Below are 72,089 nucleotides of genomic sequence, written 5' to 3'. Positions count from 1 at the left end.
TGCCTACCACAACTAGGAGTGCTCGATCAGTTGAACTTCCTCCGCTAACATCGTAGAAGTCCCGACACGTACCGTAAGGAGGACATAGGCCTTGCTACTGGATCCAATGGTGGATGTGGCTTCCCCAGACGAGAGTTGGTCCTTGAAATCCCATCCTGAAAGGAGGTCGAACCGATGGAGGTCGGACGACTGGCAGATTGATTACCTCGGGCTCTAAAGTTGAGCTATCTGAATCTTCCTCTTCCTCATCTTCCATGGGTTCCTCCACGGTCATCTATGATCCATCCTTCATTACCTTGGTTGGGGTAGTAGGGGTCGTCGGGGTAATGAAATCCAGCCATTGAGTCTATACGTGAATAGGGTTAAGAATTGACTATAAGCTAAAACATGTAAAATTTTCCCGTAAGTTTGACGGTTGAAGATACCCAAATACTCCCATAGTATTCTTAATGATATGCTCTTGTTAAGTTTTAAATTTGTTGTCCATTGCAGACACTCCCTGACATACGTTAGTCGGCTCTCGGACAAATATAGTTGATCGGGATATATTCATCCTAGTTCCGATTACATATGCCAAGGCACACCTGCACTACACAATTTATTTATAATACTTCTATATTGCTCTAAGTATGAAAATAAATCGTTTTATGCATGTATTTGTGCTTTTACAACTCAAATAGTTTAAGTTAAGATGAAACGCGGTTCTGGTGTAAAAACGTTTTGTCAAAGACTTTAAGTCCCTATGCATTTATAGTTTGTATATCTTATATGGTTCGATATACTTAGTTCACTATAAACAATGCTCTGATACCAATCTGTCACACCCCCAAACCAGAACGGTGGAATCGTTTGAGGGCGGATGACTTAATGTAGTATCGTAACAACTGAATACATAGTAAAGAAAGTAATACAACCATCATATATATAATTTAAAAGTTTACATTGTTGAAAGGTACTTGTTTCAAAACAAATTATAATATGATGTCAAAATGAAACTAACAACGTCCCTTCTTCAAAAGTTATTTGTTTACCTGTTTTACTGAATTCCTGAGAAATACAAGTAGTTTTGAAAGAGTAGATCACCATTTAAGCTGGTGAGTTCATAAGTATTTAGTAACAATGTTTGTATGAAATAGAATGAAATGGTTTGTACATGTTTGAATGTTCCGAGAAAATCCCATATTTTCTACTATAGTAGATGGTAGTTTAATTGTTCCAAAAATTGTAATGCAATAGTGCTTTTCATGCCTAAAATAGTAGGTTTATATATAAATCACTAATGCATTTGAAAAACCCCGTAAATCAATGTGTTCTTAATACTCCATGTGAGTCTTATAACCATGCTATTTGACCAGGCTGCCTATAACAACGTTCTTCAAGCGTTGGAAAGTTATGATGTTTGTTACCCAAGCCTATCGGCCTAGCTGTAGCTAACAGCTTAGGTGTAGGATTGTCAATCCCGTATATATCTATACACAAGTATCACGCTCCCCCTACAAGGGATTTTGGTATATAATACAGGACTTAAAATGCATACTCGAAAGTACACGAAATGTCTCACAAAACTTAGTATAAAACAGATTTACGTATGAAAATGTCCATTTGTTCTTGTGTATGAAAATATCTCTTTGATATAGTGTTTCTAGTATGTAAATGTTCATGAATTTCTCGTAAATGGGTGTTTCGTTCGTATAGTAAACCCCAGTGTAATGCCCACTTGTTATGTAAAGTATAATATTTAAAGTGACATAAATGATTACATATACTTAAAGTATAAATAACGTGTTTGATTCGTGTATATATATAAACATGTTTTATTTCCAAAAGACAAGATGTTATCGAGAATATATATTGCATACGAAAGTTCCCATGTAGTAGTTATGAATCAAATATGGTTTACTTGATAAAAGAGTATATAGTGAAACTCTATGTTACACACGATAAATTCTGTGTGTTTACTTGTATTCCCCCCCCCCCCCCCCCCCCCTCTTAAGAGTGTATAAAAAACATTGATAAAACATTTTAAAGTGTGGTTTATAGGGGTATGAACTCACTTGATTGATAGGAGAAAGCGAGATGATATTCGAGCAGAACTTCGACTTGGAAGAGTTGATTTTCTCGGGATTCTTGGGAATCTCATAAATCTCGGGAGTGTAGAACCTTCCTTCGGAACTTGAGTGTGAAAACCAGGACTTCGGTATGGCTTTTCGAGGTAATTACGCAGAGCAACAATACTTAGATGGAAAGAGATGAGCACCAAACCCGGCACCCTTAAGCTTCTATTTATAGGAGCATTTCTGGTGTGTCACGTCGTGGCCAACTGTGCCACATCGTGGTGAGAAAAATCTTATCCTCTTCCAATGATGGGACACCCTCAGCCACTTGTCGGGTCGCGGCAAACTGTGGCACGTCGTGGCAGACCTGACAACCTTAAATTTTTAGCCTTAAACTTGTAAAATCCGTAACTTTCGCGTACAAGCTCCGTTTTCGACGTTCTTTATATGCACGCGTAGGTGAGAATATACGCGACAACTCTCGTTTAGACTTCATCGGATAATTTTGACTTTATTTTTGATTATTTATTTTTAACAGGCCAGGACTAGAAAAACCCGTTAAAAGTCCATAACTTTTTCATCCGGCGTCCGTTTTTGCCAGACTTTTTTACCGTTGCGCTACTTTGGTTGAGACCTTCGATTCTTATTTAGGTTGTTTCGGCCAAAAGTATCTCGATCTCTATTTCGAGTTTTTAGCTGTCTACTACTATATCCGGATCTTGGAAAAATCATAACTTCCTCATACGAAGTCAGATTTGGACGTTCTTTTTATGTACGCTAATGGTTTAATGATATCTACAACTTTCATTTAGATACTTAAAGCTAAAAACTATTGTATTGAAACTTCGCGTTTTTCGTTTAATTGGTGTTGTCAGTTTTGTTGGAAATCTTAAAATGGTCATAACTTCTTCGTTATAACTCGGATTTTAGTGTTCTTAATATTTCTGTAAACCTTGACACAATATCTAACATAGTAGGTAACCCAATAGAGACTTTTGTATATTTTATTTTCAAAGTTAATTTGATTATTTCAAAAGTGGTTACAGTACTTGACTTTTTAGGTCATTACATAGAGTCGAAATATCGGGTTGTCACACCACATTAGCCTTTCCTGTGTGATATAAGATTTCATAGTCGTAGTCCTTCCCTACATCCAACCATCTCCTCTGTCTTGTATTCAGATTGGGCTGATCCATCAGATACTTCAAGTTCTTATGGTCCGTGTATATTGTACACCGAACACAAACATCGTTCTTGCATTAAGATTAATTCCATCATCACCCATTGTTTGTGTATTTTTTACAATATCCATCCCCGTATTAACATAATCCTTACGTGTCGCACATAATCAATATCGCAAAAACCTTATAATTGCCAATCAATAAAGAGAAAAGTTTGTAAATTTCAACATTCTCCACCTTAATAAAATGATAATTTTCTTGTAACGAAGACATCAATAAGATTACCACACTTTGCAAATTTGCCCCCTAACTATCAATTACCCATTAATGGCGGAAAGTTTATGATATATACTTGTTCTTTAAGCCTTGCTAGTATATTTAGTGTGATAAATTGAAAAGTCATACATGGATTTTGGTCACAAACTTTCAAAAGGTTCTCGGGTCTGTGGTGATTGCCTGTGTCAATGAATAGCTATCCAACCATCCCAAAATATGCCATGATCTCAATTGCCTTGAAACATTCGATCGCTTAAAAAACCAATCTAAACCCGAAGGCGCCCAAATAAAACCAAACCAAAAGGTGGCATCAATCCAATCCGAAAAGACAACGATGATCAACGATGTAAAGTAGAAAGAGATTTCGACGTATGAAACCCCCCTCCCCAAGACAATGGCGGTAAGAAACTTGCAACGCCTAGCTATCCTAATCCCCAGAGAGAGTTTATGTAACCAACTTTGTCGAATTATCAAGAACCAAAATAAATATCACAAACCTAATGCATCAAAATTCTTTCAAAGCGTTAATACATATAATCCATAGTGGGGTTTTGTCGCAAACTTGTATGTTGCTTACCAAATATTGTTAACAACATATAAGAGTGACGTAAAAAAACATTAAACACATAAAACGTACCATATTATCTCTATGAATTATATATCACATAAAAAATATAACGTTTTTGATAGATTTTTTACATATGAAATGACACTTGGTAATACGATGTTATTCTCTTCAAATTTGTGTGATCTTAGTGGAAGCAAAAGTAAAATCAAAGTGAAATTGTTCTTTCATAACTTTTGGCTAAAAAAACCAACAAGGATATTATAGCTAGCAAGAGTATGTGGCATCTAATCTCAATCATGGGCATATACAAAGACGATAAAAAGAAGATTATCCCTTTTGGATAGATTTTTCAAGTATGTCACCCATGCCACTCCAAGGGTTGGATCAAGACTTTTCTAGTACAAGTATCACTGTAACAATTTCTTTTAGTAATCTTTTAGAATAACAAATATTTATATTTATAATATTATTATACGGTCTTAAGGTATGCACATATATAGTCAGTATGGACCATGTTGGTCCGCTCCTACCCACCAAAAAGATATAACATTATTGTTAGCGACATGCCGTATTCTCTTTGAACTTTTATTTTTTTATTTTTTTTTTATTTTATTTTTTTATTTTTTATCCCATGATAATTACAAATATATTTCACAAACAACATTATAAAATAACATGTGGTAATTTAGTCAGCAACTACATCCGATTCATTATCATTTAATAATATTTCAAACGGTTGTAGTTTGTACTCTAATTTTTATTTTTAGATGTCTATATATAAAATGGGTTCTCCACCCCCCACCACGACTCCCCAATATTGCGAGTTTTAAGGAAGATGACAAGCTTTTGGTGATATATGATACTAAACATCCCCTTTTGGAAGGAACTGTGTGTCACACCCTTCACCTTTTGATTGAAACCCCAAAGTTTGAAGTTAAGAGTTGAGACCTCTCCTATGGGTGCCCGATGAACCACCAAAGTGTTGTTTAGATGTCTGTATATAAAGAATTGTGCTACTTATATTTTAGCTTACAAAGTTTATAAATCAATTGTTAAACATATTCAAACTGTAAACTATCTTCTATGAAATATTATAAATGACATGTAATGCTACTGGTAGGAAACCATACTAACGATCTCTAGCTTTATAAACTAAAAACATATTACCTATCAGGGGCGGATTTAGGGTGGGTCACCGGTAACCCCTAACTTTTTTGGTCGTAGTGGAAAAAATTTTGAAAAATTTGAAAATTTTTATTTTTTCTACTATCGTGCAACCTCTAATTTTCCTGTACACCACCTACCGAGAAATCCTGCATGCCCCTGTTATCTATAATCATAAAATAAATAAAAATAAAACAAAAACAAAAATTATGGTGCTACTTTTGGGATCGGATGTAGTACCATAATTGGCAAAATAAATTACTCTTATCTGGTAACATGGCAAGAGGAGACTGGATAATCCAGATTTCTATATCTGACGTGGAATGTTGCTTATTGGTTAAAGGGCTATCACGTGAATCAAAGAAAAGGGTGAAAAGAGTGGTCGAAATATGTGTGGCAGATTGATATCCTACGTTGCCCTATTTACATTCATTGGCATCTCTCATTAGATAATTCCAATATCTTATAGTATTATTTTTAATTTTATTTATTTATTGAAAACCAGAAGACACTTAGAACTTGGTAAGTATATATATACCATACGATTTATTAGTGATAAGTCCTAACTAAACCAATGTGTTATAACAAATATAAAATTATAAACCTGGGTACTATCTCCAATGAATTATAACAATTAATAAATACAAAAAACAAGCCAAATGATTTTAAGGTATTCAAAATTTCATAAATATAATTTAGACCTTTTTCGATTTAATTATATGAAAAAAATTTCTAATTTAATTATTTAGATTAAATTTTTTTTTAGTCATTGTAATATGATATAATTATATAAAAGCACTACAACTTTTTTTAACCGGCAGAATAAATCATTTTACCATTTATCAATCATCAAAACTTTAATTTTCTTTTTCTTTCAAAACAACCTTAAATGGGTATGATCACCTACTCTAAAATTGTAATTTTTTTTTTCTAAACCTTCCAAATAATTCGATATTCATCATCATATTGATAAACAAGTCGCTACATTCCTTAGATTTTTTATTGATGCATTCTTTTTGAAAATGGATCAAGTATATGTAGTACGTTGTTTCAAGGGAAATGCATGTTGATTGTTAAAAAAACATTAAGATAATTCTGAACTAATTTTTTATTAATTTTTTTAACGTTAATTTTTTTTTTGTTAATTATCTGAATTATTATGCAATCATGTTCATAATTTAACCATCCATAATTAAATACAAATAATATAATGTTTGATTAATCATCAATATCCTGATCGAATTTTTTAATCATTGTAGATCTGATAAATTTTATTAATAATTAAAAAAACGACTTATGTAGTACGGATAATATACATTGCTATATAATTTTAACAAATCTAACATTTTATTATGTTGGATTTGTATTGTTATTATTAAGATTTTTTTATTATTTTATTATTTTATTATTTTATTATTTTATTATTTTTTATTTTTTTTATCTCGTTTGATAATAAAATCAGTGAAAACACAAACTTAAATCTGTCTTATATTAAAAATTAAGTATTTTTGTTTTTCAAAGCACAATTTATGTAAACACAAAGAGAACCACGAACACACCATCTTCACCCCACATATTAGTTTTTGGATTCTTTTAGATAATATATATATATATATATATATATATATATATATATATATATATATATATATATATATATATATATATATATATATATATATATATATATATATATATATAGGGGTGAGATTGGTTAAGAACTCATAATTTTTCCGAAACCCGAAAACTAAAAGTGGAGCGTTAGATGATCAAAACAAAATTCATTAAGGAGATGTTCGTAATCTTATTTATCCTATTTAATGTTTAATTTTTTGTGTTATTGTAAATATTAATAGAAATATATTAAAAAAAATTACATAATAAATTAAATTTTTGGATTTTTTTTAAAATAGTATTTTTCAGTTTTATTTTTAAAAAAGTGCAGATTTTTTAATTTTTTTTATAGAAAGCATAAATTTTTGAAAAGAAATTGAAAAAAAAATATTTTTTAAAAAACTGCAATTTTTCAAAAACCGTTAAAAATCAATAAAATTAAAAAAAAAAAAAAAAAAAAAAAAAAAAAAAAATGGAGTATTTAAAAAACACTATATAATTTTAACCAAACTAATCAACATTTTTGGTACATTTATGCATACTTTTACCAATGCATATATGCACATTCCATATACTATAATATTTGTAAGGAAATCATAAGAAAACTTCTTTTATTTACTAATCTATAAATACAATACAATAAGTATTTTATTCGATAAAATACAAAATATAAAAAGCAAATAAATGCTACAAAATTTCAAAGCGTTTTATGTATTCGTGTCAATATTTTCATATTTTCTTCAATTTATTATTTTCACCTCTTCAATATTCACCATAATTTTTTCCAAATCTACAAGAAATTTAAAAAGAAATTGATTGATGCAAAAATACTCACAAAATACATATGTGATTTACATGTAATTCATATGTGATTTACATGTAATTCATATGTGATTTACATGTGAATCACATGTAATTCATATGTAAATTACATGTAATTCATATGTGATTTACATGTAATTCATATGTGATTTACATGTGAATCACATGTAATTCATATGTAAATTACATGTAATTCATATGTGATTTACATGTGAATCACATGTAATTCATATATGAATTACATGTGAATGTGATTTATATTTGAATTACATGTGATTTACAAGTGATTCACATATGATTCACATGTGAATTACATGTGATTTACATGTGAATCACATGTAATTTATATGTGAATTACATGTGTATCACATGTGAATCACATAATGACTTAATGGATTAAGGAAAATAAACATTCATTTATTCAAACAACACTTACTTTGGTCTTGGATTCCTACACCTAAAGCACCAAGTCTTCTCATTAGTTCAGTAAATTCAGGCTTTTTCATGTACTCATGAACAAATGCATGTGAATTCTTCATGAAAACAAGCTCCAAATCATCCAGCAATTCAAAATAATTATAACAGAAAATTTTAATTTTTTTTAATTACAAAATATAAAAACATATATTTATTTCCTCTCCTGCCTATGATTTAAACCCGTGAAATGGGATAATCCACTCTGCATAATTAATAGCTTCCTGCAAAAAAAAGTTAATATATTTTTTATTATTTTTATGTTTCTACATAATTTAATCAAGAATTTATACCTTGGAAAATATGACACTTTATAATTTGATTAAAACACAAATGTATTAAACTTAAAAGTATATTAAAAAAAATACATTACACCATTAGCTCTAGTAGTCCAACACTCCATATTTGCTGCCTTCTTAGATGAATCTAACTCAATGATCTATTTTAACTTCACAATGTCATTAATAGTATATAAATATTAAATATTTTTAATATGTTATTAATTAATTTACCGTTGACAAAAACTTCTGAACAGAAACACATGTACGTTTTAAAACTTTTGGTAAAGCAATGGGAAGAGCTGTATGAGATTTTTCAATTACTTCTAGTGATTCTGTTTCCGAAGGTGTTAAGACATTCCTAGAATCCATTTGATTTTGAAGAGACATGAACATATGAATTCTTGAAGGAAGGTGTTTCAGGTGAATAACTAATCAGTTTCTTTGATAAATTTTCCTTATTTCTACCCGAGGCTAAAAACTAGTATTCAACGAAAGGCAAATCCAGGACATCAGTTTTACTATCTAAATAACGGTCACCTTCACCTACAGAGTTCCTCTTTGCTTTCTTGATATTGGCTATCATTGCAAAATTTGCAACTCTTTTCTTTGCTTGAATGTAGTGATTTTCACAAACTGTTTTATCTGGCATGGACATGACATCTCCATTGGTAAAACAATGAGGATCCTCATCAATATAAATCATTATTCAAAAAAAAAAAAAAGCATAAGCATACTAGATTAGTTTGTACAAGGTTGGTAAACAGTGATAATCATATCATCAATAGACCAGATACTTAAAAAAGAAAAAGAAAATTACGATATAATTGAAAAATCGGAAACATTACCATTTTAGAATTAGGAATATCATTGAGAACAAAATAGAGAGCTATGACACATGCTTTTTATTGGAGACGAACTTCATCAAGAGCTCTATCGCTGTTAAAGTTAGTATCTGAAATGTTGATTCTATTGATTTAGAATCATAACACGATATTGAAATCGTGGAGCAGAAAACAATTGCAAACCCTAAGTTTTTGGAATTGACTGCAACTTAAATTGAAGAGGTGGGGGCGTGAGGCGACGAAAGGTTGGGAGATTTTCCTGGCAGAGGTGAGATGAAGACAGTTCCACAATCAGATGGAGGCGAAGGCAGCCGACACCATCCAACAAAGTCAAAATGACACTCTTTGTAGAAAAATCGGTTGTGATTGTGGTCGGAGATGAGACAGAGATTGATCTCCGATGAGGATTAGAGAATGTGAGGCGGAGAAGGAGGATTTGGCTTCGAATTTCTAGAGAGCGAAGGAGGTGGTCAACGTTTAGATTTTGGATCTCCATTTTGTCTTCCGATTTGAACCAGGAACAAATCTGGCGTGACTGTGTCGATCAGAGATGGTATATTAGGTTATCTCTAAAATGTCCCTAATTCATGTGAATGAAGATGCCCCCGCCTCTTTTTCCCCTAGTTATTTACAAAAATGCCATAAGTCATCCTAACCTTCAATTATTTTGACCTAACGGCCTTCGTTTGGTTCTCAGGTTCTCGGGGAACTTTGAGTTCTCAAATGATCTTTCCTCTATTTTGTTTTCCTTCCATGTCAGTATGTGACGTGTTGTTTAAGCATAATAAATAAGTAAATGTTTTTTGTTGGTTAATGTGTACAGAACAAACAAAAAACATTTACTTATTTTTGCTACTTAAACAACATGTCATATACTGACATGGAAGGAAAAAAAATAGAGGAAGGATCATTTGAGAACTCAAAGTTTCCCAAGAACCCGTGAACCAAACGAAGGCCGTTAGATCAAAATAATTGAAGGTTTGGATGATTTATGGCATTTTTGTAAATAACTAGGGGAAAAAAGAGGTGGGGGCATCTTATTTCACATGAATCAGGGGCATTTTAGAGATAACCTAATATACCGTCTCAGATCGACACAGTCACACCAGATATGTTTCTAGTTCAAATCGGAAGACAAAATGGACATAAAAAATCTAAACAGGTGACCACCTCCTTTGCTCTCCAGAAAATCGATGCCAAAACCTCGTTCTCCGCCTCACATTCTCTCATCCTCACCGGAGACCAATCTCCATCTCATTTCCGACCTCAATCACCACCGATTTTCCTACAAACGGTGTCGTTTTAAATTTGTCAGATGGTATCGGCTGCCTCCGCCTCCATCAGATTGTTGAACTGTCTTTGTCTCACCTCTGCCAGAAAAACCTCTCAACCTTTCATCGCCTCACAGCCTCACCTTTTCAATTTTAGTTGCAGTCAATTCCAAAAACTTAGGGTTTGCAATTGTTTTCTGCTCCATGATTTCAATCTCGTGTTATGATTCTAAATCAATAGAATCAACATTTCAGATACTAACTTTAACAGCGATAGAGCTCTTGATGAAGTTCGTCTCCAATAAAAAGCATGTGTCATAGCTCTCTATTCTGTTCTCAATGATATTCCTAATTCTAAAATGGTAATGTTTCCGATTTTTCAATTATATCGTAATTTTCTTTTTCTTTTTTAAGTATCTGGTCTATTGATGATATGATTATCACTGTTTACCAACCTTGTACAAACTAATCTAGTATGCTTATGCTTTTCTTTTTTTATGAATAATGATTTATATGGATGAGGATCCTCATTGTTTTACCAATGGAGATGTCATGTCCATGCCAGATAAAACAGTTTGTGAAAATCGCTACATTCAAGCAAAGAAAAGAGTTGCAAATTTTGCAATGATAGCCAATATCAAGAAAGCAAAGAGGAACTCTGTTGGTGAAGGTGACCGTTATTTAGATAGTAAAACTGATGACCTGGATTCTCCTTTCGTTGAATACCAGTTTTTAGCCTCGGGTAGAAATAATGAAAATTTATCAAAGAAACTGATTAGTTATTCACCTGAAACACCTTCCTTCAAGAATTCATATGTTCATTTCTCTTCAAAATCAAATGGATTCTACGAATGTCTTAACACCTTCGGAAACAGAATCACTAGAAGTAATTGAAAAATCTCATACAGCTCTTCCCATTGCTTTACCAAAAGTTTCAAAACGTACATGTGTTTCTGTTCAGAAGTTTTTGTCAACGGTAAATTAATTAATAACATATTAAAAATATTTAATATTTATATACTATTAATGACATTATGAAGTTAAAATAGATCATTGAGTTAGATTCATCTAAGAAGGCAGCAAATATGGAGTGTTGGACTACTAGAGCTGATGGTGTAAGGTATTTTTTTAATATACTTTTAAGTTTAATACATTTATGTTTTAACCAAATTATAAAGTGTCATATTTTCCGGGCTATAAATTCTTGATTAAATTATGTAGAAACATAAAAAAATATAAAAAATATATTAACTTTTTTTTCTTCAGGAAGCTGTTAATTGTGCAGAGTGGATTGTCCCGTTTCATGGGTTTAAATCATAGGCAGAAGAGGTAATAAGTATATGTTTTTATTTTTTTGTAATTAAAAAAATTAATTTTTTCTTTTAGAATTGTTTTGAAATTGTAGTATGATTTGGAGATTGTTTTTGTGAAGAATTCACATGCATTTGTTCATGAGTACATGAAAAAGCCTGAATTTACTGAACTAATGAGAAGACTTGGTGCTCTAGCTGATGGAAACCAAGACCAAAGTAAGTGTTGTTTGAATAAATGAATGTTTATTTAACTTAATCCAGTAAGTCACTATGTGATACACATATGAATTACATGTGATACACATGTAACTCATGTGTAATTCACATATGAATTACATGTGATTCACATGTGAATCATATGTGATTCACATGTTATTCACATGTAATTTATATATAAATCACATTCACATGTAATTCATATATGAATCATATGTGATTCACATGTAAATCACATGTAATTCACATATGAATTACATGTGATTCACATGTCAATCACATATGAATTACATGTAAATCACATATGTATTTTGTTACTGTTTTTGCATCAATCATTTTCTTTGTAATTTTCTTGTATATTTAGAAGAATTTGTGATGAATATTGAAGATGTGAAAATTGATAAATTGAAGACAATGTGGAAATATTGATACGAAGACATGAAAACGCTTTGAAATTTTATAGCATTTTTTTTTTTTTATATTTTATATTGTATCGAGTAAAATACTTAATGTATTCTCTTTACGGATTAGTAAATAAAAGAAGTTTGATTATGATTTCCTTACAAATATTATAGTGTATGAAATATGCATATATGCATTTGTAAAAATATCCATAAATGTATCAAAAATGTTGATTTTTTTTTTGTTAGAAATTTATAGTATTTTTTAAATACTCCAATTTTTTTTCTTTTTAAATTTATTTATTTTTAAATGCTTTTAAAAAATTGCAGTGTTTTTAAAAAAATGTCAATTTTTTCTCAAAAATACATGTTCTCTAAAAAAAAATTAAAAAATCTGCACTTTTTAAAAAATAAAACTGAAAACTACTATTTTTTTAAAAAAATCCGAAATTTTGATTTATTATGTAATTTTTTTAGATATTTCTATCAAAATTTACAATAACACAAAAAATAATAATTAAATGGGATAGATAAGATTACGATCATGCCCTTAATGAATTAGTTTTAATCTAACACTCTATTTTTAGTTCTCGGGTTCTCCGGAACTATGAGCTCTCAACCGATCTAACCCCTATATATATATATATATATATATATATATATATATATATATATATATATATATATATATATATATATATATATATATATATATATATATATATAGGGTGAGGTTTAATAGAGAACCATAATTAACCAAGGAACTTATTTTTTATCAAAAAAAACTAAAAATACAGAAATTCATAACTCTTTATCCTTTTCCCAATGATATCAATTTCGTTTTTTTACGTCAAATTCACAATGTGAATTTTTGAAAATTCATAATGTGAATCCAGATTCACACGGTGAATCGGAAAAATATTTTTCACATTCACAATGTTAATATATGAATTTAAATGTTTTTAGATTTTTTTTTCGATAAAGGATGAGCTCTAGAATTTGAAAAAAAAAAGATTTGGTTCCTTGAAGAACCAATAATTATGGTTCTCTATTAAACGTTTCCTATATATATATATATATATATATATATATATATATATATATATATATATATATATATATATATATATATATATATATATATATATATATATATATATATATATGTTCATGTGAGACAACCTAATTTTGTGAGACTATAAGATCATTTTTCTTTAACGAAATATTTTAATATTTTAGTATTCATAAACAATTAAATATGTATACTATTCTAATACTTTAAAATAATAATTTTAACATATTCTACATTAAAATATTCAAAAACATATAATGTTAGAATATATTGCATATTTCCTTTTTACGAACAATAAAATAGTACAATATTTCACTAAAAACATTTGGTTTCGTGTTCTCACAAAATTAGATATATATATATATATATATATATATATATATATATATATATATATATATATATATATGTGTGTGTGTGTGTGTGTGTGTGTGTGTGTGTGTGAGCAAATGCCCATGTGAAATATTAAATATATGATATATGCATATGCATATGCATATTCATATGCATATGCATATGCATATTCATATGCATATTAATATGAATAAGCATATGTATATGAATAAGAATAAGTATATACATATATATATTAATAAATATATGATATATATATATATATATATATATATATATATATATATATATATATATATTCATATGCATATTCTAATTCATACAAATAAGCATGTACATATGCAACTATGATAATGACAATGACATTAAGGGTAAGGTTGTATAAGGGTTTGATAGATCAAAAGCAGTTGCAACAACAAGGACGAAGAAGGTTAAAAATAGAACAATAATTGGATTTCATATTTTTAAAATTTATAATTTATTTTTTTTATAATATTTTCCAATATCTGAAAACATTCCTTAAATTTCGAAATTAATATATGAAAAAAATATTTTTTCAAAAATATACGTATTTAATGCACATTTTTAGTGAGTGCCATGAATGTAATGGAGACTATGTTTAAATTTGAATCGCAGTTGACCAAAATTGGATCCAAGAACTACAACTATATTAGTGTGGCATTCATGAGGCAAATTACATAATATGCATCCGGAGGTTTTTTAAGCTTTTTTTTTTCTCATGTATGGCCTTATTTGGCAGCTTAACTTGTGGGAAAAGATACATTGCACCTTCTGCTTTGTTGCAGGTAACATGTTAGGGTTTGTATTGTAATATGTCGAAGTATAGTTTTTGTTACGAAGGATTGTTAGTCTTTGTAAGTTGTGTCTTCGTAAGTTGTTACGAAGCTTTAATGTCTAGTCCTTAGTAGTTTATTATGCTTTTATACGCCTATAAATAGGAGTCTGTACAATGTGAGAACTAGAGACTTTTCACACACTTTACAGAGAATTATGTTATACTTTGTAAATCAGAAAGCATAATATGAGCTGATAATAGATTATATTTACTCTCTTGTTCATCGTGATTCGTTTTCTTTAATTCTTACATAAATTGATCTTTAAACTCGATTACAAATCTCTTCAATTGGTATCAGAGCAGGAATCCTTTCTGTGATCTGATTTTCATTTGATCAAAAGGTCTTTGAATCTACTGTTTGATTCAAAAAGCTTCCGTCCTTTTTGAATTTGAAATTTTCATCTAGATCTCAATTTAGGATTTGATTCTGCAAAAAATTTTGTTAATCGAGTGTTCTTTGTGTAATTTTGAATTGAATTATACAATTTGATTTTCATAATTCTCAAAAGTCAAGTTTCATCTTGAAGTTTTTTTTTGTCCGTACAACAATGACGTCATTCAATCTTAATTCGATGACTTCATTTTCTCATTTGCTTGGATCATCCACAAAAATTCCAATGCTTATTCCAGAATATTATGATCAATGGGCAGATCGTATGGAAGATTATTTGAACGGTTTGGATGAAGAATTATGGAAGTGTATCACAGAAGATGTTAATCAACCTGCACAAGTTCAGCCAATCGGAGTGTCTTCAAGCAGTTCAGAAGTTGACAATCAAACCGAACGTTTAAAACGTCTGGAGAAGAGATGCATGAGGGAATTAAGAGGTGCATTACCTCCTGTAGTGTACAATTATGTCAGAACTTGCAAAACAGCTAAAGACATCTGGAACAATCTCAAGGATAAATTTCAAGGAAGTGAAAAGACGAAAATCACATCAGTAAAACAATGTCTGGTGCAACTCAAAGACTTTAAACAAAAAGAAAATGAGTCAATTGAAGCATACTATGATAGGTTCAACGAGTTAATCTATCATTGTAATCGTTATAGTATAATCAGGTCATCAATGGAGTACAATTTGATATTTGTGATGTGACTTCGAAAGGAGTGGAGGAGTGTGAGTATGATGGTGAAAAATCAACAAAGTTTTGATACTTCGACTTTGAATGACTTATACAATCAATTGAAATCTCATGAAAATGAAGTTAATGAAATAGCTGAAGAAGCTGTAACAAGTCTTGGTGGTCCTTTGGCTCTAGTTTCGAAGGTCTCAGAAAGAGAAATTGATAAAACAATGTTTGATGAAGACGAAGGTTTTCTGATGAATTCTGATGATGAGGCAGTTGCTTTTTACACAAACAATAGGGTAAAGAAATTTTTTAAGAAACCTTTTAATCCAAATAAGTCATCAGAATCGAAGGGAAGCTTTGAGAACAAAAACAAACTGGATGAGAAGAAAATAGATATGAAGACAGATCCGAAGAATGAGATGGAGAAAATGAAGATGCAATTGAAAGGTGATACAGGAATCAATTGTCATTATTGTTATGAAGCAAATCATTTGGCTGTGGATTGTTTGTTGGGAAAGAAGGAAGAAAAGAAGAATAAAACAAAAGATGAAGCTTACTACACAGAGAAACTGGAGGAAGTCAAGAAGAATGCAAAGAATTTGTCATTGATGGCTCATGGAGAAAATGAATCAGATGGCACATATCAAATATGGTTTTCAGGTTCAGATGATGAAGAAATGAAAAATCCAACTCATGGAGCCATGTATGCAAAAATGGAAGAAGATTCAGATGATGAACAGACTAACGAAGTGTGTGGGCGATGCTTCGTTTCGAAGTCTACTGATAAGTCGCCTATGACTACTAAGGTACGTAACATTCTTGAATCTTTTAACATTCCAGTTTCTGCATATAATTCTGAGTTAGTATCTTTTGATGAAACTGTTATTTACTTTGATTCAATCGTTGTGTCTGCTAGCAGTGAAGCCAAAAAGTTAAGTGATCAATTACTATAGACAAGAAAAATGTTGGATTCAAAAATCACTAGAATTGATTACTTAGAATTACAAGTGTCAAATATCATGGAAGATAGAGAAAAGTTAGGAAAAGAAATAAATTTGTTGTTAGCCCAGAGAAATATCTTTTGTAATTCAGCAAAAAGATTATATGGAAAATTAACTAAGTTACATCATTCATGTGAAATTAGTAAGGAATAACATAGAAAATTACTACCTTTTTTAGCTTATGATAGAGTTGAGGTTGATAGTATTTCATATGATTGTGAAAAAGAAATCTCTAATTTTAACAAAATTCCAGATGATAGATTTAGATATGGAATTGCAAAAGTCGAAGATTATCTTGATGCTGATGATTTAGTAAAAATTGTAAATGAAACCTTAACTAAATCAGAGCAACTTCGAATTTTGAAAAAGACTGAGAATTCTACATCCAATATTGAAACTAATATTGCTAATATTGAAGATAATTCTGATAATATTAGTGAAATTAGTGATTTAGAAGATGTAGATTGTTCACAGTTGTCTGTCATAAATGTTGCAAATTCATTTAAAGGGAAAGAAAAATGTGAAGATTTATTAATGAAAATTGAAACTAATAAACCCTCAACTTCGAAAGTTTGTGATATGGAGTTTGTGGAAATACATGAGAGTCAAACGGATGATAGTGACAATGAGGAGGAAAATTCAAATGCGAAGTCAATTCAAAAGACGAAAGAAATTGAAATTCCTCGAGTGGTTGTTGATCAAGTCTATTTGGATACACAAGAATTTAAGAAAATTCTTAGTGAAAAAGGTGCTCATTTTCTTGAATCGAACACTGTTGTTTATCCAATCTTCAAATGCACTGATGATGTTGTGTTTCCAAATCAAGTCTTCGTAACAACAGGGAATGTTGAAAATGTAAAACCTGAATTCAAAAAGATGGTGGAAGAAGACAATAAGCAAACATCAAATGAAGGATTCTTTTCAAATCAAAGTACAGTTGAGAATAATCTTACAAAGAATTCATATAAATTTCAACATCATAAACATAAAAGAGTTTGGATTGAAAAGTCAAAAGTTGAAAAGGAAGAAGTTGTTTCAAATGCAAATATGTATTCAAAACAAGATGTTAAAACAATTAACAAAGCAATAAAACTAAATTCAAAAGAATTTAAAGATCAAGTTGAAAATTTTTCAAAGGAGAAATAATCTTTCGAAACGTCAAGCGAGAAAAATAATTTTTTGGCAAATTGTTGAACCATCAAAAATGAGATCAACAAATTTTTCAAAAAGAAGAAAAGTTTTTAAAGAAAAATCTCAAATTTTTGAAGAGAAAAGTGCTTCGTTTTTAAATAAAAATTCAAAAATTTTCAAAGAAATAAAATCTACAATACCAAGAAAATGTTTTCAGAAAAAGGTTGAAAATCAAACTTCAAAGGTTCAAAGCAATACATCTTATCATGAATCATATCTTATAAAACCAAAAGTTGATTATGTTCCAAATTCAGCAAAAATGTTATAATCCTTTAAAGAAACAAGCTGACAAAGTTTCATATGCAAAGGGTATAACAACAAAGAGAAATATTGATCATTGGTTGGAAGGAAAAGGAAAAATGTATCAATCAAGCAAATATTCGAAAGAACAGATAAAAGAAGCATATGACAAATATGCTAATCCTTCAACAAATGGAAGTTCATCATCCAAAGAGTCAAATATATTAGTTAAAGTTTGGCAACCGGTTTCAAAAGCAAAAAGAGAAGAATCACAAACTCAAGATGCGAAGGGTGAAGTTAGTCACAATATGAAAATAATAAAAACTCATATATCTGACCCTTCGAATGAAAATGTTAGATTTATTGATAGTTTCAAAAACAATGTATATGATTGGGTTAATGGTTGTAACTTACAACTGAATCATAAACCTAATATGAATGGACCCAACAAAGCTTGGGTACCTAAATTTTTCCCATAATTGCAGGTACTTTGTGACGAGCAATATGATAACAAATGGTACATTGATAGCGGTTGCTCACGTCACATGACTGGGAAGAAGGAAAACTTGCGTGATTTTCGAAGTCTAGAAAATGGAGGAGTGGTTAAGTTTGGTAATAATCACAAATGCAAAGTCAAGGGTTATGGGAAAATAACAAATGGAAATTTTACTGTCAACAGAGTTGCATTTGTTGAAGGTTTGCAACACAACTTGATAAGTGTTTCACAACTTGTTGTGGGTACTGGCAATCAAGTTCTTTTTAATGAAAAGGAAAGTGTTATTTCGAATATCAAAACTAAGGAAGTGTTACTGAAGTCAAAAAGAAAAGGTGACATGTTTACATTGGATATTGTTTCTATTGTAGGCAAACCTGTTGCGTGTCTACTTTCGAAGGCTGCTGCTGATGTTAGCTGGTTATGGCACACGAGATTATCACATATCAATTTTCGAAACATCAACAAACTTGTCACACAAGATCTGGTAAGAGGTTTACCTATTCTTAAATATGATAATGACAGTTTGTGTGCAGCTTGCGAAGTAGGAAAACAATATAAACAAGGTCATCCAATCACAATAGATTCAAAGATTGTTGAACCTCTTGAACTCCTACATATAGATTTATGTGGTCCTTCAATAGTTGCTACTCTTAACAAGAAAAGGTACATTTTGGTAATTGTAGATGATTTTTCAAGATTCACGTGGGTTTATTTTCTCAGGTTAAAATCCGAAGTTCCACAAGTGATGATTGATTTTATCAAAAAGATGGAAGTTTCATTGAGAAAAACAGTTCGAAAAATTAAAAGTGATTATGGAACTGAATTCAAAAATCATGTCTTCGATACATTTCTGGTGGAAAAAGGAATTTCACATAATTTTTCATCTCCTTATACACCACAAAAAAACGGTGTAGTTGAAAGAAAAAATCAATCATTATGTGAAGCTGCAAGAACAATGTTGGCTTTTTCAAATCTACCTCAATATCTTTGGGCTGAAGCTGTTTCAACAGCATGTTTTACTCAAAATCGATCAATCATTCATCGACGGTTCAATGTTACTCCTTATGAAATCATCAATAATCGAAAACCTAATGTTAAATTTTTCCATGTTTTTGGTTGTAGGTGTTTCATAATGAATCTCAAGGATAATCTGTCGAAGTTTCAAACCAAAGCGGATGAAGGAATTTTCTTGGGATATTCACACAATTCAGTTGCTTATAAAGTATTAAATAAGCGAACTCGCAAAGTGGAAGAAACTTTTAATTTGACATTTGATGATCATTATATTAAAAAGTCAAATCATAAATTTGTGAATTATCCTATTTTGCAAAATTCTTCAAATATAAATGACTCAATTGAAATGAATGATGTTGATCATGATTCGATTTTTGGTATTTCAGATCAAGCAATTGATGCAGAAAGAAAGGCAACTGATAATCAAACATCAGAAAATTCGAAGTATAATAATGATTCAACTTCGAATTTGAATCAAAACACAAATGAACAAATAGATGATCAAATGGAGGGTGATCACTTGGAATCAAATACTTTTGTTGAGGGGGAGCGTTATAATGAAAGAGATAACATGTCAACAAATGTTAGTGTCGAAGAGGAGCAACTTAATGAAGAATAACCGATCAATGAACCAGAGAAAAATATCGAATCAGAGTCAATCATCGCGGGGGAGCAGATACGAGAGAATGATCCAATTCTTGAAGAAGAACATTTTGATGATGCTGATGATTCTATTTCAATAAATGGATTAGAAACAGATGTAATGTTCGAAGATGCACTTTTGGATTTTGATCTTAATTATCCACCATTGGATAAATGGACAAGAAATCATCCAAAGGATCAAATTATTGGTGATCCACAAGCAGGAATCATGATGAGAGCACAACTTCATGCACGAAATGAGGTACTGAACAATCATCAAGAGTATTGCATGTTTAATTTTTTTATTTCCAAAATTGAACCAAAGACAGTTAAGAATGCAATGGAACATTCTGATTGGATTGTTGCTATGCAAGCTGAATTGTCTGAATTCGAAAGAAACAAGGTTTGGAGATTAATTCCAAAGCCTAAGGATGTGTCAGTTGTTGGACTTAAATGGATTTATAAAAACAAAACTGACAAAGATGGAAACATTATTCGAAATAAGGTCAGACTTGTTGTTAAAGGCTATTCTCAACAAGAAGGAATTGATTACGAAGAAACATTTGCCCCTGTCGCAAGACTCGAGGCTGTTCGTATTTTTCTGGCTTTTGCAGCTCATAAAGATTTTGATGTTTATCAAATGGACGTCAAATGTGCATTCTTAAATGGAGAACTCAAAGAAACAGTATATGTTGAACAACCTCCAGGTTTTATAAACTCTGAGCATCCTGATCATGTTTATATTTTAAATAAAGCTGTATATGGGTTAAAACAAGCACCAAGAGCATGGTATGCAATTCTTACATCATTTTTGAAGCAATATAAATTTAAACAAGGTTCAGTTGATCCCACTTTATTTCGAAAGAAAATTGGGAATCATCTGATGCTTGTTCAAATTTATGTTGATGATATAATTTTTGGCTCAACTGATCCTGCTTTATCTAAAGAATTCGAAGATTTGATGAAAAGCAAATTTGAAATGAGTATGATGGGCAAAATTAATAATTTTTTGGGTTTAAATATTAGACAAAACAGGGAAGGCATATTCAACAATCAAGAGAAATACACGAAGAATCTGTTGGAAAAGTTTGGAATGACGAATAGCACAAGGTTACGAATACCAATGGCAACGAGCATAAAGCTAACTCCTTCGTTAGATAAATCTGCTATTGATATTACTTTATATCGAAGCATGATTGGGTCTTTATTGTATTTAACTGCAAGTAGACCTAATATTATGTACTCGGTTTGTAATTGTGCTAGGTATCAATCAAATCCACGAGAACCACATCTCACAGCAGTAAAGAATATTTTCAGATACTTAAAAGGCACTACTTCGTTAGGATTGTGGTATCCTTCGAAAACAGGGTTCTTTGTCCAAGCTTATTCAGATGCGGATCTTGGAGGATGTAGTCTTGATCGTAAAAGCACAACCGATGGGTGTCAATTGCTAGATGGAAAGCTGGTCAGCTGGCAATCGAAGAAGCAAACATGTGTGTCAATATCAACCGTTGAAGCTGAATATGTTGCTGCAGCTGCGTGTACATCACAAATAATTTGGATTCAAAGTCAATTAAGATATTATGCAATTAATATGAAAAAGATTCCTTTATATTGTGATTCACAAAGTGCAATAAGAAGTTGTCATAATCCTGTGCAGCATTCAAAGACAAAACACATTGCTCTTCGATATCATTTCATCAAAGATCATGTTGAAGAAGGCAATATTGAAGTTCATTTTGTGAAAACAACGGATCAATTAGCAAATATTTTTACAAAGGCTTTGGATGAAAAAGCGTTTCTTCGGATATTAGACGGTTTGGGAATGATTGATGGAAATTCTCTTCAGACCACTAAAAACGAAGGGTGATAGTATGAGTAATTTGGTGAATGGGTGGAAAGAATGATTAAGTGTTCAGAGGCTACTGTTCATGGTCAACGCTTCGAATGCTTCGTATTCGGGATATTTTCAACACACTTCAACTAAGGTTAGATTTGTTTTAAAATTTTTTTTTTTTTTGAAAAATATGAAAAAAACCAAAAATATTTTTCTTAATTTTTGTTCTTTAATTTTGAAAATTCAAAAATCCAAAAAGATTTTAATTTTTGTTCTTTCGTTTTGAAAAATTCAAAAATCACAAAAATATTTTTGTTTTCTTTATTCATCAAACTGTGTGTGCTGAGAATTTAATACAGGGTAACAATGCAAAGAGGTCATACATTTGTGTTTTTGTGGGAAGGTATTAAATTTCTTTTACAAACTAGTTAGGATGTCCCTAGAAGCATGCTGCTGTATGTAGACCAAAAGCCTCAACATGACTCTATGTGTGTCAAGAAAGCCTTAATGAATTTATCTCAAGAAAATTTCTTCCCAAAAAGGCTTATATTCGCATAAGTCAAAACGAGCTACCTTACTTTTCTCAAATGAGTTAAGAGTTTTCTGTTTTGTCCATTATAACAGAGGTACACTTCGATTCTTATCCAATCTTTTTAAACCAAACAATTCTTTTAATCCAAAAAATTTTTTGGAAAAGATTTGTCCTTGAGGTCTTTGGTCAAACCAATCAAAACCTAGACAAATCACAATTCTGTGTTTAAGATATAACATCATGAGACCGTGATGAAAGTGAAACCCAAAATTCAAACACCTTTAAGGAATTGACGGGGGACTATGTTCCAGATCTTACGAAGTTTTTGCTTCAGTACCTTTTATACTCCAAATCATATTCATTTCTTTTGAGTGATCTTAATCAAACATTCGAAAACTACGATGTTTGCTCCCAAATAGATCCAACATAATTTTTTTCATGAATATGATTTCCGTGTGAGTATATTTTCAAAATCTTTGTTACTTTGAATATCATTCGCAACCAAGTTGTCACTGACTACACTGGTCATACAACTAATTTTGTTTACAATTACTCACCTTATTTTAAGGTTGATATGTAACAAAATTTTCGAAGCCACCAATTGTGTCCAATAAAAGAAACCCTTCGAAACTTCTGTACAAGTTATCGATTGTATTTCACGGGAAACCACACAAGCTGTCAATTATCTCTCTTGATAATTTTCGAAGATATCTTTGCCTGGGATAACATTGCTTTTATGTCAAAGAAATTATTGACATCACGAGTTTTCATAAGTTTTTTTTCTTTGCTTCTCATCTAATTTCTGTTGGCACACAGCACACACGAAATCCTTGAGGTTTGAGTAACACCAACTTAAACTGATGATTTCGAAACTCTGGCAAATGACTTCGCTTTTTAAACCTCAAAGTGAAAGAGCCTGACCTCCATTTCAAAGGCATCCGACGGTTACAATTTGTTTGGGGAACACCAAACGGTCCTATCTCTTGATGACGTATCATGTAGGATAAGCGTGAACGGTGTATTGACAGTTACGATTGTTACTTTTTGATGAGTGCATTCCGGGTTTCAAGGTGCCATGTCAGCAAGCATTTAATGCATCCCGCTTCAAATTCAAAAATTCTAGGGTTACATATAAAAGGGAACGTTACAACTTCATAATCCTTTACGCAAATCATGTTCTTCAGAAAAGCAAAAACTCTCTCTGCAAATCATCTTCTTCACACAGTTCTTTTCTTCAACTCATCTACAATGGCAGATACTTCGTCACCAACCACTGACGAGATCATCAGTGTTCCAATCTTGAAGATCCAGGGTTCAAACTATCAAGTAGAATCGGATTTGTCGAAATCTCCGGAAGAACTAAAGATGCTGGTGGTTGCTTTACAGAACTCTATTCTATCTAAAGCCATGTTCCAATCGTTTACTGCACCAATGTCTTGGTTATCGAAGGCCGGTTCTACAGCTTCTTACAACAAAGAAACCGGGTGTGTGGAATTCACCATGGTTACTGATACGCGAATTAGGGTTTCCAAAAGATTGTTTTGAAAGATTTTGGGAATTCCAAATTCTGGTCCATACGATGAACTCACATCTTCGCAAGTAATATACATGTTCAATGAGATAGGTCACCAACCTCCATTGACACGTATAAGTGATTTCAAGAAGTCAGGACTACCAACCATTTGGAATTTTTTATTTGGCATCTTCCTCAGATGTCTTACTGGAAGAACGGTGGGCTTAGACAAAGGTAGAATGGAGGTATATGCAATGGTTGCAGGGCTTTACTATGACTTACAGGTGGATTACTCTGAGCAGTTGTGGACCGAGTTTATTACAAGCATTACGAAGACGAGTGCCAAACAGGGAATTTCTTGTGCCAGATATTGGAGTTTGATTGTCCAATATGTATATCAGAAGGAAAAGATCGAGGTACTGGATTCAAAAGAAAAAGCTGTATTCCACATGTACGGGAGTCCGAAGGAAGTACGTGACGATCCGGAAATTTTTACCTCAATAGCCAGAATTCCAGATGCAATGTTAAAGAAGGTGGATCCTACGAACAAAGTGTTGGTGTCATACTTACAATCAATTGACACAACAGTTGTGACTGGGATGTTACAACAAGAAGCCACCAAAAAGACGAAGAAGTCCAAGAAGACGAAAGGGGGCTCTTCGGAAAAAGGATTAAAAGACGACAGCATCAAGCACTCATTGGTCCTTCCTCAACTGTTGAAAAGGTGTCTCCGGTCTTGACATCAGTTTCTGATACTCCAGTAATTGAAGCCTCTCCATCAAAGGAAACGATTCCTTCGAAGACGGGAGTTTTTCGAAGAATCAAGATAAAGTGAAAGTCTCAGTTGGTGAAGAAAACGCAGGTTACTCACCAAGGGGTTACAGTTCGTGAAGTTCCAGCTCCTGTGTCTCCATCTTCGAAAAAGAGAAGGGTTGAAGAAATGGCAAAGTTCTTGAAGAAACCCAAACTTGTCGAAGATGAAGAACTTGTGCCTGAAACTCCTGAAGCTGATATTCCAAAAGAAGTCGAAATCTTTCAATCTACTAAGATTTCGAAACCTGCTGACGTCAAGATTCTAGAATCAACGACTCTACCACAGGCTACTTCTACCGTCGATTCTCCTACATTCCAATCTATCATGAATCAACCCTTTACCATAATTTTTTCAACACAGTCCACTGAACCACCACAATCTTTATCACCTATTGCTGAAACAATGGCAATTGATGAAGAAACTGACAACGAAGGGTTTGGGGGAACTTTTGAAGATCTTTCTTTTGATAAATCAGAAGAAGATTTTCCGGATCATATGATAATGACGATGAAGAAGTTCAAGATTTTGAATTCCAAATTGAATTCAATCTTACAATCTCAAGCAGATGTCGGAAATGATGGAATCAATCTTTTGCAAGTTGATTCATTGATGAAAGAGATGGAAAACAGGCTGCTATCGAAGAATTCAGGGCTCATTCGTGATTCAGAACGCCGAATTTTAGAAAAAATTGATCAGTCTGATAGTTCTACTGAGAATAGAATCAAGTTTCTAAGAACTGATTTCTTGAAGGAAGTTAAAGATTTGAGGATGGTTACGAAGGAGCGTCATGTGCTCTTCGTACAGGAGGTGAAGAAGGTTAGAGAGGATGTGAATATACAGATTAGAGAACTTCGTGAAGAAATGACGAAAGAAGTTCAAACTCTTAACCAGGGGTATGATTCTGCACATCAGAAGATTGACATCATTTGTGATGCTATTGTTCAGTGTGTCAAGAGGTTTGAACCGCTCAAATCACAGATGACTTCTCTGTCAGCAACTGAAGTTCAACATTTCGGAGAGTTAGTGAATCTAATGAAGGAACTCAAAGATATCTCTTCGAAATCCTCTTCTTCGATTATCTCTCAAGAGTATCTATCTCAGAAATTTCTTCATTTCGAAGCCATTCTTCAAAAGCATCTTACTCCGCTACTTCGAATCTCAAGCCTATTGCCAAGTATATCAGATGCCCCACCTGCTGTCACAGGGGTGCAAGGGGGAGAAAAGAGTGTTCAAGCAAAGGCTGGGGAGCATGAGATGAAACCAGAAGATTCGAAGGCTCCAGTCAAACCAACAATTGTTTCAGCCGCACCAATCATTTCGACTGTGATTACAACGATTCCGATTTCAAGACCTAGTACAAAAGGTATTGTAATTGGGAATGTTGTTTCTTCGAATGTTTCTTCTTCAAAGGGTGCTGCTCATTCTAATGAGAAAGACAAAGGAAAAGGAATCTTGATTGAGAAGACGAACAAAGAAAAGAAAGCTGAGGTGGCAGCTGAAATAGAACGAATGAGGCATGTGGAGAGCATTATGCGACAAAGAGCTCTTGAAGGTTCGAATGTCAACAAGGGAGATCCTTCGAAAGTTTTTAACTATGAAACTATCGAATCAAGAGTAATGTTTGACCATATGTATTCTTTTGAGAAGATTCCTAAGAAGAGTTATGTGGTGACAAACACTGATTATGGGCAACTCGACTTTCCAATTAATGAGATGATGTTCATCATGCCATAGTTTAAAGCAGAGTCAAAGAATATGGATGTCGAAGAAGGAAAGAAGATGAAAATTTGATTTCATGCTGTGTTAGCTAAAGCTCAAGAAGAAGTCTGGTATTCGGAGAAGATTAAGAAGGTGATATCCATAAAAAGGGATGTCATTTTCGAAGGAAAGTTTGAAAACTTGAAGTATGTTGTATCAAGAGCAAGTGGAAAGATACAAGAGTTCACCATAGCTGACTTTCCATTGATGAACACTTACGATCTCATCAATACTACGTTGATTCTCAAAGACAATTCCTTTTCTTATCTTCAAGAAACAGAACCTGATGTCTTCAGTCTTGGGTGTAGGCATATAAAAGTTTTCTTGGAAAATTATTTCGAATGCCTAGCTCAAACTGATATCGAGCTTGCTACTGTTAAAGGCATTGACATCACTGTTCCAATGGCTCCTACAAAGAAGCAGGTGGAATTGAAGAAATTCGAAGATGGAGAAATTTGTTTAAAGCCGTTGGGGATAGTCTTTGCTGGAAAAGACAAAGCTGGAAAGGCCAAGAGATTTTTGTTTCAAACCTCTGAAGTAGAAAGATATACAAATTCGCAGTATACGAACTTAATTGTTCGTATGAATCATTGCAAGAAGAATTCAGAAGGAGACAAGAAGGAGATAAAGAAAGTTATCTCTTGGTACATGGAAATTCGAAGGGTACTGATGTATGCTATACAACTACTTACTTCATGAAGACTTCGACCTTTATTCCAAAGGGGGAGATTGTTAGGGTTTGTATTGTAATATGTCGAAGTATAGTTTTTGTTACGAAGGATTGTTAGTCTTCGTAAGTTGTGTCTTCGAATGTAACGTTATAATTACTAAGGCATTTTATCTAAGCTTTAATGTCTAGTCCTTAGTAGTTTATTATGCTTTTGTATGCCTCTAAATAGGAGTCTGTACAATGTGAGAACTAGAGACTTTTCACACACTTTACAGAGAATTCTGTTATACTCTATAAATCAGAAAGCATAATATGAGCTGATAAAAGATTATATTTACTCTCTTGTTCATCGTGATTCTTTTTCTTTAATTCTTACATAAATTGATCTTTAAACTCGATTACAAATCTCTTCATAACACCCTCTAGGGTGTTTAACGCATCTTCTAATGCCTATAGGAAAAAGAAGTTAATAATTATCAAGAAAAGAAAAAGACCCTCAAACTTCTTCTTCAACGCCTCCTGCTTCTATTTCTCATCTTCACTCTCATCAAGTTTCATATCGTTAAAACTTAAATATATCTAACTTGAAGGGAGTAAACGATTTTCTTGTCCCTAGGACATCAAAGAAGAAATCCAATAAACCATCAAAACAAGCAAACCTTAATAGTCATAAGATTTTGATAACCATGCCAAAGACTATCAAAATTCTATGTTGAGAAATAGTTGTAAACCAAATTGAGTTGCACATTTAACTATCCTCTTGGAAACCAAACAATAATATGATAGAATAACTAGAAGTTCAATATAATAAAAATATCAAAATCAGAGCCTCATTTCCTACCACCAACCTTGTACAATTGCTTGTTTTTCTTCTTCATGCAAGACTTTAAGACCTTAAGACTCTTGCTCGTAGCACTCAACCTTGCTGGATTTCATACTTGGATTATCTACCCACTAGAAACACACCACCACAAACTTCAACAATTGCCCTTTTAAGTGCAACCTTTTCTTCAACATGTAACCCTAGAGCTCTTAAAGTCCCCAACATGTAATGAACATCATCACTATTCAACAAGATATCCACAACAATAGTCCCATGACAATATATCTTACTAGATTTATGATATGAAGAATAGGGGTTTCTGATTTTGATTATTTAGGTATCAATAATCGACTTTAAGAAGAAAATAAATAACCCCCAAAATAACAAATCCGACACTTTTTATAACAAATGATCAATAAGTTCAAACTTTATACACAATTTCAAAAGTATCCATGATAGAAATACATCTACAAAATATGAAACAAAATTGTATCATCTGTGACTTAATAGCAAAAGATGAGCTGAATTTCCATTTTGATATCAAATCATGCACCTTTTTTAATGTAGAATACAAAATGCATTGTCGCAAGTAGACAATGATGGGTTTTGAGCATAATAAACAAAAACCTACGTGTGCATGCAATCCTAATTAAAGATCCGTGTTTTCTCTAATTGAGTATACAACATTTCAAAATCAATTGGGAAACCCTAAGAATCCTACAAATATTTGCGAAATTAGCTTCTGGGGTTAGTAAACATACCATTGATTGTTATTGATGAATAACAAGAAACCCTTGCGTTGTTGAAGCTCATAGAGCAATCACCATAAATGTGGTGCCGCTAACGGTTCACACCCAACACTAGCAAGAGGATGAGAGAGGAAAGAGGAAAGGAGTGACAGGAATTCCATTTTTCTCTTCTCAAGATATCATGGCCGAAATTCATAAGGCGTAGAGGACTATTTATAGTGCAGATACAATGCCCTGGATAACACTAATTTTAATATAATGTTATTAATTCAAATTGGTAATTATCCAACTCCTTAATTATCCACATGGGATAATCTAGAAGCCCTAGATTATCCATATAGATTTCGTCCACCTCCTTCCCTAGGAGGGTTCTGGAACCTCTTGCTCAATTACTGAACAATTACACTTTAGCCCCTGCACTTTTAATTTAATCATTTAATCCCAAAATCAATTCTAATTAACTTCTGATTAAATATTAATTTAATATTTCTATTTCTAATTAATATATTATTCTTATAGTATATCACCAAATCATTTATTTCAATTTATTAATCAAATAATAAATTCAAATTCTCTTTCCAAAACTCATCCTATCCAGTTGCTAGTTTTGAGGGCAACCCAAAAGGACTGTGCTACTATCAATTTAAGTATATATACCAATTATATTCATGGGCTTAGACACCTAATCCAATAGTCTCCCACTTAGATAAGTCTAGTAAGTGTAGTTGCCAGTATAACTTCTTAACTGATTAGCAAATTGTAGCTTTCAAAGCCGCTATCGAACTCTGACCCAGTCAGTTATGTGCCCTAAGATAAGTGACCAAATATTCCTCTGCTCTACAATATATTATATGGACTTGAGACATGGATTATAATCAATCTCATTGTCTAATATTTGTTCCCCAATTTTTTATTTATGATGACCGATTCAGACTATCAATTGAACACATCAATCCAGTCCAGGCTTGGCCAAGTGCTTTAGATGTCATCATCAAATCATCGAGGGGCCCACATATATTGCTTTTCCCGTTAGGGAAAAAGTAGAGATAAAGTTTGACTTATATGCTTGTACTATTCACTCATCAAATCACGCACAACTAACATCAAGTTACTGATGCGTTTACCTATTATCAATGCACAACTGACTTGTAAACAACAACTCATATATCTCCGTTTCAAGAATATAATATATTATCATCTCAAAATTACTCATGATAAAATCCATGAAGTATTTCTCTGAGCGTGGGTTTATATAATACTCAAAATCCACTTTTTCCAAGTACTCATGAACGTTGTACCAAAACCATCGTTATGTCTAATCTCTATATACAATCTACAATTCAATTCATGACAGTTTTAATTTGCTACTTACTTCTAGAAGTACGACCGATTGTGGATGTTTGATGTAACGCCCTATTCCAAATCAATTCCTAATTCGAGGTTGTGGGCCGAAGAGCAATCATAGTAAGGATTAAGGACTTCGAAAAGGTCATATTTTTAGCCCATTTGGATGTGGGTAATCTATATATGTGACCCAATAGTTTGGTTTGCACTTTGGAGTCAAAGGGTAAAATGGGAATGTAGTGTTTCAGACTTCTTTTATGAATTATGGATTTTAGTTCGATGTGTTTTATGTTAGAAGTAATTATATAGGATTGTAGTTTTGCTCAACACCTTTCCGTGGATATAAAGAACGTCGAAAACGGAGTAAGAATGAAGAAGTTATGACCGTTTGAAGTTTGGGTGGTTTTGGGCCAAACTGAGTATGTTGGGCGTACAAAAAGGTATACAATGGGCGTACTAATGTAATCCTAAGTACACTGGGCATACACAGTCAGTTCCCAAGCCCTATTTTCATGGTTGAAGCCCCATTTAAGATCCTTAACTCCCCCAAGCCCACTCCATTCTCAGCCTCCACCCCTCTAACACCACTTTCATGAAACCCTAACCTTAGATGAGCCTTGTGAGCTAAAAGAAGGTGTTGTAAGTGCTTTGGAGTATGAATGGTGCACCTTGGAGAAGAAGGAACTTCTTGTAGAAGTGTTGGTTGTATTGGAGCTTATAGATCTGGACTTTTTTCACCTTAATCTATCTTTTAAAGGTATAAAGTTTGAATCTTGATGATGTATTTGTTAGATCTAGCTAGTTTTGGATGTTATGAGCTTTTGGTTATTTTAGTGCATAAAGTTTGGATGTTGAAAGTTTGTGACCTTATTATGGATAAAGTTGGAAACTTTATCCATCTAAATATCATTATGATCCAGATCTAAAGGTTGGAGACTTGGACATAATGGATTAAGTTGAAAAATATTCACTCTTGGTCCCATTTGATGCTTAAAGGCTAGATCTTGGTGGTTTGGACAATTCTAATGAATAAAATTGGAAACTTTATCCATTATGGAGCTTTTAGGATCCATAAAAATTTAATATTGATCCTTCTATGCCTTGCATGGGAGTATCATGATGTCTTAATGGATTAATAAGTTAAGGTTTTAGCTTTTGGACCTTTCTAAACATGGAAAGTCATAAAGGTGGAAACCTTATGACTTAGAATGATGTTGTGGGACTAGATTTGAGTGTTGGATGAAAGGACTTAAGAGATTAAGCGCTTGATGGAAAAGTGTCATTTGGTTGGGTACATTGGGCATACCTTTGAGTACGCTGCGAGTACTCATATGGAGCCTTGATTCTGGTTGGTAAGTACACCATGCGTACGAGCTGAGTACACTTGGTGTACTCAGACTGAAGTTTGATTTATTGACTTTGACTTCTGTTAACCGTTGACTTTTGACCAGGTTTGACCTTCAGCCAAACTTGAGGGTTTTGGCCTATTAACTAAGATTTTATTTGGTTCTGGTATTGATAGCTCGGCAAGCTGGCGGTGCAGTAGCTAAGGATTTCTTCCGGGGAGCTTCTGTATCATAGGTGAGTCTCCTCACTATTTGTATGGGTCAAAGGCACCAATACCGACCCATTTGGTTTATGTGATATAGAAATACCCGGTGGTTAGCCCTAGGCATCATGTATGAAATACCAGGAGGCAGCTCCTGGCACATTGTATGCTATTATGTATGATAGGTAGACATAGGGATTAGCCCTAGGCATTATGTATGAAAGACCAAGAGGTGGCTCCTGGAACACTGTATGCTAATTAGCTAAGTAGAGTATTATGTATGCTAGGTTTCTTTGTGATGCTTGCATGGAAGACCAGGAGGTGGCTCTTGGCACTTGTCTGTAAGACCCAGGGGGTGGCTTCCGGCTTGCAAGAATGACCACGTGGCCGCCCATGACATAATGGTAAGACTATGTGCGACACATAACACCTTTATTGATTATGATATATGTATGATATGTATGGCTCGCGGTTATGTATGGAATTTATGGATCAGTTGATATGTATGGTATGTGTTATTTAGGGAACTCACCAAGCTTCGTGCTTACGGTTTTCAATTTTTGTTTCAGGTACCTCCAATTTTCAAAATAAAGGAACACGATATGATTGCACTGCCCACACCTATGTTTTCTGCAATATGTGATTTCTAGGAATGAACTCTGATAAATGTTTTATTTGAAATGTTTTTCAATGTGTGAACCAAGTTACAAATGTGTTTTAGTTATATTAAAAATGAGATCTTTGGTCATGAATCTTAGGATGTTGCATTTGAATAACCCAATTATTGAGGAAGTAAAGCATGCGAAGTGAAACAAAATAATAACCTAACTAACTATGGTCTCAAAGCTATTGAACATAAATAAAACTCTTATTATTTAATCATCATATTAATTAGACTTTATTTATTGAATAATGTTTCAATCAATCAACTAAACACTTAAATTAAACATCAGTCATCTCATGTCAAAAACATGCATACTATGTCTCTTTATGGTCTATCCTTTGTGAATAGATCGATTGGAGACTATTCCAATGATGCTTAATTTGAAATTATTGTTACTACTAAATGTGTTAGAATTCAACCTTATCTATGCAATGTCATTTTGTGATGTCAAGGCCTCAAAGTCACGGAGACTTTGCTAATGATATTAAAAAATGTTCCATTGAAACTTTGTTAATTAAAGCAATTCCATGGTAACGAAGTCTCAAATTCAAGATACACTCCTTAAACATCTTCCTTGCATTAAAGTTCCTAAATCACATGTATATTCCAATCATTAGCTCCCATTATGAAATCATTTCCATATGTCCATATGACTATCAATTCCAAACAAGAGTCACCTCTATTCAGAATTATGTCAATATGGTCTGTCCAAATTAATACTACACTTCCAACTGTCCACAAGCAACCAATCTTCAGTAAACCTCAAAGTGTTCTTGATAGTTGTTTAACAATTTTAGTTGCAACAAGTTCTAGTCCTTTTTCCTTCCCAATATACAAAGTATATGGAAGAATCAGAACAAGTGAATATTATAGCATATGTAAACGATCCTATATTCAAAGCATATGTGACTCGATACATAATGTCTTACATAAAGGCATGATAAATGATTAGTCTCTTGCTATAATATTTGAAAAATTGCAAAAATGGTCCATGTGCTTGTCAAAATTATGTGGTTTTGATTCAAAAACGTTTGGTGGTGTATTAGTGGTCCAATTTTGGATACCTTGTGTGGTTTTAGTCCATATGGTTAACATTATTGTGTGGTTTTGATCCATACCCTACATGAAAAGACCAATATACCCTTCAATAATTATTTTTTTATTTCTTTTAATTAATTCCTTATTATTTTAATTAAAAAACCAAAACATAAAACCCACCCACCCTACCCTTCTAATCCCTTCCCTCTACGACTCTACCTTTCTTTCATGTAAAACCCAACCAAAAAACCACTCATACACCGACGACCTTAGCTCCCTGTGCCGCCACTGGCCTCCGTTACTCACTCTGCCGCCACCAACACCTGTCGCCCTCCTTCTTCCTCTAGTACCGACGAACGAGATCGATTTATACCATACACCTACAGATTTTGAAGGTGAGACAGGGGTTTCAAATCGATGTCTCGTAGAGGACCTGCAAAATGATGCCAGGTAATGGACCTACAAATCGATCCTAAACACTACGCATTCAAGAAGGTTGTCGTCCCAAACCTCCATCTCGCCCATTTTTTTTTCCGCCTGCACTAACCTCCACCCGGATTTATGGAGTTGTTTATGGTCGATTTGTTTCACTGCAACAATGCTTCATGATAAACTTAAATCCGAAAATTAAAGTCGATGTATCGAAATTTCCACTAAAATCGGATCTGAAAATCGTTTCCAATTTTGTTTCTGGAGCCAAAATCAAAAGTCGGGAGTGAAGTAGAGTACCAGAGTAAAGAGATTGAGGGTGTTCATAGATTTTAGAGGAAGGAGCTTGTAGTGCAGAGGATGCAGAGGTGATAGATGTGCAAGAAGGGAAGCTGGTGGTGTGGGTTTTCGGCCACTGTTGGTGTGGATTTTCAGCCTATTATCGTTGGTTTCCGATGTCGGTGTTCTTGAGACTGTGTGTTTGTGTGTGTTTTTGAAAAAGATAGAAAGAAGTGAAGTTGAGTGATGTTTGGCAGAGAGATATAATAGGGTGATGGTGGCGAACCAGGTAACTCCGATGAAAATGGAGGCCACTGATGCTGGTTATAGAGACGGGTGATGGAGGGTGGTGGTGATGATTGGGATTCTCTCCTCCTTGGTATTATGACAGGGATGAAAGGGTGAGTTGGGTTTTTTTTTTTTTTTTTTGTCTTAAGTTAAACATAAGTTAAATTAATTTAATTAATACATTTCAGCAATTAAAAAAAAGGAAAATATAAACTATAAGGGTATAAAAAGTAAGTTCAAGTGCATAGGGACTCAAACCACTAAAAAGATCTAATATTGGACCGCTTACGCACCATGAAACCATTTTGGACCAAACCCACATAATTTTGACAAGCACAAGGACCATTTTTGCAATTTTGTCTATAATATTTCCATATATTGAATTTTCTATGTTGAATCATTTCAACACGATATTCATATATGTCCAAGACTAAGTTCTTTTAAAATTTTCAATCTAAACTTTTAGATTTGAAACAAAGTATGAGTTCCCTCTCCCTTAAACCTTTTATAGCAAAACAATTTCCAAATTTTGCAACTTGCAAATTTGTAAAAATTGTTTCCTACAAATAGCTTTGTCAACTTGCAACACTTAGAATAATAAGTATGCTCCCACTTGCATAGAAATTATGCTCCTAATAGCACAATAATTATGCTCTCACTAGCTTTGACTTGTATTCAGAAATCAACTGGACTTCTAGAAATCAATATTTTTTTTTTACTTTCCTACTAAAGTGCAGATTTCTGTGCTGAGATGCTTCGATGAGTGTTCATCTAGACTTCTCAAGCTTATATACCCTCATTACATAGCATATATGTGTGTGTTTCAACCCTTTAAAAACTTACAACTATAAGTCCTGAACGTTCAAACTATTTTTTTTCATTTCTCACAATTCGAACTATGAAAAGGGACACCATAATCATATTGCGAATTCAAGAACCCAATTAACACAACCACTAACCAAAATGATATTTATCAAATCTTTAAAATCTATTAATGAAAGTATTTCCTCATAATCATTTTCATGAATTAGAGTGAAGCCTTATGCCACCTAGATTTTATGGTGTATGTGTTCCAATCCATGTGAATTTATCATTTTCAAATTACAATCATAACACAAGGTTTATGACAAATTCAAATTTATTTTTCATGGAATGAACTTTACTTATTCTTAATTTTTTGCCATTTGGCAGCACAAGGGGCAACCACTGCTTCCATGTCGTTTACGCAACTTACCCATATTGATCAATGTACATTCACTGACCAACATGCTTGATATGTGCATATTTATACACATATTTATACAACATACATTAATATTTTTATTACTTTTATGCCCTTCTATGAACAAAAGATACTTTATTTGCTATGAATTATGTTGTAGGGACTAACAGACATGCTTTGAGCAAAAAGGAAGCTGGAAGTTGGATTAAAGAAGTTGGAAGATGGAAGTTTGAACCAAAGATAAAATGAAGAAAAATAGACTTGCCACGTCGTGGTAATCTCACCATGATGTGGTGGCTTGAAGAATCCCATGGCTTGAAGAATCACAATCAACTTCGAAGAGTTGTAGATCACGGGATAAGTACGATGACCACGACGTGCTGTACCCACCACAGCGTCGTGCCCTGATGAAACATCTTAAAAATACCAATCAAAAATTTTTGTTTGAAAACTTTACTAAACCATAATATCAAATATCAGAAAATAAAAACCATGACTCATATATCTCAAATGTCATAATAAATTTATCAAATCGAAAGTCGTGTCAAAATCATATCAAAATATCAGAGTCTATTTCCCAGGCAAAACTTTAGTGTGTGTCATGCCAGTAACCCGAGCCCTTCCCTTTGCTAGTTGAAGTACCTGAAATCAAAACTGAAATTGTTAGCACGAAGCTTAGTGAGATCCCCCAAACTACCACATACCATACAATTACACATAAAGAAACTACTGGGCCCTTCCCACTGCATCGGACCGAAGTCTGGAAACTGCATCGGACCAAAGTCCGGAACTAACCAGGGCATCGCCCTCTGCATCGGACCGTAGTATGGAAACTGCATCGCACCGAATTTTAGAACTAACTAGGGCCTTGCCCTCTACATCGGACCGAAGTCCGGAACTAACTGAACATAGCATAGCAGAATCATAACTACTAGGATAAAAACATATACTACATACTGCATCGGATCGAAGTCCGGAACACATAACACAAAGACATGCATGAATCACAAAGACATCAAGCATACTGAAGTACTGCTATATAAACAGGCTTGCATTGTGGCCGTAGACCCGTTCCTACTGGAAGGAAACTCACCTCGTAACGCTGGCTGCTGAGATGCTAAGTCTGAAACTGTCTGACTGTTGCTCGGAAACTCCCTGGCTACAAATCCCACAAACACTAAATCAAATACTGATAACTAATCTCAGGGTAAAAACACTATTTTACCCCTGGTCAAAGTCAACATCCTGGTCAAAGTCATCTTTTAGTTGACCGAACTCACCGAGTTGGGCCGCCAACTCCTCGAGTCCCTATCATTCTTTCCAATCCTCTACCCTTCTAGTCACCGAGTTTTGCAAAGACTTGACGAGTTCTTCTTCGATACTAAAATCGACTCTAACTTTATCCGACTCGCCGAGTGGTATGAACAACTCGTCGAGTTCTCCTTCATCATATGAAATCATCCAGTCTGTGACTCGCCGGGTTGTATGAACAACTCGTCGAGTCTGTTCTTGAGGCAAGAATATTGCCTTGGAGTCGTCGAGTCCCAAGGACGACTCGTCCAGTCTCAGGCATGCAATTACTATACAGTCGAATCTAGTCGATTTCAGTGCATCCAATTCATAGATCCGGGCTTCTAGGGTTGGTTTTACACGTAAAGTTTTCAACTTTACGAGAATTCACAAGAGAATGGGGATAAAACACCAAAGTCATCCAACAATAAACACTTAGGGTTTCGAACAAGGATATATTTTCATAAAGGTAGCTACATTGAGCTCCTAGAGCTCAATAACATCCAGATCTATGGTTTCCATCCCAAGGAGAGTTCAATTCTCGATTTTGAATCATATAAAGTTCCAAGAGAAACATAAACAAGCATAAAAGAGGGTTTAATGGAAGAATATGCAAGGTGATAACTTTATTACCAGAATATGTAGCAAATGGAAGCTAGATTCTAGATCTCCTTTCTCTTCTATTGGTCTTCTTTCCTTCCTTCTCTTCTACAACTTCCAAGCTATCACAAAACACTCAAGCTCAACAATAGGGATTACGGTTTACAGATAAATGCTCTAGAGGTGCTGGAGGCTGGGATGGGAGGCTATAATGACGTTTAAATAGGGTACAAACCCTAAGCTTTAGGGTTTCATCCAGACTGGAGGACTCGCCAAGTCCGAAATACGGACCCGTCGACTCGCCCGCTAAAAACTAATGCAAATCCCGTGTCGACTCAATGAGTCAGGCTACTGACTCATTGAGTACGTCTTAAGAAAGGAAAATACTATATTTAAATTACATACCAGAAATGGGGCGTTACAATTATCCCCCACTTATCTTAGACTTCGTCCTTTAACTCTACTGCTACTGATGTTGAAAATAACTCCGGATAGTGCTCCCTCATCTCCTCCTCAGTCTCCCACGTCCACTCTGAACCCTTCCAGTGCTGCCACTGCACCTTCACTAACTGAACCACCTTGTTCTTCAAAGTCTTCGTCATCTGATCTAAGATTGCAACTGGTCTCTCGATATAATTTAGGCTGCTATCAACCTGAATATCCTCCAATGGTAATGCTACTGAATGATCCACCAAACACTTCCATAATTGATAAACATGGAAAGTGTTGTGGATATGGCTAAGCTTTGCTGGATGATCCAAACGGTAAGCAACTCGACCCACCCGGGCCAAAACCCTAAAAGGACCAATGAACCTGGGGCCCAACTTGCCCCTCTTCTGGATCTTGATGACACCCTTCCAGGGTGACACTTTTAGGAGGACCACACCACCCTTATGAGACACCTAGTCCGAACGCCTCCTATCGGCGTAACTCTTCTGTCGACTCTGCGTAGTCTACAGTCAGCTACGGACCTGCTGGATCAACTTTGTGGTCTTGAACAGCACCTCAGTACTGCCGATGACTCTCTGACTGACCTCGCCGCAAAAAAATCGGGGTCCTACACTTCCTCCTGTATAGCATCTCGAAGGGAGGGCGATCAATGCTTGCGTGGTAGCTGTTGTGATACGAAAATTCTGCTAACGGAAGATACATATCCCAACTACCACCGAAGTCTAACACGCATGCTCAAAGCATGTCCTCTAGAGTCTGAATCGTCCTCTCGCTCTGCCCGTCCGTCTGAGGGTGGAAAGCGGTGCTGAAGTGAAGATGAGTCCCCATCTCGTCATGAAATCGCTTCCAAAACTTGGAAGTGAACCGGACGTCTCAATCTGATACTACTGATACAAGAACTCGATGTTGTGCCACTACCTCGCGCTCTTGAATCAGTATGAAATGCGCGCTCTTGGTCAGCCGATCCACTATGACCCAAATCGAATCAACTCCACATGTGGTCCTAGAAAGCTTAGTGATGTAATCCATAGTGATATCCTCACATTTCCACACAGGGATGTCTAACGGTTGCATCTTTCCATGGGGTATCTGATGCTCCACCTTGACCTTCCTGCAGGTCAGGCATCTCTCTACGTACCAAGCTATGTGCAGATTCATGCAAGGCCACCAATAATCGGGTCGAAGATCTCTGTACATCTTCATCACCCCCGGGTGGATGGAGAACCTAGACTTGTGAGCCTCGTCCATCAACACCTAATGTACTTCACCCCGGTACGGTATCCAAACTCTCCCATGAAGGGTATACAATCCTTGACTGTCATAGTAAAAGGAAGCTACTCGGCCTATAATCTTCTCACACTTCTGCCTCTCCTCCTTCAGGCCCTCAACCTGTGCCCCTCTAATCTGCTCCAACAATGGAGTAATCACTATCATCCTCAGATATATATCCCTGATTGGGGCTGATACCACCTTGAGGCTTAGGGCGTTGGCCACTACATTGGCCTTACCCATATGATAAAGGATCTCACAGTCATAATCCTTTACCATGTTTAACCATCGGCGCTGCCTCATGTTCAGATTCGGCTGATCCATGAGGTACCTCAAACTGTTGGGATCTGTGTAAATGGTACAACGGACCCCATATAGGTAATGCCACCAAATCTTGAGGGTAAACACTACTACCCCCAACTCTAAGTCATGTGTCAAATAGTTAGCCTCGTGAGGCTTCAACTGTTTAGAGGCCTAAGCTATCACATGCCCTCGCTGCATCAACACTACTTCCATACCTGTGATTGAAGCATCACAGTAGACTATGAAGTCATCCACTCCCTCTGGCAGGTTAAGAATCGGTGCCTCACACAATCTATGTATGAGGGTATCAAATGTTGCTTGCTGATCAGGCCCCCAACGAAATGCCACTGACTTCCTGGTCAATCGAGTGAGGGGAACTGCTATCTTGGAGAAATCTTGGATGAATCTGCTATAGTACCCTGCCAACCCAAGGAAGCTCCGAATCTTAGTTGGAGACCTCAGGACCTCCCACTACATCACAGACTCTATCTTGGCCGGATCTAATAGTATACCCTTCTGGTTGACAAGGTTCCTAAGGAACTACACCTCGTGTAGCCAGAAATCACACTTGGAGAACTTTGCGAAAAGTCTCTCCCTCCGCAGCATCTCTAGCACCTCTCTTAGGTGCTCCTCGTGATGCTCCTGAGTCTTGGAATAAACCAAGACATCATCAATGAACACTATTATAGACTGATCCATCATCGGTATGCATACGCGGTTCATGAGATCCATGAACGTGGCTGGAGCATTGGTGAGCCCGAATGGCATCACCACAAACTCATCCCTGACCCACATCTAGTGATATCCTGACCGTATATCAATCTTGGAGAACCAAGATGCTCCCTGAAGCTGGTCAAACAAGTCGTCTATCATTGGGAGTGGGTAACGGTTCTTCACCCTTACCTTGTTCAGCTCCCGGTAATCTATGCACATACGATGCGACCCATCCTTCTTCCTTATGAACAGGATCGGGGCTCCCCATGCTGCACTACTCGACCTGATGAAGCCTTTGTCTAGCAGCTCTTGCAACTGGGTAGACAACTCCTGCATCTCTGGAGGAGCCAACCGATATGGTGCCTTGGCTATTGGAGCCGCACCTGGAACTAGGTCAATCCGAAACTCGACCTGCCTTTCCGAAGGTATCCCAAATAAGTCCTCCAAAAATACGTCCAGATACTCTCGTAGTACTGGTACATCATCAACTGTCACCTTATCCTTTTCCCGGGCATCTATAACATACGTGACATACCCTGCACAACTCTGCTGAACGTAGAGTCTCTCCCTCGCTACGGAATAAAGGACTAGTCCGCGATGTGGCCTCTCGCCCTGAATCACTAACTCTCCCCCACTAGGATTATGGACCATCACTAACTGCAGCTCACAATCAATCACTGCCCCATTGGGGCTCAGCAAATCCATACCCACTACAACCTTATTCCCTCACAGGAGAATAGGAACCAAGTCCACTGAAAACTGCTCGTCAAATAATTGCAGCGAACACCCCTTATGTACTCTCGCAACCCTGACGGTCCTGTTATCTGCTATCTCAAACTCAAGTGGACAATCCAGCTCCCGCACAGCTTTGCTAAACCTCTTGCTAAGCGCAAGTGAAACAAATGATCGGGTAGCCCTCGAGTCAAACAATATTGCAGCTGAAATGCCGTTCACTATGAACGGCCCTATATGAAAACATATAGCCATGAGAAACAATCAATATTAATAAAGAAATAATAGGAAAATACATACCCATCACCATAGCATCAGGAGTCGCTCGCGCCTCCTCTGCTATCATCTGGAATGCTCTACTCTTCGTCACTGATGCCTCACCTTGGCGCTGATGGCCATATGTAATCCTCAATGTAACAGGGGTAGGTACCGCCACCTTCCCTGTTGCTGCCAAACTCGGACACTAGGACTTTTTATGTCCCCTCTGATTGTAATGGAAGCAAATCAGATTAGATGCTATGGTGGTGGTGGTGGTAGCTGTACAGTCTCTGCTCATATGCCCTGTCCGACCGCACTTGTAGCAACCGGGACTCCCTGCCTTGCACGCCCTATTGTGCAATCTCCCACACTTGCCACACCAACTGTGGCTCTGCTATCCCCTAGACCTGTGATTCGATACCTTGGGCCTTTTGCCCGAACTCCCTGTACCAGAAGCCACCTCTGGTTTCCTCTTCCTCTCCATCTCCAGATCTATCTCCCTCTCACGAGCCCTCGCAATAATATCATCCAGCGTTTTACAGCTGGACCGGCTCACAAACTGGTGGATATCACTCTGCAACATCTCATGACAACAGGCCTTCTTCATTTCCTCATCAGCTGCGTACTAAGGAACGAGAAGAACCCTTTCCCTGAACTTGGAAGTAATCTCCGCTACTGTCTTTGTAGTCTGAGTGAGATCTTGAAACTCCCTAGCTAACTACTGCACCTCAATAACCGGTGCAAACTCAGCTCTGAACCTGGTGGTAAAATCACCCCAACTTATCGCATCAAGAGCTACATCATCCCTAATGGCATGCCCAATCTCCTCCCACCAATCTTGTGCCCTGTCCTTCAGAAGACAAGATGCTAGTATGACCTTATCGCCCTCAGGACATCTGCTAGTGCGGAATATGTTGGCGACATCTTCCAACTACCTAGTACTCGCTATGTAGTCCCACGCCCCGTTGTAGTCTCCATTTCTACATGCCCTGGACTCCCTGAAAGTGAGGGTATGTGACCCGATCATGGTCGCCACCTCAGCAGGGAAGGTGCTCAACCTCTCGTCCATCAGCTCCAAAATACCCTCCTTGATCAAACCGAAGATCACAGGAGTCTGCTCGAGTATGATGTTAGCAACCTCTGAGGAGAGAAACTCCCTAGTCTGCTCATCCAAATGCTCAGCTCCCGAGCCTGATCCCGATCCCTCACTGGCACTTAAACTGCTGACTGCTGGTCTAGGGCGTAAAACCACCATTCTGAAAACACATAATGACAAACGTTAGGAATACATATATATCTCGAGGGATCGCTACTACTTCAAGTTTTATGGTCTTGTCTCAGCCTTCCTTGATTCGATTATAGATCCTCTGCTTTCAGTAGTACGAGCCCATACTACCTTCCACATCTATCCATACTTTCCTCAAGAACTGTCTTAACTCCACCAAGTCCCTTCTATTCCTACAACTCTCTGCTACTCTTATCCTAGACTTGCCCTAGGATAATCACCAACCCACTCTCCTCTATCAGCTGCACAAGAAGTCCTGGCTACCTCCCCCTAAATAGCTCATGAATACTGTTACATATCACTAAGACTATATAATTCTTCGAATGAGAGATCCAACCCTACAACGGTTGGAATTAGACAAGAGCTGCACAATAGGGCTAGACCTAACCTTCTGAAATTATTTAATCCTTTCAATATGTGATGTAACATATTCATTTACTAGTTAGTAAAAGATAACTAAGACTCCTAAAAGCACAAAGTAAGCAGCATTCGGGCATCGAGTACACATAATCAAGCATATATTACTCTGGATATCATACTGACAATTTTGTACTAGCATGTAGTTCTCATAGAGCTGAAACACATATAACAGGAACATAAGGCATCCTTCTTAGATCTTTAGTCCTAATCTAGCATGTTGTTCTAAATAAGCTAATAATCATAACATAACATAAACTTGTATGGGTAATTTGGGAATACTTACTTGAGCTCGGCTGATCGCATGCACCACACCTTTTTCTTTACTTTTTCAAAAACTCTTTTCTTTTTAAGTTTCATTTTCAGAAGTTTCTTTCGAAAATGTTTTTCTTTTGAAAACCTTATACCATTTCCTTAGTTTGAGTTCAGACACACCCTAAAGTGTGACCGAATCCCTCAAACCAAGGCTCTGATATCAACTTGAAACATCCCAAAAATACCACTCAAAAATTTTTGTTTGAAAACTTTACTAAACCATAATATGAAATATCAAAAGATAAAGAACATGACTCATGTATCTCAAATGTCATAATTAATTTATCAAATCGAAACTAGTGCCGAAATCATATCAAAATATCAGAGTCTATCTCCCAAGCTAAACTGTGGTGTGTGCCATGCCATCTTCCCTTTGCTAGCTGAAGTACCTGATATTAAAACTGAAACTGTAAGCACGAAGCGTAGTGAGCTCCCCCAAACTACCACATACCATACAATGACACATAAAGCAACTACCGAGCCTCGCCCACTGCATCAGACCGAAGTCCGGAAACTGCAATGGACCGAAGTCCGGAACTAACCAGGGCCTCGCCCTCTACATCGGATCGTAGTCCGGAAACTGCATCGGATCGAAGACTGGAACTAACCAAGGCCTTGCCCTCTGCATCAGACCGAAGTCCATAACTGACTGAACATAGTATAACATAATTATAACTACTAGCATAAACATATATACTGCATACTGCTTGGAACAAAGTCCAGAACACATAACACAAAGACATGCATGAATCACAAATACATCAAGCATACTGAACTACTAATATCTAAATGGGTCAACCCGTTCCTACTGGAAGAAAACTCACCTCACAATGTTGGCTGCTGAGATGAAAAGTCTGAAACTATCTGACTGTTGCTTCGGAACTCCCGGGATACAAATCCCAAAAACACTAAATCAAATACTGATAACTAATCTCAGGGTAAAAAGACTATTTTACCCCTGGTCAAAGTCAACATCCTAGCCAAAGTCATCTTTCAGTTGATCGGACTCGCCGAGTTGGGCCGCCAACTCGCGGAGTCCCTATCATTATTTTCAATCCTCTATCCACTTCTACTCGTCGGGTTTGGCAAAGACTCGATGAGTTATTCTTCGATACTAACATCGAGTCTAACTTCATCCAACTCGTCGAGTTGTATTAACAACTCGTCGAGTTCTCCTTCATCATATGAACTCGTCCAATCTGTGACTCACCGAGTTGTATGAACAACTCGTCGAGTCTGTTCTTGAGGCAAGAAGATTGCTTTGGAGTCATCAAGTCCCAAGGGTGACTCGTCGAGTCTCATGTATGCTATTACTATACAGTCAGTTCTAGTCGATTTTAGTGCATCCAATTCATAGATCTGGGCTTCTAGGGCTGGTTTTACACATAAAGTTTCCAACTTTACGTGCATGCACAAGAAAATGGGGATAAAAAACCAAAATCATCCAACAAAAATCACTTAGGGTTTGGAACAAGAGCTCAATAACATCCATATCTATGGTTTCCATCCTAAGAAGAGTTCAATTCTCGAGTTTGAATCATATAAAGTTCCAAGAGAAACATAAACAAGCATAAAAATAGGGTTTAATGGAAGAATAGGCAAGGTGATAACTTTATTACAAGAATATGTAGCAAATAGAAGCCAGATTTTGGATCTCCTTTCTCTTATATTAGTCTCTTTCCTTCCTTCTCTTCTAAAACTTCCAAGCTGGCACAAAACACTCATGCTCAACAATGGGGACTAGGGTTTACAGAGAAATGACTTTCGTTTAGCTTTGGATGAGCTGAATATTATTAGTTGATTTTATGATTTGGATTTAGTGATTTAGTTATTTATTGATTTAGCTTATTAAAGAATCTCAAGTACTTTTGATAACTGCTTTCCTCTATTTATTGCTAAATTTGATTAAGTTAGTATGACTATCTCTCTTAATTAGATTTGAATCTTATGATCTTGTGAGTTGCAAAGTTATAGGACTAGAGTTTTGAATGAAACCTAGGATTAAGTAGGAAAGTGGGAAAAAGAGTATAGGAGCTAATATATGATGAAAAATCATATATGAAATTGAATCAACAAACTGAATTGGTCAATTAATTATAAGTCTTATCAATTCGAAGTGAACACTAGTAAGCTGGTAAGTTTGTCCGCCTGATCACCGAGTAAATAAGCTAGTTTGCTAAAGGATTAAATTAGTGAATACTACTTTGGGAATCTTAGGAATCGGTAACTAAAGAAACTAAATTCATTGCACATGCATAAATCAACTATAATAACAACAAATCCGAAGCTAAACGAAAGTCTCTTTCTCATCTTGGTACATTTATACTTGTCTACTTGCTTAGTTTTAGTTTTAGTTTGATTAAGTGAATTTTGAGTTAGTTGGTTATTAAGTATCTAGTCTTACAAAACTAGGAAAACAAAACTTTTTCTTATTTAATTAGTAATTAACTAATAGTAGAATAAAGTTAATTGAAACACCGTGCCTTGAGTTCGGCACTCGTTCTTACCATAGCTATACTATTGCACGATTAGGTACACTGCCTAGTGTGTTTAATAGTCTAGTGAAGGAAATAACTTATATAAATTTAAAACTTGAATAAAAATATAAACACATTAAACACACATCAAGCTTTTCGAGCCTGGTCTCATACTTCCAGTAGTCTCCGTGTTACGAGTAGCGTTATATTCATTCTCATGGTATGGATGAGCTGTTCCCATGCCATAGAATTTTATTTTCACGCATTAATGAAGAACTATCCCAGCTGCCACGACATGATTCACACTTTCCCTTGACGTGGGGGAGTTTTTCAAAGCATAAGGAGGCTGCCATGTTTTTTTTCCACTTCCGTGTCCACACATTCGAGCAAGCTACAAGTCCTTTCTATCAATCGAGTTTCATCTTTTATCCCAGGGGAGTTTGTTCCTTTCCCCCCTCTTTTTTATTTTATGTTTTACATACTATGCAATGAGGGCATTGCATAAAATAAGTTTGGGGTAGGGGTTGATTATATTAGTGAATTTAGAATCTTAATTTTAGGCATAATATTAAAAATTTTGCATAGATTTACTAGGATTTAACTTAGAAAATTTTGGTAAAGCAATTAGGCTTTGTGCTAGTATTATGTTTGATGATTCTATGAAGACCAAAATGTTTAATTGAGCCTATATACGTTCTAGTGCATTAGTGACCCCCTTTATTCTAGTGAAATCATGGGACAAAACACAATCTCGCTTAGATTGAGGGATGCAATATGCTTAGCAGCCTTAACGTGAAATGTATCCAGGAAAACTAATAACTTTAACCAATAAAGGTTGAAGTTGAGTGCCCCTGCTTAAGCATGTAGGTGGTGAATAGCAAAGTGAAGAGCAAAAGATCAAAATCAAAAAGTGAAGATACCCAAAATTATAAAGGTGGTGAATTCAAAGAAATCGAAGTTCATATATCAAAGAAGTAAAGAATTCTAAATAAGCTCTATAGTGGTATAAAAAAAAGTTGTAATTGTCTAGATTATGTATGCTTGGGTTGCTCAACCAAAAATACCTTGAGGTCAGGAAGCTTTCTGCGAATAGATTCGGAGGGATGCACAAAATGAGCATTATTCAAAAGAAGTGGGCAAGTGTTTATGAGGAGAGTGAGTATTCAGGATTAGGGGGTCCTTAGGAAAAATTATAGACACAAATGCATGTGTTGCGGTCTTGGCATAATGGTTGGGTTTGATTAGGATTGTATTATATAATATTGGTGCTAAAATTCAGTTTTGCTTGGGGCAAGCCAAAGTCTAGTGTGGGGTATTTTGATATGTGTATATTTATACACATATTTACGCAACATACATTAATATTTTTATTACTTTTATGCCCTTATATGAACAAAAGATACTTAATTTGCTATGAGTTATGTTGTAGGGACTAATAGACATGCTTGGAGCAAAAAGGAAGCTGGAAGTTGGATTAAAGAAGTTAGAAGATGGAAGTTTGAACCAAAGCTAAAACATGAAGAAAAATATACTTGCCACATCATGCTAATCTCACCACGACGTGGTGGCTTGAAGAACTCGATTAACTTCGAAGACTTGTAGATCACGGGATTAGTACGATGACCACGACGTGGTGGACCCACCACAACGTGGTGCCCTGATTTCGGAAAAAGCATAAAGAGATCCCTCAAATCTCCGAATGGGGACTTTTGGCTGTGGAGAATTCGATACCTTTTGAGGCAAAACACTAGAATTTAAGCAAGGATTTCAATCACAAACGTTTGAAGGATGAGCGTTAAGGAAATTGAACTTACACTTCTATTTTTCTTTGATTTAGCCATGTCTAACACCTTAAATTTAGTATTTGTGATTTTATTTGCTGAAATCATGAGCTAAACACTCACGAATTTTGTTTAGCTTAGGATGAGTTGAATATTGTTAGTTGATTTTATGGTTTGGATTTAGTAATTCAGTTATTTATTGATTTAGCTTATTAAAGAGCCTCAAGTACTTTTGATAACTGTTTTCCTCTACTTTTTGTTGAATTTGATTAAGTTAGTAATACTATCTCAATTAATTAGATTTGAATCTTACGATCTTGTGATTTGCAAAGTTGTAGGCCTAGAGTTTTGAATGAAACCTAGGATTATATAGGAAAGTGGGTAAAAGAGTACAGGAGCTAACAGATGATGAAAAATCATATATGAAATTGAATCAACAAACTGAATTGGTCAATTTATTATAAGTCTTATCAATTCGAACTGAACACTAGTAAGCCGGTAAGTTTGTCCGCCTGATCACCGAATAAATAAGCTAGTTTGCTAAAGGATTAAATTAGTGAATACTACTTTGGTCATCTTAGGAATCGGTAACTAAAGAAACTAAATCCATTGCACTTCCATAAATCAACTACAATAACAACGAATCCTAAGCTAAACGAAAGTCTCTTTCTCATCTTGGTACATTCATACTTGTCTACTTGCTTAGTTTTAGTGTTAGTTTGATTAATTATATTTTGAGTTAGTTGGTTATTAAGTATCTAGTCTTGAAAAACTAGAAAAACAAAACCTTTTTCTTATTTAATTATTAATTAGCTAATAGTAGAATAAAATTAATTGAAACACCGTTCCTTGAGTTTGACACTCGTTCTTACCATAGCTATAATATTGCACGATTAGGTACACTACCTAGTGTGTTTAATAGTCTAGTGAAGGAAATAACTTTTATAAATTTAAAACTTGAATAAAATATTAACACATTAAACACACATCAATGCTCTGCCTTTTGCAGTCAATTGAGAACCATAGAATTCATAAGCATTGCCAACTCAACTGGAAGATGCATAGAAACAAGAATGTGTCAACTTAACACGATAGGTTATCAACCTCAGGTCGTGTGCTAGTAATAACTAAAAGGTTTATCCTCGATTGATTCTTGAAACTCTCAAGATAAGTAAGACTCCTACTGAATTCTTGACATATATGTTCCTCTCTTCAAGGAACATTCCTACACGAGCCAAAACAAATATTCAAAAGTTAGTGTTGATTCTCGACAAGAAAACACTTCTTGTATCCAGTCTTAGTTTATCCTTTATTCTAACCAAAACATCATAGCTTTCAATTCCAAATGTGCTAGAGTAAGAAAATATTATTACTCCACATTTCATGAGGTGTTATAAGCCTACTTATTACGAAACATGCTTCAAGATACGATTTGTACTTATTAGAGTATGACTCTAAAATTTAATTGGATACGAAGTATGACTCATCTATTGATTGAACGATTTCAACATTATCTGATTCCTATTCTTATTCAAAGAATTGCACTAAGATGTTCCTCAAGGATCAACTGTGACAAATTTAGATAATCATTAAGATGATCACAAAACATGATACTAAAGTACTCTCCTTTCCTTTCAGATTGGAGAACCTTTATATTTCTGCCTAATAGATTCTTCATATTCGTTCTACTACTCTTTGAAACTTTTTCAAAGCATCAGAATTATGTTTATTCTTGTAAACACAACTCGAACTGCGTAAACATGTGATCAATGAATTAGTCATAATCTTCCAAAGATCAAGATTCTCATACATTACACAACTCGAACTGCATGACTCCAAGTTTCTTGTCACTTGAAACTTAGGTGATGAGAATTACTTATCACATAGTCAACTCTGACATTTACCACAAGTGAGATAGTAAGAATCTAAATCCATAGTTAATATTGCTAATAATAGAAATGTAACAAACACTTTCATAAATGCCATTGCAAGGAAATATAAAGTAAACCAACTATATAAACCAAACTTTCACTTATATTAATAATAAACGAAATTTTTTCCTTACAATGCATAAATGAAAAGAATGTTCCTAGACATTTCTTAAACAATCTATTAAATTATCATGACTCCTAAGTAGTAGCTTCAAAAATTTGATCATCAAACCATGCGATCGAAATCCATCTCTCACGATCAGATTTAGCTCACTCTTCTTAAGTTTCCTTCTTTCTCTTAGATCCTACAAATCATAAAAATATGATCATCACATCATGTAATAAGAATCTGCGATTTGACTTTACCATCTCTAAGATATTTCAGGTAGTCAGGGCAACTTCATAACAAATGTCCCTCCAATTGGCAATAGAAACTTATTGACCTTTCAGGATTAGCACGTGGAATTATCTTAGAATTAGCTTTTATCATAGCTATATGATTAAACGATTTGACCTTGGTAGACCCCCTTTTATTGAGAAGAGAAACCTTTTCTAGACTACCATTGTTGTTGTTATCAATATCCATGGTAATTTGGCAGACAGATCCTTCAAACACTTTTATTTCACTTGTGCTCTTAAGTATTTTTGCTTCAGCAACAATCAACATATGCGTCAGATCAATTAGGGTCACGTTGTGGTCAGTCATATAGTAGTCTTTAATAAACTGACTATATGACTCAGGAAGCGAAAGTAGAACCAAGTCAATGTCTAGCTCCTTTGGAAAAATGACACCCAACATACCCAATCTGTCAATGTACGATTTCATATTCAGAACATGTGCACACATAGACTTTCCATCTTGATGTTTGCATACCAACAAGACTTGAGTGACTTCGTATTTTTCAGCTTGAAGGAAACATGACTTGGGGTGAGTCACTGGAAGAGGAGGAATAATTAAATAGACATGGCCTCCATCTTCACCATTTCTATAAAAAGGGAACACACTATCACTTGACCAGAATGTGGAAGGTCATCTTTAGGAGGTAGAGGAAAAACATTTCCAGAAGAACGAGGAAGACCATTGTTGTTTGAACTTGACATCTATAACAGGAGAAAAGAGAATTCAAGTTAGTTGATTTTAATCCTTAAATATTAACCCATAAATTTATATTAAGGCTAGTATCCATATTTTCAATTCGAACATTAAAGAGGGATGTCGTAATCAAATTCGAATCTATTTTAGGTAGGTAACGCGTTTACCAATTTCATTCTCATGAAATTCCTAGATCATTTTAGATTCATTGAATATAATCAATGGCATGTTTAATCTCGATTATGCTCTCAATTTTGTGACTGGAATACCGAGGATCACAAATGAGATGTGAATAACCATGTAAATTAGCTTGGTACTCTCGATGTCATTTATCATTTCATTTTTACTCTGTTGGTTAACCGCACATGCTCCATTAATCGATGATAATTTTTGAGACACCCATTACCATCTTTATTACTCCTATATTAGTATGCCAGTTAACCACACACATTCCAATAATGACTTGTAAAGTGTAATGTGCAATTTAATGGATTAGAATCAAATTTACACTTTTCCTAAAGTAACTAAGAGTGAGATTTTAGAAAATAGTTTAGTTACTTTTCATCACTATACTTTTAATGAGTTTATTTCTTACCAAACCTGTTCGGCTAACGACCCTTCACCAATCAAGGGAGCGGTGGGTAAGAGTGGATACCCAATGACGGTCATTTTATAGGCCGCTTCCTTAAACTCCCCCTATTGATCCCCTTAATTTAGTTAAATTTAAACCATTTTATGGATATATTGATTGTCTTTTAATTAATCACTTAATGAAATTAATAATAAAATCCATAAGAATGTATTTTAAACTTTTCAAAATACAAGGGCTTTTAAACTTTAAATTTAAAAATTGAAATTAAAAGAATTATTTAAATTCAAAATTTTAAAAAAATGATTTAATAATTAGATGTTAATTAAACATTTAATTAATTTATTAAATCAATTAAGGATTATCCAATTAAATTAATCAAGATAATTTAATCCTAATCCTCTCCCCTAATTTTCAAAAATCATGGGAGGGATAAAACAAACTTTATAATTATCCAATCAGTCAAATAAATAGATAATTCCCAAAAATAAGATAACCCTACCAAAAACCGTAATTTTCGAAATAGCAAATCTTGGGGAGGAAAGCAAGGATTTCAATCCTTGCAATTTTTGAAATTCTTGAGGGTTAAGGAAACCCTAAATTTTGAAACTTGTAGGGCAAGGGAAAGGGTTAAAACCCTTTCCTAATTTTTGAAACCAAGGGTTCAAGAAACCCTAATTTCGAAATTCCCTTAGTCCAAAAGGGTTTAATTGCCATAAACCCTAATTGATTAAATTCAAGCAATTGTAATCAATTCAATAGAAAACAAGCCAAGTCTCTAATACCGTTGATGGGTTTTGAGTATAAAAAAAAAAACCAATGTGTACATGCAACCCTAATTAAAGATCTATGTTTTTGTAATTGAACATACAACATTTAAACATCAATTGAGAACACCTAGGAATCCTAAAAATATTTTAGAAATTAGCTTCTAGGGTGAGTAAACATACCTTTGATTGTTATTGATGAATACCAAGAAACCCTTGCATTGTTAAAGCTTAAAGAGCAAGAACCACAAATGTCATGCCTCTAATGGTTCACACCCAACACTAGCAAGAGGATGAGAGAGGAGAGGAGTGCTAGGAGTTTTAGTTTTCTATTCTTAAGATATCATGGCCGAAATTCATAGGGTGTAAAGGACTATTTATAGTGCAGACAGGATGCCCTAGATAACCCTAATTTGAATATAATATTATTAATTCAAATTAGTAACTATCCAACTCCTTAATTATCCACATGGAATAATATAGAAACCCTAGCTTATCCATATAGATTTTTTCCACCTATTTCCCTAGGAAGGTTCTAGAACCTCTTGCTCAACTATTGAACAATTGCACTTTAGCCCCTACACATTTAATTAATTCATTTAATCCCAAAACTAATTCTAATTAATTTCTGATTCAATATTAACTAAATATTGCTATTTCTAATTAATACATTATTCTCATAGTATATTAACAACTCATTTATTTCAATTTATTAAAAAAATAATAAATTCAACCCCTCTCTCTCTCCAAAAGCCATCATGTGTAGTTGCTAGTTTGGAGGGCAACCCAAAAGGACTATGCTAGAATCAATTTAAGTATAAATCAGTTATAGTTATGAGATTAGACATCCAATCCAATAGACAGTTATCACACTTGTTTTACATTATAATATAGTAGAAATGAAAAGAATTATCTCTAATTAAACAAGATTAAGTAAATAACTTATCAAAATTGAATTGGAAACTTAATTTAGTGGACCTTTACAAGCATTTTGATTGAAGTCCTTTTGAAAACAATCAAATCAAATGAGATTATAATTCCTCAGAAAAGGAGGCAAGGAGAAGAATCTGATTGGATAGAGGCTTGGATCCATGCAAATTAACGGTTCTAGATATCTCTTTGATGGGATGCAACACAATCTCTTCCGGTGTCGTGGACGGTTTCTCAGTGGTGGCAACAGAAGCAGAAATGGTAAGTGAGTTTCTTTAGAGGTTTTAACTAGAAGAAAAAGCGATTTGCCTCATGGGCTTTTCGGATTAAGATCCAAAAGATAAAAAGCATAATGGTGATGATTTGGAAGAATGGTTGTGGGGTTCAGAGAGATTGGAAGTAAAATTGGCTATGTTGTTAATGTGAATCGTCATTCTCTTTCTCTAAGATTTGCACATAAAAACACGTAAAACCCCATTCAAGAGGAATGTTGGAAGCAATAAATTTAGTGGGAGAAACTTTACTATAAAATCCCAAAACATCAAATCCTCTAAAAGTTTAAAAGCCAAACATCCCCATCAAATAAAGAGCCAGAACTACACATTTACCTAGTCTCTTACCTAAATTGAAGATGCAAAACAAAAAAAATGATGATATGGGGTTAGGAGATACCTTAGGGGTTACGAATTTGTGTGGTATTGCGGATTTGGACAACGATGGTGGAGCGAAGCTTAGAACGGGAAGAAATCAAAGGTCCGATGCCTTGCTTCTTGTAAATTCACTGATTTTGGTTAAACCTTCACTCTGATTGTGAACATCATTTTTCTTAATGTCTTGCTTACTTTTGATTTGTATCTCCAAACGAAAACAAAGTAGTGAGGAGACACCTACAATGTATTGATTGGGCGTGACTACCAGCTATGAGATGAAATGTGCAGTTCATTGGTTCGTTGTTTCGTCCCTCTTTAATGAGTTTGCTACAGAACATGTATATATATATATATATATATATATATATATATATATATGTATATATATATATATATATATATATATATATATATATATATATAAAGATGGGCATTTGGACCGGGGAACCGGAACCAGATAGAACTGATAGGGCCGGGACTAGGATGATATTCATGTGGATTTTTGGAACTGGGAACCGGAATCGATAGAACAGAAAAAAAATCGGTAGAACCGGAAAAAACTAGAACCGTATGTTGCTATTTCTCAAGGACCAGATCCAACATTGAAGACACAGCAAGAGCCGGTATGAATCAGAACTAGTAGAACCGACCATTCGGTTCAATTCCTATTTTCCACAAAGTTTGGTTCCCAGGCAAGTTGTTCCGGCCGGGCCGGTTCCGATGCTCATCCATATATATATATATATATATATATATATATATATATATATATATATATATATATATATATATATATATATATATATATATATATATATATATATATATATATATATATATATATATATATATATATATATATATATATATATGGAAACTTTTGTTTTCAGAAAAACTCACTTCATTTTTTTTTATTTTTGAAAACTTATGGTCTATTTTTTATTGAAAATATCAGCAAGTATATCAAAATTCATATTTTTTTGGTAATCTTTAAACATAGATTCATATTGATGTTTAATGAAAATCAAATTTTCAGTTCAAATTCACATTGAATCTGTTCAATTTCACATTATGAATCTGTTCAATTTCAGTTCAAATTCACATTGAGTTAGTTTCACATTGTGTATTTTGAAAACTAAATTGTATACAGCTTAGATTCACAATGTAAATAAGATTGTTTGTTGTTTTTACAAAACTAATTTACGACTAATCAAAACCTTAAAATATTATAAAATTACAATGAAATATATTTCGATTCGTATGTAAATTTCATTTAATTTTTGAATGATCAATGATCCTTAGCCTACTCATTATGATGAATCTCTAATGGTCCACATTTCAGGAACAAAAGGCAACTCTCCTAAGAAGGCACTCTAGCATGCAACCTTGAGTAGATCCTTTGCCTACATATATCATGTAATTCACTCTTATAACATCAATATCATATCTAACCTGTATGGATATTTTGGGAATCGCTTACTTGAGCTACAACTAATTGTACACATCACATCTTCTTTTCTCATTTTTAAAGTTATTCTTTTCAAAAGACTTATGAAAATCCACAAATCCTGAGTTTGAGTTTGGAATCACACGAGTGTTCATCTAAATGCCTCGAACTAGGGATTTGGTACCAACTTGTATCGTTCCAAAAGTAAGAATAAAATTTTCAATTTTAAGTAGAATAAACACCCAATTTTACAAAGTTACATTCAAGTCAAACCAATTGTTCATAACCCATAATCCAAAATCATATTTATAAGGAAGACAATGCGAAATCTCGAATCATAAAATTGTTGATATGTGTAGAGTCTCTCCTTTATAATCTGATAAGTACCCATAAAATATTTAATCCACAACTGTAAGCACAAATCTTAGTAAGTTCCCCAAACTATCACATACAACACATCATAGTAATCGTCTATAGGTTATCAACAACCATGTGACTATTAGTTGTCCTAAATATCACATACAACAAAACAATATAAAAACCTATGGGTTATCCGCAATCATGGGACAATCAGTAGTCTTATGGGATCACAACAACCCTATGGGTTATCAACAACCTTGTGGGTTATAAGAAATCCTGTGGATTATCAGCAGTCTTGGAGTAATCAGCAACTCAGACACATATATAACAACAATCAACAAATAAGACCTAGCTAATCTGGCATGCATACACTATGATATAGGTAATACGCCGAAAAAACTTACCTGATCAAAGAGTTAGATTCTATAACTCAAAGTTCCACAAAATCAGCCACATGAACCTCCTAAACCAATGATAAGCTAAACCTCATACTATAGATCAACACCAGCACTTCTCCAAGTTTGACCAAAAGTCAAACTGCTCAAAAAGCCAATCGTCAAAATATGTGCCAGTTGACCTCCATATCGTGGTAGCTACACGACAAAATAGTTGTAGTGACACCAACTTCCATGTCATTGTGAGCAATATGCTATGTTATGGGAACTGGTCCAACAGCTACATGGGCTAAACACTTAGCCCTTAAACCCAAGCTTCCAACTTTTCAGATATGGTACATAATCGTTTCATAATGAATAAAGTTTCCAACTGTATCCATTAGGATGATCCAAACAACAAATAATCTAAACTTTAAGTCTCAAAGGGACCACAAATGTATATTTCTCACTTAATCCATTAAGTCTAGGTATCCAACCCTTATATCTGAATATCATCATGTTTAGATGGATAAAGTTTCCAACTTTATCCATAATGATGCTACAAACTTTCAAGATCTAAACTTTATTACAAAAAATGACCAAAAAGAACAATATAGCTTGCGTGCATGGCTTAAAAGGAAGGCAAAAGATCATAAATTTTCTAGTCCATGAGGTCCAACAAGCATTCCAAAGTAGTCAAAAGATGTTGGAGTCCACTCAACTCCAAAATAACCCATAAAATGGACCAAAAGTGCTAAAAACCACAAATGACAAGATCAAAATAACTAAAGACCAATATGTGAAATTTATACTCACAATAGTCCAGAAATAGGGTGCTTTTGATAGATCCAAACCTAAAACAACCTTCCTAGAAACCAAAAGAACTATCGTGATCTTCAAGATTCATCAAATTACCACCAAAAGCACCCAAAAAAGGTTCAAAATGAGAGAAGGAGCTCAAATCATGAATAGGTATGCTAGGGTTGTTCTCAATGAGTTCTAGATGTGATAGAGGCTGAGAAATCCTTACCTTTAAATACATTGAAAACTCTAAAAAAAATCATGGCCTTTGGTCTGCCTAGCTCCCACTCTGTAGAATACTGTTCTCCACTCCATGATGATTACCACACCGTGGAGACTTGCTCTCCACCTTGTGGAGATGGAATTTTCACCCAAATCCATTTCAACTTTAAAGAGTCTTAACTTCATCATTTCAACTCCATTTTTGTAGACCTTAATATGCATGCGAAGGTATTAACGAGCCCACAATTCTATCTAATTACTTTTGACTAAAAACATACCAAACTAAAATCATTAATTCATGCAAGAAGCACGAAATATCACCTTTCTCATTTTACCCTTTCCTTTAAAGCACAATTCAAGGGCTTTAATCATTTAACCAACATTCTCAATATCTTATAGGGTCTAAACTGTATTGCTTTGAAGCCAGAGACCTATACATGATCAAATTATGGCTTACTATTGTGAAATTAAAAACATCATGGAAACAAGGTGTTATAGAAGTAAACATTACATCTCTGTCTAAAACCACCAAAACCAGTACACCAATGTAGGATCTTACCCCTTGAAATAAGATCAACCTATGAGTAATACTATGGCTCAATAATGGCTCTACATTCCCTATGTAATCCCACCAACCTGAAGGAACCCATGCATCATCCCTTAACATCTAGAATGCACCCAAAACAAAAGGACAATACTAGTCAGACCGTGAGTCGGACCTTAGGTATCTGAGATAACTCCATCAAGTTGACTGGTTCATGTCTCGAATCCCTAAGCGTAAATCAGAAAATAACACACAAAGGGATACTTATCACAATCCTCGCCTCGAGTTTCCTTCCTTCAACCTTGAGTAAACCATTCTTTCACATATCCTAACACTTTAAAGGAACACCTAGCAACTCCTTGAGAAGTACATCTGAAAACTTGATATTGCCTATTTTATGAATATATTTCTAAGTTATCTTATGAATTTATGCTAAGTTTTGATAATATTTAGAACAAAAGGTACTTTAAATGTGTTAAATTATGATATTGTAGGATTTATACGTTGCTGGAGAGAAAAGAAAGAAAAATACTACAAACAAAGCTAAATCGGAAATTATCGAACGATGTTGAAAAATATTATTCATGTCCTGCTTATAAGTGTGTCACCCCGTGACATAACTGAGATGGTGATTTTGAGATAACCATGAATTTAAAAGTCACGACGCCAATTACGAATCGTCACGCCACTAAGTTTTGCATACTTAAAACCCTATAAGTAGACTCACATCTTCAACCTAATGGCATATTTAGATTTTTACGTCACCTTGGTTGACAAAAAAATCTCAAACCTATGGTTTTGAGATTCTAGAGTGCGGTTGAATAGGCTGCTAAGCTGAATGGATCAAATATCTAAATGATTAGAGAGCTGATTCATGTCGGGAATCATTTAATTTGCTGTTCCAGCCATGTTTAGTGCTATAATTCTTTTTCCTATTTGTTTTGTTTTCTGATTTAGGGATTAAAAACCCTTTTACTTTGTGTTTAAATTAGATAAATCGTTGGAATCATGGGTTATTTGTTATCTACATTTTTTGAGTTTTTAAATATATTATGTTTGTTTGATCAACCCTCTTATGTGTTAATGATCTATTTTTTATTATCTATTAATAAAGTTAGTGTAACTTGATGATCAAGCTAGTTTTTCTACACTATTTCATAGTTGTTTTATGACCATTAAATAACTATAACTAAGGTTTTGACCAAAACCTAGGGTTAGGTAGTAAAAAATGTTAAATTTAATGTGTTTGAGAGCGTTTGTAATGAACTTATGCTATTTATTAACTTTCATGACCGTTGAAGTTACTTCCTCGAAAAAAACTCTCATAATCCAAACATAATTATAATTGTTTAGGTGATACATGATCAGTGTTTTGATTGTCTTTATGATTATACAAAATTAGTTCATTCGACCAAGATACCTAATTACAATAGAAATTGGTAAATAAAAAATAAATATCCATTACACTTTACTAATTATCCATGATTTTAAAATATAATCAAGTTTGGACCAAACTACCTAAAATGAATCATTTTGCAGTCAGTTTACCTTGTTAGTTTAGTTTTTGTTGGAATTATATAATCAAAACCGTTTTTTGTGTGTGTTTAGAGTAACCTATAATAAAACATTCTAATATTAATTAAGACCTGAACCCCAAGAGTTCAACACCCATTCTTATCAAAACTGTACTGCTACATAGTTAGGTTCACTGTCTGTAATGTGTATTAGTTTAGCTACAATAAACTAGGAATTATAATTTTAATACTAGTGCATTCAAAATACACATAAAAAATCCTCCAATCATGGCTACCAAGATTATCTGTAAAATCCAAAGAATCATGAAAAAAAATTGTTTTAATATCATCAATTAACCATAATCAAGTCATACATAAATCCTTATATGAAAACAAGTATCATTTCAAACATATTTATTTTATCGGAGTAAACATCCCAGACTCAAAACTTCTTGGTGTGTGTCATACGATCATCCCAAGCTCTTCCCTCCGCTACCAAAAGTACCTGAAACCAAAAATAAAAATCGTAAGCACGAAGCTTAGTGAGTTCCCCATACTACCACATACCAGACATATAACCACATACTGGGCCCCCACCCACTGCATCGGGAATTACCTGACATCAGACTTGCTCCGGAATCGAGTCCCTGCCCGGCATCAGGCCCCAGCCTGGGATCGAGCCGCGCTCGGTATACAGATCTGTTTCTCTTAGGCCCTGCCTGTCTCTAGGCCTCGTCCTCCATACACATACAATCATATAAACATGTTAACACATAAGCAAACATACCCTATTGTATTCCTGTCCTAAGGCCTCGCCCCTGACCTGCTACTGATGAGTCACGGAACCCCTCCACACTCCTGCTAATGTTGAGATACGGGCCCACACCTACACTCACTTCTCCCTTGTCTCTGGCCCCGCCCCTGCTCTGCTACTAATAAGATACGGAACCCCGTCTATACTCAGCTAGTGATGAGATGAGAGACCTCGCCCACGCTCACCTCCCTACCAGGCACACACCAGTATCACACATACAACAAGTATAACGAGCATACTAACTTTCCTCGGGCTTGCCCCGGCATTGGACCTTGGTCCAAAAACATACTACCAACACATGTACGAATCACAAAGACCTCTATCATACTAACATACCTTGGGCCCCGCCTATCATTGGATCGTAATCTGGAACATATATCGTAATAATTCCTAGGGCTAACCCTCGGGTCTTCCTACTATATACCAACATAACGGGTCGGCATTATGGCTGTAGACCCATGAACACAATGAGGAGACTCACCGTGCACTGTTGAAGTCCTGCTAAAAACTCCTCTAGCTGCTAATTGGAACTTCCTGAACTGCTGATCCTTCAGCTCCCCGAGCTATCAATACCAAAATATCAGTTAGTCCAAAACAATAGGGTAGAATTACCATTCTACCCTTAGGCCAACTTGGTCCATAACTAAGGCCCAAACCATAATGAAAAGGCCCAACACTAGATGAGCTTGCCAAGCCCACTAGAGGCCCAATTTGCTAAATCGGGCCCAATCCCTCTAATGGGCCTTACCTTAATCCCAAACATCTTCTTGGCCCACATCATCTGACTTCTTCTAGCCCACTAAGGACCAAAGTCCAAATCATAGCCCAATCTGAGGCCCAATAACATGAAGGCTAAACTGACACAGTAGGCGGGGCGTACATTCACGTACGCTAAGCGTAGTAGCCAATGGTGTGTATGATGGGCGTACCTGCATATAGGCTCACCGTACTCCCCCTGTTAAGTCACTTTCCCATTAAGTGCTTAATACTCTACTCCAGGAGCTACAAACACAGATCCAAGTCCTTTTTCATGTCTTAATCCATAAAGTCATTTACTTGGAAACTTAACTTGGCCCAAACAAGCCCAAAATCCGAAAATGATATTCCTCTTCCATAAAGAGGGTTAGATCTCATCCATGAACCCATTAAGCCATTCAAGATGAAGATTTTAGTGCTTAAGGGACCTTTTTATCTCTGAGGGTGGCTACCCTAAGCTCACAAACGAGATTTCATCATCAAGGCCCATACTTGGGACCAAAATAACTCCAAAACCACACTACACTAGATCTAAGCATTCTTAAGTAAACTTGTGAACTTTATACCTCCAAAGAGTTCCAAATGATGATGCTATTCCAGATTTATAAGCTCCAACTTCCCAAGTTCTTCCTTGCTAACTTCCTATTTTCTTCTTCCAAGCTTACACCACCAAAATGAGCTTCTTGAAGTCAAAATCACCCAAGGATGAAGAGATGAGGCATTCTAGGGTTTCTCTAAGGTTGGGATACAGATAAGGAGGCTAGGGTTTGAGCCATTATGTTCTTTATATAGTGGCTCACCCTAAAAGTCACGGTTTCTTTACACTGGACGTACGCTAGGCGTACATCTTGTACGCTGGGCATATGCCAAAAACACCCATGACCTTATGACCTTATACATTGGGCGTACCCAACCTTACACTGGGCATACTCTTGCGTTGGACACCTTGCATGCATGTTCCTTTCTTGCCATCTTTCTCCATTAAAGACTGATATTGCCAATAAATTCAAGTGCTATAACTCCTTCATTCTATGTCCGTTTCCGATGAAATTTTAACCCACAAAAAGGTGGCGCGAATCCCTACGCTTCTAGCAACACACCTCGGTGCCAAACCTCTCGAATAAAAAGTTAAAGACCCACAAAAGACCGAAATTCCAATAGACCGGGTCTATGAAATCCATAAACAAACATTTTCAGAATAGGGTGTTATAACTCCCCCCCCCCCTCCCCCACTTAAACTAGACTTCATCCTCGAAGTCTCTCCTTACTAAAACTCATCTCCCAAACAACTGATCTACAGAACACAACCGATGATTCTACGCGTGAAACAACATTCTCAAGACACTGAAGGCCAACTTGGTCTTCCATTATGAAGAAGATGAACTTTAATCTTCTGAAAAACCCGAGCTACTTTGCACACAGGACCATCATGATAGACACTTCTACTCGAACACAATGTTGCCTCTTGCCTTCTTTCCAAAAGAATGGGGACCTCCCAAGTCTGAACCTTTCTATCTACAATCTGAAATACCGGATTCCCTACGGTTATTGAACACAAGCTCAAACTCTCAGTCGCTCCCAGTGACCTCCGAAGAAACTTCGGCTAGCTAAAACTGCTCTATGTACCTTACGACTTTGGCTCCCTAAGTCCTGGGATCCTAGATCCTCTAACTTGGCCCTATAGTCTCAACCAGGTCCCACCTACGCTACTTTAATCATACGAGCCTTGCCCATGGGTCTCACCCAACTACATCTCGGAGTGGCCTCTACCATAGGACTCACCTATCTTGGGCTATGCAGGCCCCACTCCTCCCTAAAACTCAATGAAGTACCCTCTCTATCAATATTCATCATGCTAACTAGGAGATACGGGCCTTGCCCACACTCTTCTAACGAGGAGATATGGGCCCTCGCCCACACTCCTCTAAGTAGCTACTAACGAAATGCTATGGCTATCCCACATCCATAATACTCTTCCTGCTCCGCCTAGTTGCAGGAGATTGCTACGACGACCCCGTAGTCTTACATCCTGACTAAACTTGCATCTTGTCGAGATAATCTCCCACCTGGTTCCACTCAGGTATCTACTACCGCTAATACCTGAACTCAATGTTGGGAAGTTTCCCAAACTACCACCTCACGCACTCCTCTAATCCAACAACTATTGGATTAGTGTCTAAGCCCATTACTTTAATTGGTATGTAGTTGACCCGATTTGGTATGGTCCATTTGAGTTGCATGGAATCGGAACAATTTGGATAGTCTTTTGTGAGAAAAGGATATTAATGATTTGTTATTATATTATAAGTTCTAATATATTAATATGAAATCATATTATTTCATTAGTATTGATCAAGAATTAATTTGTAATTAATTTTGTGATCAAAAGGAGACTAATTAAATATATGACAATTGATTGTGTAAATCATTCATTCTTATATATATGGGCTTATGATCCATAGTTCTTCATGTTGGGCTAAACCCATGAAGTAACCCATGGATACTCCATGGAGGTTTTAACCCATGGAGCATGAAGACTATAGAAAGACATGAGTTACATGGTGTAATCCTAATAGCCACAATATATAAGGACCCCATGGCTCAAGAAATCGGACTAAGGTGTGTACACATGAGGGCTAGCCGATTTGAGCATAAGAACTTCTCTCTTAAGTTATTCCAAGTTGTTGGTGGTGTTGTGTGAACCATTTGAGGTGTCACACTTGAGGCACTAGTCTTTTAAGCTCCATGGAATCAAGCTACAACATCAAAAGGTATATCATTCTACTAGATTCTTTTAGTATAGTTACTTCTTATTATGTTAGTTAGGATGAAACCTTGGAATATCAAATATTTGCATGTATAATAGTGAAAACATAGATCCAAGGTTTATAGGGTTGCATGTACACCATAAGAGGGTTACAATGCTCAAAACTCTTCAGTGATATTAGATCCTAGGCTTGTTTCATTTATACTTGATGCAAATTGCTAAAAAATGCTGAAAAAATCAATTTTCTACTGATCTGGACAGTGGACTCGCCGAGTCCATGCATAAAATCATCCAACTTGTTGAGTTGGTTCTGGACCCCCACACAACACATTTTTGAGCTTTAAGGTTGGAATTGGTCTAGAATCATTACCTTAAACTGTTTTGGACTTATATAACCTATGTTTGATGTGGTAATGATTATGGTAAACTAGTTTCAAGGTTATTATCAAAATTTCAAGTTTATGTGTGTTTATGTAATTCTTGAAATTGTTTATATGATTGTTCATACACTTATGAGTTTTGGTAGATCATAGGAATTATTTGAAAATTGGTTGTTACTTAATTCTTTATCTAAATGTTTTTTTTAATGGAGTCCATAATTTTTCCTCATGTTATGGATTACCAAAAGTCATTTCTTTTAAAGATTCATTAAAATGCAAAGGTTACAAAATTGAAGAGTCTTTTTGTTGTACGAACTCCATAACTTGTCCTCAAGTTAGAGATGTTCAAGAGTCTCTTCATTAATGTTTTTAAAACCTTAATTACACTCATAAGTTATGAAAATCCAAAAGTTTTTGAATAGTTCAAAACTTTCCCTCAAGTGTTGGAATTTGTAAAGTTTTCCCTCATGAATACTTTAATTCCAAGTTAAACCGTTAGTAGGCCTCATTCACAAAGTCTGTCTATAAGGGGGTATAAGGTTACTACCTATAAAATGACAGTTTAATGGGTGTCTATTCTCACCCACCGCTTCCTTGACTGGTCGAGGGTCATTAGCCGAACGGGTAGGACAAGGACTATAGTTCTCCCTTCATTATAAGTATAATGATAAATATAAAGTAACTAAACCTTTTATAAATTCCCAATCTTAGTTACTTTAGGAAAATGTGAATTTGGTGCTAACCCATGAAATTACACTTTTCACTTTGCTTAAGTTGTTAGTGGAGTGTGTGAGGTTAACCGGCACACTAACCTGGATTTAACAAGGTAGGAAAAGGGCAACTTAATGTTTATCATAGGATCAGTGGAGCGCGTGTGGTTAACCGGCACATCGACTAAGTGATAAATATTAAGGGTACCAAGTATATTGGCGTGGTTATTCACACCTTATTTTGTGATCCTCAGCATCCTAGTCACAAAACTTGAGAGGTCACAATTGAGATTGAAACATGCCATTGAAAAGTTCAATGAATCTCAAAAGATCTAGGAGTTTCAAATCCAATTAAAACCTAATAAATTATTTCGTTTTTCATAGTGGAAATTGGTGAATCATCATTCACCTACCTTCAAATATTTTATAGCTTGGATTGCGACATCTCTCTTCCAAGTTATAAAATCTTGTGTTGGGTCCTAGCCTTAATATTTCATATTGGGTGTTATATTAAGGACTTAAATAAACTAACTTGAATATCTCCCATATTAGATGTCTGGTTTAGACAACAATGATCTTCCCAAATCTCTTGGAAATCATACTTCTCTTCCTCCACCTCCTCCATTTATTCTCCCTAACCCACAAGTTCAAGGTCACTTAGCCCTATTGGCAAGCATGGTCTATGTGTGCTAACATATTTGAGATGGACTCACATATTGACAATTCGGGAGAGTTGGGTGTCAAAGTCTTGAGAAAGTTGGTTCTTCAATCACTTTCTAAGTCACATAGTGAGTTTCCTTTGGAACTACTATGTAACAGATTATGACATGACCCTTAATGATATTATCTATTTGCTTGGTCCTGCTGAATCAGTTATGATTTGGAGCACTGGTAAAGCAAATTTTATTAGAAGATCAACTTCCCAAACTTCCATGGACATTGACAATGGTAACATTGGAAATCCAGAAAGCTTTTCCTTCCTAACGGAAAGGGATCGGCCATAGTCAAATCGGTTGACCAAATGGTAAAGAGAAAGGCTAAGTCTAAGATAGTCCCATGTACCATTACAAAAGGGTCCATATGTTTCTATTGCTAAAGGAAGGGGAATTGGTTGTGATGCTGACCTAACTACCCAAAAGACCTAAGAGAAGGTCAAGTTAAAAAGTTTGACTCTGCTTCAGGTAAGTCCACTATCTAACTCTGTTAAGTTCCTTATTGATGATTCTTAATACAAAATGTGACTCAATTACATTTTGATGTTTGGCAGGATCACGCAAAGGGAAAGAAGCTTAAAAGAAGAGTATGTTTAATTTGATCGTGAAGATGGATTTCAATAGCATGGTTCGAAGATAAGATTCTTGAGCTACTACTTAGAGAGTAATGATAGATTGCTAGAAAATATGTAATAACATAGTTTTTCATTTAAATTTGCATTGTAAGGAAAAACAATTTCCGCATTTATAAATAAATAAAATTTTGTTTTATTTTATTATATCTCCTTGCAAAGGAATTTATGAAAAATTGATGTTTGTATGGTTCTATCAATAATGGAAATATGAATTTGATTCTTTCATTTGTGGTAGTGTCTAAATTTACCAGATAAGGAAAGATTCTCATCATCCAAGTTTCAATTGGACCGAAACTTGGAATCATGCAAGTTGTAAAGTATGATGAATGAAAATCTTCATCTTTGGAAAATTAAGACTAATTCCTTATTTACATGTATATGTGAGTAAAGTGACGGACTACGGGATCGAGTACACATTCTTGTGCACTCGTCAAGTCCACCACAAAAGATCGATAAGACTATTCTTCATGATTTACTAAAGTCTTTAGTAAATATGGTTATACTTACAAGGGTAAGTATAATTCTAAAGCATTGGAAAAGTTTCGATGTATGGTAGAACGAATGAGAAGAATAAAATTAGGCAGAAAGATAAAAGTATCACAATTCTTAAAAAATGGGAGAGTACTTTAGTATCATGTTTTATGATCATCTTAATGATTGTGAGACCATATCACAATTCATCCTCTAAGGACATCTTAGTGCATTCTTATGGCTAAGAAGAGGAATCATGAATTGTTGAAATGGTTAAATCAAGAAGATGAGCCATACTTCATTCCAAAAGAATTCTTAGAGTCATACTCCAAGATTGTAACTTGAGTGACACATCTTAAAGAAGGTTTATTAACACTTGTCAAATGTAAGAGTAAAATGGGGTCTACTCTTGTACATTTGAAATTCGTAAGTTGTGATGTTTTGGATAAAACAAAGACCAACTAAGGCCAATTGTAGGAAGTGTTTGTCTTGATAAGAATCGGCACTATCTCTTGAATATTTGTTTCTCAAAGAATGGGTCTTGGCAAGAGAGTATTATATGTCAAGAGGACAGTCAGAGCCTAAAAGATCTTGAAAGAGTCTAATCAAGAATAAAACTTGTACTTTATCACTAGCACATGACTTGAGGTTTATAACCTATCGTGTTGACATATTCCTATTTCTATGCGCATTCTAGTTAAAGTTGGGTTTGCATATGAGTTTTGAGAGTTCTCAATTGGTTGCATAACAATAGTGAAGCAATGGCAGGGCCTTATGCTGCCATGTGGCAAGAATTTAAGACTACACAAGTTCAGTCCATATGAATTTGGATTTGTCACTAATCGTCTCTTGTGATTATGGTTTTGACAAATTCACATAGATAGGAACACATACACCATAAAATCTAAGTGTCATAAGGTTTCTCTCCGATTCATGAAAATGACGGTGAGGAAAAGCTTTCACTAAGAGGTTTTAAGTAGATAGCAATTTTGATATTTGCATTCTCAAAGTCGTTTGTGGAGCGTGTGTGCTTAACCAGCACACTAACATGTACTTGTGAGGAATGGAAAAGGTCTAAACAATTGAGACTGTGATTACGACATCCCTTTTCATAGTTTTAAAATTGTTGAGACACACATATGTGCTATAAGGAAAGGTTTATGATTTTGATAAAGTTTTATCAAAGCATATCGTATCAGAATTTTGAACTTTGATAAGAAATTCAATAAATTATTGATTTCTAGAAGTCCAGTTGATTTCTGAGTACATGTCAAAGCTAGTGGAAGCATAAGTGTTATGCTAATAATCATCATGTTAATGGGATCATGATAATAATGATAAGTGTTGCAAGTTAGCAATATTAATTATAGAAAACAAAAGTTTCAATTGGGAAAAATTGTTTTGCTATAATTAAGGGAGAGGAAATTATAATTCATTTCAAATCTAAAAGCTTAGATTATGAGATTTTAATCATCTTTAGTCAAGGATATATATATATATATATATATATATATATATATATATATATATATATATATGAATTTTATGTTGAAATGGGTCAACTTAAGGAAATTCTATATATATTGCATTCTCAAATTTGATTATGATTGCGACATACCTCTTCATAGTTGAATTATGAAAGCATGACAAATAAAAATATTGTAGCAAAAGACTGATCTAGAATCATGTCTTTATGTGAGACATCATGAATCATGTCCCATATGCTTCGGATATAGGATCGATTGGATGTTATATAGTATTTATTCTTTCTAAATTTTCCAAATGCCCGGGGGCATTAAGAGGGGAAAAGGTCTAGAATTGGATATGTCTAAAATGATTAAGCAATTGTCGAGGATAATCTTAGGTTTACCAAAGATCCATTGCTTAGGGACAGTTGGAAGTGTAGTGTTAACTTTTGAAGGACCATATTGACATATTCTGAAAAGAGGCAACTCTTGTTCAGAATTGATAGTCAAAATGGGTATATGGAGATGTCTCAATAGGTGAAAGTTATTCAATCTGTTTAAGATTAGTAAAAAACTTAATGCAAGAAGGATGTTCAAAACAATGTACTTTGAATATGAAACTTCGTTTCCATGGAATTAATCTCCATTGGAATACTCTATAATGACTGTTGACAAGTCTTTGTGACTTTGTGCATAATCATTACAAGAGGATCAGTGCATATAAGTTTAAAATCTAACAGATTTCCGTAAATGGCAGAAATTTAGAATTCTGGCATTTGCGGTAAGGATTTGGGATTGTGAGATGAGAATCATTGGAATTATGTTGAATCGATCTATTCCACAAAGTAAAGATCATAGACAAACATAGTGTGCGTACTTGGTGTATGGCATAACTAGTGTTTAGAAAACATAGTGTACATGCTTGGAGCATGGGACAACTATTGTTTTAATTCAAGTATTAAGTTGATAAATTTGAAACATTATACAATGAATAATGTGTAATCAATATGGTGATAAATAAAAGGTGTTCTATTTATATTCATAAGTTCTGAGACCATATTGGATTCGATTATTCTTTTGTTTCACTTTGCATGTTTTGACTTCCAGAAAAACTAGGTCATTCTTCCTGAATGATTAAGTTATTCAAACCATCCACAATCGATAATACGTTGGAAGTAGGTATTAAGGCAAGATTTTCATGAACTTGGGTTGTAGATGTCTAAGGTACTGGCCATAACAATAGTTGCTACAACATTCATGAGTGCTCATAAGTTCTGAGTATTGGATTAAACCCACGCTCATTTGAATCACTTCATTGATTTTATCACGAGTGATCATGAGACGATAATATCTTATATTCTTCAAACCTAGAGATATGAGTTGTTTCCTATGAGTTGGTTGTACATTGATTGTACAAAAACGCATTGGTAACTCGATTTTATAAAACATGCCTTTGTGTATGATTCAACAAATAGTAGAACAAGCATATGAGTCGAAGTTTATCCACTCCTTTTACCTTTGAAGGGATAAAAGATATATTTGTGGGCAGCTCAATGATTTAGTGATGACACCCTGAAGTGCTTGGCCAAGCCTGGACTGATTTGATTTGTTCAATTAGTCGATTATCATGAATTGGAAATTGGGAAACAACAAATGGACAGAGAGAATGATTATAATCCATGTCTCAGTCCATATGATATCTAGAATGGAGGAATGCATGATCCCTTAGCTAATGGACGCGTCATTGATTTTTTCAAAGTTCTACAACAGCTTTTAAGAGGTACGATTGCTAGTCGGGCTGTAAAGTCATACGAAATAATATTTTTAGATTTATCCAAGTGGGAGACTGTTGGAATAGTGTCTAAGCCCATAACTTTAATCAATATGTAGTTGACCCGATTTGGAATGGTCCATCTGGGTTGCATGGCATCAAAACAATTTGGATAGACTTTTGTGTGAAAATGATATTAATGATTTGTTAATATATTATAATTTCTAATATATTAATATGAAATAATATTATTTAATTAGTATTGATCAAGAATTAATTTGGAATTAATTTTGTGATCAAAAGGAGACTAATTAAATATATGGGGATTGATTGTGTAAATCATTCATTCTTATATATGTGGGCTTATGATCCATAGTTCTTAATGTTGGGCTAAACCCATGGAGTAACCTGTGGATACTCCATGGAGGTTTTAACCCATGGAGCATGAAGAATACAGAAAGACATGAGATACATGGTGTAACCCTAATAGCCACAATATATAAGGAACCCATGTCTCAAGAAATCGGACTAAGGTGTGTACACATGAGGGCTAGCTGATTTGAGCATAAGAACTTCTCTCTCAAGTTATTCGAAGTTGTTGGTGGTGTTTTGTGAACCATGTGAGGTGTCACACTTGAGGCACTAGGCTCTTAATCTCCATGGAATCAAGCTACAACATCAAAAGGTATGTCATTCTACTAGATTCTTATAGTATAGTTACTTCTTATTATGCTAGTTAGGATGAAACCTTGGAATATCAAATATTTGCATGTATAATAGTGAAAACATAGATCCAAGGTTTATAGGGTTACATGTACACCATAGGAGTGTTAGAATGCTCAAAACCCTTCAATAGCCACCAGTGATGCTTTCCTTTCTAACAAAGTTGCAAACTCATCCAAATTTGCACTTACTCCTGCTCCTGACCTTTGGGATAGTTCTCCCCCACTTCGATTCGACTACATCCCTACAGCTCCTAGCTTGGAAAGGATTCCCAATCCTTCTCTCCATCTAAAGGGTCGATCTTTTGACATCAAACACTTACCACTGCTAACGCTCCAACCAACCAATACCAAATCTAAACCATTCTTGAAGACTAACAGAGCTCTTCCCAAGCCCCACTCACACCTGCTACAACGATTGCATCCTGAGAACTAGCTCAAAAGGCGGGGGGGGGGGGTGTATTGCTATTAACTACTACCTGAAAATCCATGGTATGCAGATGACATATGATCCGAACACGAAAAGAAAAAAAAAGTTCTAACATAAATTCATTAACATAGATGCAGTACCATAACAATATGATCATGAATAAAAGTTGGCAGGAAAGCGAAAGATACATAGCTCCAACATTCGGTGCTGCTCGCGCCTCTGCTCGGCCCTGACGGACGTTGGTGATCCTCAAAGTCATAGGGGCAGGTTCCATCACCTGTCCTGCTGGAAGAAAACTCGGACAATGGGCCTTCTTGTAGCCCCTCTAACTGCAATGGAAACATATCATGTTTGATCCTTGAGTGGTGGTAGCAGTATAATCCTTGCTGAAATCACCAGTCTGACCACACTTGAAGAAGCCAGAATCACCCCCACTACCACCCCTGCACACACCCTGGTGCGTCCTGCCACACTTGCCACAACAACTACGGCCCTGATAATCCGTCGATCTCACAACCGACCCCTTAGGTCTCTTGCCTGAACATGTGGCTACCAGTACCTCCTCCGACTTCCTCGTCTTGAGGTGCTCCATATCGATCTCCTTCTCCCTAGCCCGAGTAATCATATCCTCCGGCGTCTTGCAACTACACGTGCTCACAAACTCCCTGATGTCACTCCTTAACATCTCATGATATCAGGCCTTCTTCATCTCCTCGTCTGCAACATACTGCGAAACAAGAAGAGCCCTCTCCCTGAACTTGGTGGTGATTTCCACCATTGTCTCTATAGTCTGCCACAAATCCTGAAACTCTCGTGCAAAATGTTGCACCTCGATCACTGGTACAGACATGGCCCTGAACCTGGTCGAGAAATCATTCCATGTCATCGCATCCAACGCGACATCATCCCCAATGGCATGACCAACCTCCTACCACTAATTTTGTGCTCTGTCCTTTAGAAGACAGGAGGCATGTCAGACCTTGTCCCCCTCGGGGCCCCGACTCGTACGGAAAGCGTTGGTAACATCAGCCAACCACCTGCTGCTAGTAATGGGGTCCCTAGCCCCATGATAATCTGGAGCTCCACAAGCTCTGAACATTCGGAATTTCATCGAACGCGCTCCCATTATGTTCATCATCTTAGTGTGGAAGGTCCCCAGCCTCTTATCCAAAATCTGCAGTATGCCCTCCTTGACCGTAGCAAAGATCATAGGAGTCTGGTCTAGAATGTTGTGCGTAGTCTCAGCTGATACAAAATCCCTCAACAGCTCCTCGAGCAGCTCAGTTCCTGAACCCGAGCCTGATCCTTCTTCGACGCCTGATCCGCCCATCGGTCTCTCATGCAACGTCACCATGATGAGAACATGCCAAAACAATCATCAGAATACACATGACTATCGAGGGATCACACACACACAC

This window comes from Lactuca saligna, chromosome 7 (assembly GCF_052625555.1).
Source record: "Lactuca saligna cultivar CGN05327 chromosome 7, ASM5262555v1, whole genome shotgun sequence".
NCBI lineage: Eukaryota > Viridiplantae > Streptophyta > Magnoliopsida > Asterales > Asteraceae > Lactuca > Lactuca saligna.
The sequence above is the reverse complement of the archived record's forward strand: the minus strand, read 5'-3'. Positions refer to the sequence as shown.